This window comes from Ylistrum balloti, unplaced genomic scaffold (genome assembly GCF_031769215.1).
Source record: "Ylistrum balloti isolate Yb309-2 unplaced genomic scaffold, AGI_CSIRO_Ybal_v1 Utg371222, whole genome shotgun sequence".
Classification (NCBI taxonomy): domain Eukaryota; kingdom Metazoa; phylum Mollusca; class Bivalvia; order Pectinida; family Pectinidae; genus Ylistrum; species Ylistrum balloti.
In genome coordinates this window covers 7,814-79,902 of record NW_026782662.1, presented here as the reverse complement: position 1 = coordinate 79,902, position 72,089 = coordinate 7,814, and the positions used below count along the sequence as shown (strand labels likewise).

General features: G+C 36.6%; 2 protein-coding genes across 2 annotated transcripts in view; both read left to right on the top strand.

The window, feature by feature from the left end:
• The window catches only part of LOC132561514 (prostaglandin E2 receptor EP4 subtype-like), an 18,796-nt gene extending 12,413 nt beyond the window's left edge, over window positions 1–6,383 (top strand). The window contains exons 2-3 of the mRNA XM_060226213.1: window positions 3,331–4,184; window positions 5,208–6,383. Coding sequence (XP_060082196.1) covers window positions 3,331–4,184; window positions 5,208–5,241 — 888 coding nt within the window. The 3' untranslated portion in view covers window positions 5,242–6,383. The remainder of the gene's footprint in view (window positions 1–3,330; window positions 4,185–5,207) is intronic.
• A 21,522-nt stretch (window positions 6,384–27,905) lies between these two features.
• On the top strand, window positions 27,906–32,866 carry LOC132561509 (casein kinase I-like). Its single transcript, XM_060226208.1, has 3 exons — window positions 27,906–27,942; window positions 31,017–31,355; window positions 31,920–32,866. Exons 1-3 carry the CDS (start codon window positions 27,906–27,908, stop codon window positions 32,864–32,866), a joined length of 1,323 nt encoding a protein of 440 aa, XP_060082191.1.
• The last annotated feature ends 39,223 nt before the right edge of the window (window positions 32,867–72,089 follow it).

Here is a 72,089-nt window from a genome sequence, read left to right as displayed (position 1 = left end):
AACATTGACAGTTGAGGGCCCAGCGAGGGGACTGAGGGGGTTTTAACATTGACAGTTGAGGGCCCAGGGAGGGGACTGAGGGGGTATTTAACATTGACAGTTGAGGGCCCAGCGAGGGGACTGAGAGGGTATTTAACATTGACAGTTGAGGGCCCAGGGAGGGGACTGAGGGGGTTTTAACATTGACAGTTGAGGGCCCAGCGAGGGGACTGAGGGGGTATTTAACATTGACAGTTGAGGGCCCAGGGAGGGGACTGAGGGGGTTTTAACATTGACAGTTGAGGGCCCAGCGAGGGGACTGAGGGGGTATTTAACATTGACAGTTGAGGGCCCAGGGAGGGGACTGAGAGGGTTTTAACACTGACAGTTGAGGGCCCAGGGAGGGGACTGAGGGGGTATTTAACATTGACAGTTGAGGGCCCAGCGAGGGGACTGAGGGGGTTTTAACATTGACAGTTGAGGGCCCAGGGAGGGGACTGAGGGGGTATTTAACATTGACAGTTGAGGGCCCAGCGAGGGGACTGAGGGGGTATTTAACATTGACAGTTGAGGGCCCAGGGAGGTGACTGAGGGGGTATTTAACATTGACAGTTGAGGGCCCAGCGAGGTGACTGAGGTGGTATTTAACATTGACAGTTGAGGGCCCAGCGAGGGGACTGAGGGAGTATTTAACATTGACAGTTGAGGGCCCAGGGAGGGGACTGAGGGGGTATTTAACATTGACAGTTGAGGGCCCAGCGAGGGGACTGAGGGGGTTTTAACATTGACAGTTGAGGGCCCAGGGAGGGGACTGAGGGGGTATTTAACATTGACAGTTGAGGGCCCAGGGAGGGGACGGGGGGAGGTATTTAACATTGACTGACAGTTGAGGGCCCAGGGAGGGGACTGAGGGGGTATTTAACATTGACAGTTGAGGGCCCAGGGCGGGGACTGAGGGGGTTTTAACATTGACAGTTGAGGGCCCAGCGAGGGGACTGAGGGGGTATTTAACATTGACAGTTGAGGGCCCAGGGAGGGGACGGGGGGAGGTATTTAACATTGACTGACAGCTGAGGGCCCAGCGAGGGGACTGAGTGGGTTTTAACATTGACAGTTGAGGGCCCAGCGAGGGGACTGAGAGGGTATTTAACATTGACAGTTGAGGGCCCAGCGAGGGGACTGAGAGGGTATTTAACATTGACAGTTGAGGGCCCAGGGAGGGGACTGAGGGGGTATTTAACATTGACAGTTGAGGGCCCAGCGAGGGGACTGAGGGGGTATTTAACATTGACAGTTGAGGGCCCAGCGAGTGGACTGAGGAGGGGGTAGGGTATTTAACATTGACAGTGGTAACTGGTTTCAACTGTTTAATATATTCATTGCATTGGGTGTTTTCAAGAACAAAATATATCACAAGGACACGGCTTAGCAACATAATGACACAAACACGAGTTATTCTAATCAATTTTAGTCATGGAGCTTGCCATCAATCTTGCTACTTGTCATTTGAGAATTGAATATGATATTGCTCTGATTACCACCGCTACAACGGAGTAACTGTTCAAGTCTCATATGTATACATTACTACTAACAAATTGTTGTTGCAGAACAGCAGAGCTCTCCTTTAAAATGTTGGTCTATAACAAATGAAAAAGATATAGTTTGGCACATTTTACTATCAATAGCTCTGTCTCTACATACTTTATAAAAGAAATCTGTTTGTCAATCTACCGGTCCATGTTGTGTTTCAGCAATGCTTTAATGAATACTATTGGAGAAGGTAGCAATTAATCACTATAGAATGCGGACCATGCGTATGGTGTGTAGAATCACGCATAACCTTGATTATGAACATCATTGTTTGAGATATATACTGATGTTTTTCATCACGTACACCAAATTCTTAATATCTAAAAACTAAAACCAACACCGAGTGACAATGGTAACTCTTCTTCGTCTTTGGAGAGTGTATGACTTCTGTCAAACTCAACAAACAATGTCAGCCAAGGGTTTACCTACTATAAGATATATTTCGAATATTCTCTCGACGGTCTTTAAAATCCCTGTCTTTCTACAGCTAAACTTCACTGCATTTTTGGCCAAATGTTAAACAAAGCGTAACCGAATTGATTGCAGTACATTGTTACCGTCTTGTGTATTTTTTGGTCTATTATTTGTTTACCATAACAAAAGTTGGTCGATTCCTTACCATCTTGTACACTAGGTACGTCAGTGCTAGTACGCTCCACATTGGTCATTTGTCTGATGAAGGTGACCGTGTAGTCATCGAAACGTTACACTTTAATCTTCTAATGATTGTGTTATAAGAACTTCTATTCTATTGAAATTGCCACCAGAATTGTGTTGTTTTTTTTCTTCAAAATATGAGTAAAACCTAAATATCTTAGCAAACATAAAGGAACGTATCAAGTGTCCTTGGAATTATTTTAATATTCTTCAATGTCAAGTTGTTCAAGACTTAATTGCTATTGTTGTCTGTTTGGATTGTTTAGATCAATAGAATTTTATACTGCAGTGAAAACTGAAGGAAACACTAGTAGAACAGATAAATCATTTCTTCTTCGGGGAACCCCTTAGCGAAAGCAGAGACATTCGTTTCCCGGAAGTACTGACTATTGAGACCGGAAGTTACTTTAAGTTAAGGACATTCGAGAAAATCATCTAGATTAATTTCTTCATATCCTTATTTCTGAATGTTATAGTATAAAAAAGAAAAAAGAAAAGTGATTAGGCTGTTTTAGCATTCAAAAATACATGGAACAGCGATGCTATTTTGCACCATGTGTTATCATGAAAATAATGCACAAATTGGAGGATAACTTTTTTTACATGAGAACACAAAACAAACTGCTTAAGAAAAGAATGGTCGCCTTACAGTCAGCGAAGAAAATCTTTATCAGTAATTGCTATTGCTGGCATCTTCATAAAGCCTTGTACATCTATTTCATATTTTCAATATAAAGTTATTTTAGAATTTATGTGGCAGTTTTATTGAACATGGACAATGACCGAATTTGGTGAGGATTAATCAATTTTTCAAACTGTCAACGATCAGCTGCTCGTAAACATGAAAAAATCATTATCATCAAAACAAATGTCATTTGTTACAATTGCTTTCAATTGGTGATATTCTCGCCTGGTATTACATGCATACGTGTATACAAGATCAATTTACCAGTGCTGGGTCAAATGAAATCGGTACGTTAAAAAAGTCAAATGCATAAACCAAGCAAAACAAAATATTGTCTAAAATGAATTTAAATAATCCTTACATTTCTGTCCGCGGACTTTTTTCTCATTAACTGAAATCAATATGTTTTGTATTCACAGGTACAAATCATCGTCACAATTGCCACCGGAAGTCATAACTACATTGTTGACCTTACAGTGATAAGACTGGCTAGCCTTAATCAGACTTTGGATCCTTGGATATATATTCTGCTCAGGAAAACCATTCTTGACAAACTCAACCGTAGTTTCAGAAAAATCTGCTGTTTTTGCTGTCCAGCTTCGGAGGTTGAGGAAGGTCAAGACCAAAATGCGCATGCACATCACCTTCGGTGTTTCCGTAAGCAGTACAATGCTGCAGGGCCACAATACAATACTGCAGGACCGCAACATCTGTGTCATTACCAGAACATACCGGTAGGGGTAGGGTCGTGTCGAACTCACTCAAAGAAGAGCTCTAAAAAATCAGACGGAAGTAGAAATAGAAAACATTCACTTCCGGATGTTATGAGAGATGCACACTCGCTCAGTCCACCGGTCGACATGCTAAGACCGGATGTTACACCTGGGGATACCCACAATGAAATATGCAATCAATGTCAATCAACTCATTCAAAAGTAGAGAAAAAATCCTCAGTACCTGTAGATTGTACCTATGCCAACAACGCACTAATGAGCCAACAATGCAATCACGTTTCTGATTATGACAGTGACAGTTCAACAAGCCATGAACACTGTAACATATGTTCAGGTGTGGAAGAGTCCCAGACCAATGATGTGTTCTCAGACCCGGCTGCAGAGACCCTTGAGTCCGAGGTGTTCATGACGAAGACCACTACCAACAGTGGCGGTGGGGAAGGAGAATCCCACAACCTCCTACAGGCTCCTGTAGCCTCGTCCCGGAACCACCTCTACTCTGACGTCATTCCATCATTTAGGTCATTTCGACTTCCCAGGTAAATATGCAATTCAAGTCGATTGTCGACATTGCTGTTCTCGGGATTTGCTCGAGGTATTTCAAATGCATGGTTTAGAATGAAAGTTGTATTTAAATGTTTAATGAGAAGCCTCTTGTGGCTGATGTTGACTGACACGACCGTTTACTCTCGGCATGTAGGTAGGGATAGACATGCTACAAGGGAAGGTTCATCAATAATAAAGGAGTCTGGATTGTTTGTCTCGTTTACTAACTGCTCTAATTTCTACTAAGTCCCGTTATTATTATAGAACATTGAAACTGATGACAGCTGGTGATATATCAGAAATTACGTCGATATATAGACATAGTAGATTGGGTTAGTGGACCGATCAGAGTGATGCCTTGTATATTGTTGTGGGCTATCGTCATCATCTAATGATCCACCAGTAGCCTGTCAGAGTTATTGAGACCTATAAACAACTGACGAATCAGCGTAGAATCGTTTTACAGCCAAATCTATAATTAATACCAAAAATCACAATGTTTTATATATCTGGTACTAAATCGATCCGTTGTCCGCTAGGGAAAGAAACCTAGATATGCCGTGAAATTCTGTTGTGACCTTACAATGGTGAACAGATTGGCAGTTTAGGACATCAGTCTCCTTCTGTCTCACAAACAATGCAGTGATCATAAATCCTTATATCGAGTTAAGAGACTGAAACTTGTTCCACATCAAAATAAACGTGATGGTAAATTCAGACCAGTGGAATTCCAATTGAAGTGAAATAATCAACAAGTTATGTTGGTAATATGTTTATATTATAGCATATCTTTGGGTAAATCTATATTCTTTGACTCAAAATCGTTCAATCATTTTTTCTGATATTAAATCTTCTATTGTTTGTGTTATCGTGAGTGTGGAGGTAATCACATTTGCTTCCATTTTTACACTGCATTATCAGATATACCAGAGCTTTCAGAACTCGACGCAAAATACAATTTAATCAAATATTACCAAACTTTTTTGAAATCAGCTGTTTTATTGATGATTTTGCAGACGAAAGAGTAAACGGATCAAGTCAGCAACCTGAAGTGTAGCTACCGAGACGTTCAACGGGAGACAACTCTTTGGCAACCTGATAGAGTAGCTACCGAGACGTTCAACGGGAGACAACTCTGTGGCAACCTGATAGAGTAGCTACCGAGACGTTCAACGGGAGACAACTCTGTGTTAACCTAATGTGTTGCTACAGAAACATTCAACGGGAGATAACTCTAAGGCAACCTGACAGAGTAGCTACCGACACGTTCAGGGGTGACAACTCTGTGGAAACTAATGTGTAGTTACCGAGACACTTAACGGGAAACAAATCTCTGACATCCCAATGTGAAGCAATCGAGACGTTCAACGGGAAACGACTCTGTATTTTATGCTTGGCACCATAATACAAAGTAATGTTGACGATGTCATGATTTGCCTTTCACCAATCACACACGAGGTGACCATTGGTCATTTGTATTATTGATATTACGTAAACATGAAGTTTTAGACCTTCACACAAAGGGACTTTATAACTGAAGTGTATTGTGTGAATGGTAACAAGTTGAATAATTGATACTCTTTGAAGTGAAATATTTATGAATGCCATTTTCACACTTACAATGACAGGATGCAATATAAATTCAAGGTCAACGTCAAAAACGAAGGCCGGAAATGAAAATTCAGAGCGAGGCAATATGTCTGATCACATGACACTTGTCTGCCCGTACATGAACTATGGATTTTAAAGTGCGAAATCACTTCAGAATATGGACTTCAACATCGCACAAATCATAAATAAATATGCAAGGAAATTTTAAAAGTCTTAACTCCTCGTCAATGCAGCAGATATTTTCTTTCATTCTTATTGGCCAAAGCAGGCAGGTGATAATCCCTTCTTACAGAAATATCATATTCACATCAAAAGCTGCCTATATCGTGTTTCATGTTTCTGGTTTCCTTTCCATGATAGTCAACAACAACAGCTTTGTCAGTAGGCTGACTTTATTTTGATAATGTAAAACATCTTTTCTACGTATTGAGTCCAATAAAAATCCACATCAAAGATCATTTAGCATAAATCTCAACAGTAAACATCATATAACGAAAAAACTTTAAATGGGTTTGAACAAGGCAATGTACAGGAGAAAAATGGTCGGAGTCAATGATTTGTGTATGACGGTTTGAAAACAATTATCGCAGAACAGAATTCACAAAATTATATTGTCTTCAGTCTCACTTAAAGGTTACCATTACAGGGCGCGGAGAAAAGACTAAAGCAATTGTCCATCTGAGAGATTTATCTGCACGTGTATGTGCACGTGTATGCGCGTGTTTCGTTGTTGTTTGTATGATATTTTTACAAGAGGCTTGTAGGTAATGAGGATGGCCTTGTCTGTGATAACTATGCTTTATGTTTATTGTATTAAACTATTTTTATATAAAATGTTTGCTTCATTTTTCGTTTTCTTTTCTGTAATATACAAAATATTTTTCTCAACAAGTTTGTCGCTGAAACACGACTGCTGTTCCATTTCCCGCTTAAACAGGCATGTAGTAATGATGGATTGTATCAAGACTCTCCTTCAATTTCCGCCTGGGTCAAAATAAAGCTTGTCCTGTTTTCAGTGTTGGCGTAGTATAAGTAACAATTATAGAATACACTGAAAGAAAAATGATTCTGCTTTAATGTCATCTTAGTCACTACATACTTCTTGGGTCTACAAAGTTGTCTGTTTCTTCGGACCTATGTTGGAAAACTTATTTTTGGCAAGAGACTATTAAAATAAATACTAAAATAGTTAAGTATACTTACCGAAGCTTATTTGACTGCCGAGTTTATTTAACTCGTTATACTATTGAACTGTACTAAATCATTATATATTTGTGAATGGTCAGTCACTAATTACCATTTATTGCTAATACTTCAGATGTAAAAAGTACACTGAAACTTTGAACGCGAATATTTTACTGGATACGAGCTAGTTCTGAATATAAGAGATATTGTAATTATACACATTTGTATTTATACACATATAATCGTGACATATATAAAATTTATGTGTGTACATGAACAACCTGTTCCTTAAAGATACGGTAAAATACCAAAGTTTATAATTATAACGTAATTATACTGGGCAATGTACATTGTATATTAGGTATTACACTTCCTATTACCATTATATGTATGTATCTCAGAAATGAGGAAATAAAGAGATGATGATAATGATGACTAAAATAGTTAAGTATACTTACCGAAGGTTATTTGACCGTCGAGTTTACCGGTATTTAAGTCGTTGTCAAAATTAATTCATGTAATTAAAGTTAAGTGGTTAGTGCACATCCCCACCCAGATTTCTGCCATTTGTTTCGACCATTTTTTATTGTCATTATTTTGCTCAACTGTCCTCTTGGCTTACACAGTTATGGCCCTTAGCATTACTGACGTGTCCTCGCAGGACGGAACAGTTGAAAGGTGCAGTTTAATTCATTTTTTCGCTATATCGCAACTTATTGTTGTACAAATAAAAAAATATCAATACCAACACGTCTTTTTATACCTATACTGATTCATAATCAGATCCTTGGATACAAAACTATTGCTCAATAATCCAGAGATATTAAGCTATTTTACAAGGTGAAGTTAAAATATTCGGCTTGATAATCAATAGCTACCCAACACATTAAACAAATTAATAAAACTTCATTCACTTCCCGGAAACAATGTAAATGTTTAAAAAGTTCTAGTTGACAGAATGAGGAAGTGTCATCATTTATAATTAATAGCATGTTGTATTTGGTTTGTATATGTCATCCTCCTCCCGTAAAGACCATGGAGGTAAGCACCTGAATAGCCAGCAAGCCATCTCTTATCAAGTCATTCCTTACCCAGAATCTCGTGCACAATCTAAGCACTAAAGACGATGTGATTATGGTCCTTCATTCCTTTGACATGAGATATATTAGCACACATACAGCAGCACTGTGTATAAATTAAATGAATTATGTTTACGTACAGGAATTAAACAATAATGCCAGTGTTCACAAGTAAACATTCCCAACTCATTTGTTTACAAGGTAATGAATCGAAGGGAGGTAACTCTGGTAGATCAGAAAGACAACCCAAATGCTGATAGTTATATTTATACAAGCAGTGGTAATAAAAACCTATTTCGAGTCTTACTGAACTTAGACCTTATAATGTTTTACTATTTGCATAACATATGGGATATCATTTCAGTCAGACGTATCACAAGGTCAGTAGCTTTGAGGAAATTACGTCAGGGACGTTTGAACGATAAAACAAATGTAAAGGACTGAAAATTCATCTGAATCTATATGGTAAAATAATAAATCATAAATACTGAACATAAAGTTAATGGTTAATTACACAATGAAGGTACACAGTAAATACTATTTGGTAAGTATATGTCAGTCCATGGTGTTAGGTTTGTTATATCTATCAAGGGTTCTCAGTGGCGATTCACCATCCATAAATCTGTCACCGTGCACAGACAATATCTAACAAGATTTAGCAGAAAAGCCATAATTAATTACGCCATGTGTAATTCCTTAATGTGTTTTATTTATAGTTAATCTGTCTACCGATCATATGACAAAACTCGAGCAAAACAGTAGGTGAATATGGCAATGAACAAAATCACGTGTTATATAATTGTTTCATTAATGATATACTTTTTTTTAAATGTGTAACACTAGTCAATGTTGAATCTCTCATATAAAGAGCGTTAGGAAAAATTAGAACGGATATATATTCTTGCATCTTTAAAATTTAAACTTTTTTGAATAAATGATAAAAATCAAGTTAAAACACGGAAATTTTCAAAATTAAAAAGTTTGATAAACAATAAATCCAGAAATTGTTGTACATATATCGATTTAGTTGGCCAGTCAGGAGAAACTTCCTGATAATTCTGTATAAACAAAATAATAAATTATCAAATCAATACCAGGTATATTCTAACGAAATATTAAATCGGTCTTAACCAAATAGTAAGTATTAATTTAATAGAAAGTGCGATTTAGGTAAAAAGTTATCGAGAGTGACACTTTAATTTAATTATAGGTAAAGTATATGATGTAGGTAAGGAATTCTCGGGAATTAAACTTAAATCTAATTATAGGTAAAGTATATGATGTAGGTAAGGAATTCTCGGGAGTAAACCTTAAATCTAATTGTAAGTTAAGTATATGTAATATCAGATAAGTAAACTTTGAACTAAGCAGAAGCTAAGTATGCACATATTAATGGACAATAAGGTACACGGCATTTATATACTATGACCGTTCGGAATTGCAACAGACGAGGAAAGATATGAATCTCAGGTAAAATACGGAATGAAATCTTGTAGGGAAATTATCTCAGGAACACAAAGACTTCGCCAAGCTGTAATGATGAGGCCTAAAACAAGTCCAAACTCACATCATTGAACCCATTATTGTACATTAAATAGTCGACAACTAGACCGTGTGAAAGTTCAGTATTACGATATCAATTACCACTCCAAGGATCTGATGTTCTGCCAAGGTTGTAAGATGGAGAAGGTCACCTATAGAGCGTAGCCTTTGCGACTAAGTAACCATTAGGAACGCTCTGAAATACATCACCTTCGGACAATTTTCAAATTTACGTAGTTCAGTTTATCAAAGCTGATAAAAAATTTCGAATCATTATCAAATTCATTAAAATATTGCAGGTTCCGTCTATTCTACTTTTCAAATAAGGTATGACTGCGATGCATTTGACATTAACATGTATACCGTAAGAGTGAAATCAGTTATCATATTTACCTACTGACACAGAAACGCCTTATATCTTCTAATGTATTTCTATTTCAAGAATTAGCAATATTTGCATTTTACTATTTTTCACTAAGTTTTAAGTTATTATTATTTTATTTTCTGTTTTGAAAAGACCCTAAATTGAGACTACGGTATTTTTTCATTTCAGAATATTTTATTGATATAAACAATCAATAGGATTAGACAGCAAGCTAGGGCCTATATAAATCTTCTCCCAAATAAAGAAGACTACGGTAAATATGGTATTCATTTTGAAAATTGACTTTAGCTGAGCCAAGCAGATCATATGTATGATGCTTTAGATAAAATTGTTTGTTTACTTGCACTTCGTGTGTAGTCATCCGTATTATCTTAATAACGAAACCCATTCAGTTATGGAGTTAGTGCACGTCTCTATCTAGATTATGTTTGTATTACAGTATCTGGTGACAAATTTGCATGGAAAAGTGTTATTCGTCTGTGTGTTTTCTGTACAGTCTTGTACATTTGTGAGGAATGTTCTCACGACAGTTCGTGCCGACACTAAACTCGTTTTTCTTTACGTTTAACGTCCTATACAAGTCCGATCTGAAATATGTGTGTACCATTAATATTATCAGATGCAATCGAATTCGAAAGCAATTAGCGACAGTGAGACATTATATCTGTTAAGGCCACTCAGAGTGTACTTTGAATATTTTACACTTCAGATCTGTCAAAAGTGTAACAAGATTGTGTATATCATCATACAGTGTAAAGCAACCGCATAAACCATTACCTCGTCAGTAATATAATATACACAGAACATTCTTTTCATAATATACGCAGGAAGGACATTATACATGCAAAGAGAAATCAGATATATTTGTACATAAAATACATCCATGATCATTAACACGTGCATCAAGTATTTCAAAATATGTGTTAAAAGTAAATCATGTATATCATATACATGTGTAAAGGGGGTGTATCATAAACACGTGTAAGGGAGTATATCATAAGCACGTGTCAAGGGGTATATCATAAACACGTGTAAAGGGTTTATATCATAAACACGTGTAAGGGAGTATATCATAAACACGTGTAAAGGGGTATATCATAAACACGTGTAAGGGAGTATATCATAAATACGTGTAAAGGGTTTATATCATAAACACGTGTCAAGGGGTATATCATAAACACGTGTAAAGGGTTTATATCATAAACACGTGTAAGGGAGTACATCATAAACACGTGTAAAGGGGTATATCATAAACACGTGTAAGGGAGTATATCATAAATACGTGTAAACGGTTTATATCATAAACACGTGTAAGGGAGTATATCATAAACACGTGTAAACGGTTTATATCATAAACACGTGTAAGGGAGTATATCATAAACACGTGTAAAGGGGTATATCATAAACACGTGTAAGGGGGGTATATCATAAACACGTGTAAGGGAGTATATCATAAACACGTGTAAGGGAGTATATCATAAACACGTGTAAGGGAGTATATCATAAACACGTGTAAGGGAGTATATCATAATAACGTGTAAAGGGGTATATCATAAACACGTGTAAAGGGGGTGTATCATAAACACGTGTAAGGGAGTATATCATAAACACGTGTAAAGGGGTATATCATAAACACGTGTAAAGGGGGTGTATCATAAACACGTGTAAAGGGTTTATATCATAAACATGTGTAAGGGAGTATATCATAAACACGTGTAAGGGAGTATATCATAAGCACGTGTAAAGGGGTATATCATAAACATGTGTAAGGGAGTATATCATAAACACGTGTAAAGGGTTTATATCATAAATACGTGTAAAGGGAGTATATCATAAACACGTGTAAAGGAGTATATCATAAACACGTGTAAAGGGAGTATATCATAAACACGTGTAAGGGGGGTATATCATAAGCACGTGTAAAGGGGTATATCATAAACACGTGTAAGGGAGTATATCATAAACACGTGTAAGGGAGTATATCATACGCACGTGTAAAGGGGTATATCATAAACACGTGTCAAGGGGTATATCATAAGAACGTGTAAAGGGTTTATATCATAATAACGTGTAAAGGGGTATATCATAAACACGTGTAAAGGGGGTGTATCATAAACACGTGTAAGGGAGTATATCATAAACACGTGTAAAGGGGTATATCATAAACACGTGTAAAGGGGTATATCATAAGCACGTGTAAAGGGGTATATCATAAGCACGTGTAAAGGGGTATATCATAAGCACGTGTAAAGGGTTTATATCATAATAACGTGTAAAGGGGTATATCATAAACACGTGTAAAGGGGGTGTATCATAAACACGTGTAAGGGAGTATATCATAAACACGTGTAAAGGAGTATATCATAAACACGTGTAAAGAGTTTATATCATAAGCACGTGTAAAGGGGTATATCATAAGCACGTGTAAAGGGTTTATATCATAAACATGTGTAAGGGAGTATATCATAAACACGTGTAAGGGAGTATATCATAAACACGTGTAAAGGGGTATATCATAAACATGTGTAAGGGAGTATATCATAAGCACGTGTCAAGGGGTATATCATAAACACGTGTAAGGGAGTATATCATAAACACGTGTAAGGGAGTATATCATAAGCACGTGTCAAGGTGTATATCATAAACACATGTAAGGGAGTATATCATAAGCACGTGTCAAGGGGTATATCATAAACACGTGTAAAGGGGTATATCATAAGCACGTGTAAAGGGTTTACATCATAAACACGTGTAAAGGGTTTATATCATAAGCACGTGTCAAGGGGTATATCATAAGCACGTGTCAAGGGGTATATCATAAACACGTGTAAAGGGTTTACATCATAAACACGTGTAAAGGGTTTATTTCATAAACATGTGTAAAATGGTATATCATAAACATGTGTAAGGGAGTATATCATAAACACGTGTAAGGGAGTATATCATAAGCACGTGTAAAGGGTTTATATCATAAACATGTGTAAGGGATTATATCATAAACACATGTAAAGGGTTTACATCATAAACACGTGTAAGGGGGTATATCATAAACACGTGTAAAGGGTTTATATCATAAACGCGTGTAAGGGAGTATATCATAAGCACGAGTCAAGGGGTATATCATAAACATGTGTAAAGGGTTTATATCATAAACATGTGTAAAATGGTATATCATAAACACGTGTAAGGGAGTATATCATAAACACGTGTAAAGGGGTATATCATAAACACGTGTAAAGGGTTTATATCATCAACATGTGTAAAATGGTATATCATAAATACGTGTAAAGGGGTATATCATAAACACGTGTAAAGGGTTTATTTCATAAACATGTGTAAAATGGTATATCATAAACACGTGTAAGGGAGTATATCATAAATACGTGTAAAGGGGTATATCATAAGCACGTGTAAAGGGTTTATATCATAAACACGTGTAAGGGAGTATATCATAAACAGGGGTAAAGGGGTATATCATAAACACGTGTAAAGGAGTATATCATAAACACGTGTAAAGGGTTTATATCATAAACACGTGTAAGGGAGTATATCATAAACACGTGTAAAGGGTTTATATCATAAACACGTGTAAAGGAGTATATCATAAACACGTGTAAAGGGTTTATATCATAAACACGTGTAAGGGAGTATATCATAAGCACGTGTAAAGGGGTATATCATAAGCACGTGTAAAGGGTTTATATCATAAATACGTGTAAAGGGGTATATCATAAACACGTGTAAGGGAGTATATCATAAACACGTGTAAAGGGGTATATCATAAACACGTGTAAAGGGGTATATCATAAACACGTGTAAAGGGTTTATATCATAAACACGTATTAATACGGTATATCATAATAACGTGTAAAGGGGTATATCATAAACACGTGTAAAGGGTTTATATCATAAACATGTGTAAAGGGGTATATCATAAACACGTGTAAAGGGTTTATATCATAAACACGTATTAATACGGTATATCATAATAACGTGTAAAGGGGTATTTCATAAACACGTGTAAGGGAGTATATCATAAACACGTGTAAAGGGGTATATCATAAACACGTGTGAATACGGTATATCATAAACACGTGTAAAGGGTTTATATCATAAACACGTGTAAAGGGGTATATCATAAACACGTGTAAAGGGTTTATATCATAAACACGTGTAAATACGGTATATCATAAACACGTGTAAAGGGTTTATATCATAAACACGTGTAAAGGGTTTATATCATAAACACGTATTAATACGGTATATCATAATAACGTGTAAGGGGATTTATCATAAACACGTGTAAAGGGGTATATCATAAACACGTGTAAAGGGTTTATATCATAAACACGTGTAAAGGGTTTATATCATAAACACGTATTAATACGGTATATCATAATAACGTGTCAGGGGATTTATCATAAACACGTGTAAATTCGGTATATCATAAACACGTGTAAGGGTGGTATATCATATACAGGTGTAAGGGGGTATATCATAAACAGGTGTAAGGGTTTATATCATAAACACGTGTAAATACGGTATATCATAAACACATGCAAATCCGGTATATCATAAACAAGTGTAAATCCGGTATATCATAAACAAGTGTAAATCCGGTATATCATAAACAAGTGTAAATCCGGTATATCATAAACACGTGTAAATCCGGTATATCATGAACACGTGTAAGGGGGGTATATCATACACAGGCGTAAGGGGGGGGGGGGTATATCATAAACACGTGTAAGGGAGGTATATCATACACAGGCGTAACGGGGGGGGGATATCATACACTGGTGTAAGGGGGTTATATCATAAACACGTGTAAGGGGGGTATATCAAAAACACGTGTAAAAGGGGTATAACAAAAACACGTGTAATGTGGGTATATTATAAACACGTGTAATGTGGGTATATTATAAACACGTATAATGGGGGTATATCAAAAACACGTGTAATGGGGGTATATCAAAAACACGTGTAATGTGGGTATATTATAAACACGTATAATGGGGGTATAACAAAAACACGTGTAATGTGGGTATATTATAAACACGTATAATGGGGGTATAACAAAAACACGTGTAATGTGGGTATATTATAAACACGTGTAATGTGGGTATATTATAAACACGTATAATGGGGGTATAACAAAAACACGTGTAATATGGGTATATTATAAACACGTGTAATGTGGGTATATTATAAACACGTGTAATGTGGGTATATTATAAACACGTGTAATGTGGGTATATTATAAACACGTGTAATGTGGGTATATTATAAACACGTGTAATGTGGGTATATTATAAACACTGGTAAAGAGGGTATATTATAAACACGTGTAATGTGGGTATATTATAAACACGTGTAATGTGGGTATATTATAAACACGTATAATGGGGGTATAACAAAAACACGTGTAATGTGGGTATATTATAAACACGTGTAATGTGGGTATATTATAAACACGTGTAATGTGGGTATATCATAAACACGTGTAATGTGGGTATATTATAAACACGTGTAATGTGGGTATATTATAAACACGTGTAATGTGGGTATATTATAAACACGTGTAATGTGGGTATATTATAAACACGTGTAATGTGGGTATATTATAAACACTGGTAAAGAGGGTAAGTGAAAATGTGTTACTGATTTATACCGGTACTTGTGATAAGTACTTTGTATATCACTACGCCAGCCACATCACTTATGTATATATCATTGGGAAATATATACGATCGGCTTTGTAAATGTAGGTCCATCTCTGTGGCGTGCAGAACACATGTAAATAATCATACTCAAAGTGAATAACGTGTGTAACGACACATGACTAACTGTCAGCCAATGAAAATGTTCGGTGGCCTACTTATTGATGAAAATAAGAAAGAATATATCAGGGAAATTTCTGTAAAACAAAACTTACGAATCCAAAGTTAAAACTCGGTTTTGCAGCAATTCAAAGGTTTGTGAAACCATAAGATTAATCATTTCACCCCATATAGTAAAGTCACTAAAGGGACACCTTTCTTACATAGTGCGTCTTTAATTATCTATTTATTTAAAATCTATGAAACAAGTGACATAATTCACTTAAGACACATTAACGGAAACTTTAAAACGTCCAAACGAATTCTGACTCCATAACCCTGTCACGCGTTTATAACAGATCGGTCTATATAACATATCTCTCTGCGGTAAGGCATTGTCGGTTCAATATTTCAAGTATTCTAAACTTGAGTAAAATTTTGTAATGATGTAGTGAACACAGGGCAAGTTTGGATGTTGTCATCATTCACGAAAGGCTTGAATTAATATTCATTATCATTTGATTTATCAGGATGTGTTCGCAGTGATGTGCATGCATATGTGTGCGCGAGTGCGTGCGTGTGTGTGCAAAACACCTGCACGTAACATGCATTCGGTAATACGTGTCAAGATGTGTGTATTGATACACCTGCAACGCGTGCATTGGTTTAAATTTGTAAGCAATATGTACGCAGTATCCTTATTACCATAACACAAAATAGATCCGCTGTCTTGAAAAGATCCCTGTTACTAAATTTCCATTTCAGATGACCATACGGTCACCTTCATCAAAGAAACGACCAATGTGATTCATACCTGATGGTGTATTTGCACTGGAGCGGGAAGCTCGTGGTATTTTGTTTGATGGTATTGACAGAGTACGCATTGCAGCGTCACATATACAATCTAACTGGTTGTAATATAAGAACATCTATACTATTTGGTGATTTTTAAACAAATCCTAACATAACTAATCTTTAATATTTATCTTAGTACACGTATAAACGGGCGTGTGTTAGGTACTGGATCGTAACCCCTGGTAACCAAAGATGGATATGACCACAAACAGTCCGATTATCAGAAACTAGTCACCCCTCAACCAACAGAACATAAGAAAACTGGAACAACGTCAAATAACGAGAATCAAACGTCTTATAATGCTCTGGAATACTAAAACTTCAAAAAAAATCATAATATCTTTAAATGAATCAACTTCGCGAATTAGTACCTTGTAAATAGTGCCAAGGGACTGCTTAGTCTGTTTTTATTATGGTTTGTGGATTTCAAATACATTACAGAAAACATCATCTGAATTAAAATTACCATATGTGTTCAATCATTTGAGAAGACAAACGGTCTGTGATACAAAAGGTTCAAATCAGTTTCCAACAATGACTTGTCGGCCATTTTTTTCTTGGAATGAAAATCGACTGAATCAGATTGTAACCAGCAATAACATTCTAAACATTAATCCACCTAGTGTAACTTAAAATACTGCCATATGTCAATAGCAATATATTGGCAGGTATATCATGATGATCCTTAACTGCCTTAAATGTACCCAAAATAATCGTTTTGTTTCACAGTTAAATTCCTCAGTACAGAACTTGTTCTCTGTTTTGTAGGTAAAATTTCTCAGTATAGAACTTCTTCTCTGTTTTATAGTTAAATTCCCCAGTACAGAACTTGGTCTCTGTTTTATAGTTAAATTCCTCAGTACAGAACTTGTTCTCTGTTTTATAGTTAAATTCCTCGGTACAGAATTTGATCTCTGTTTTATAGTTAAATTCCTCAGTACAGAACTTGTTCTCTGTTTTATAGTTAAATTCCTCAGTACAGAACTTGTTCTCTGTTTTATAGTTAAATTCCTCAGTACAGAATTTGTTCTCTCTTTTGTAGGTAAATTCCTCAGTACAGAACTTGTTCTCTCTTTTGTAGGTAAATTCCTCAGTACAGAACTTGTTCTCTGTTTTGTAGGTAAATACCTCAGTACAGAACTTGTTCTCTGTTTTACAGTTAAATTCCTCTATACAGAACTTGTTCTCTCTTTTGTAGGTAAATTCCTCAGTACAGAACTTGTTCTCTGTTTTATAGTTAAATTCCTCAGTACAGAATTTGTTCTCTGTTTTATAGTTAAATTCCTCAGTACAGAATTTATTCTCTGTTTTATAGATAAATTCCTCTATACAGAATTGTTCTCTGTTTTGTAGGTAAATTCCTCTGTACAGAACTTGTTCTTTGTTTTGTAGTTAAATTCCTCAGTACAGAACCTGAAAGATGTCCCTATATCGCAGATGCCTCTCAGGTTTCAACATTTAGACCCTTAGCATCACTAACAAGAACTACGAAAATTGCTGACTTGAGAAGCTGTTGCACCTCCCAATATTGATTTTGACATTTCTTTAGATTACTTTGGATTTACCTCAGTCACCTCCTAGACTTAACAGCTAGACCCTTGTAATTACGGAGGAGTCCCAGAAGGACAGAACTGCTGCATGATGTAGTTTAATTCATTGTTTTGGCTTACTATGTCTTATCTAAATGTGAATCAAATGGCGCTATTCGCTTATTTGTCTCGTACAATAATTACAACAAGTCGGAAAGATGACTACAATGTTACCTTCATAAGACAAATAATCAGTGTGAAGCTTATGGTTAATACTGAAGTATACAGTGTACACGATGTTGATGAAACTCTTGTACTTTTCGCCTGTAGTAAAATGTTATGTTCACTAAGGATGAAAGTAGTGTGACGAGATGACGACAATCTCATAGAGTGTAAACAGGTCGAATCGGAAATCTTCCATACCGTTACATTTACTAACCCCTGAAAGCCGAGTTGTCCCACTTTCTAATTGGTTGTATTATAACGATCCAATATAGATCATAGTACAATTTCGAGATTTACCAGAATATTCCCAGAAAACAACATCCACTTAGCAATATCAGAAAACTGTGCTATATATGCTATCATAAACAGACTTCACATTCCAGAGTGATATAATACTGGACCACGAGTCGACTTTTACGTCCCCGGAAACGAGGTTTTAATAAGTTAATGTAGAAATAGGTTACAACATACCGAGACATAGGGCAATTAATGATACTTCGAATAAGTCAGTGGTTCAATAATTTCGTCGACATACACTTATAACTTATGATAAGAATATATTTGAGTGGGAAACACTTAGAAATTAATACAATGTTTCATTGAATCACTTTAATATATTTGTTAAAGAAAATCTTAACAAAACGAAAACCAAATCAAGCGTTTCGTCGACATTGCATAATATATATTCTGAACTGCAGATCAAGCGTTTCGTCGACATAGCATAATAAATGTATTTTTTAACCGCATGTCAAGTGCTTCGTCGACATATTATGAAATATATTCTTAACCTAGTCAAGCGTTTCGTCTGTATAATATAATACAAACAAAATCCGTAACTTATTCAAGGGTTTCGCAGTCAAACGGTGAAGTAGAAAACCAGATATGGCACAAAATGGCTCAAACTAAAAATATATCGGGAATAAAGTGCTGTACTGATACATTGTTCCAAAATCTGACCACATGACACGTTGATTAGATCCTGCCTTTAGTTGCCTTATCACATGTTATACAACTCCAATCAATCAATTTCTGATCCGATGATTATACAACCACCATCATACGTATAACCAAAAAGGACGGATTTGGAGTTGTTATGGTAACCAAACAAGGCCTTATCAACTGACCCTTTAATCCCTTTAGCCGTCTTATAGTTCGATATCACTTTACGTTGTCCTGTAGATTTGACCTTGTCCCCTGGTCCAGAATATTCAAGCTTGGTCAACTTCTCACATTCTATTTACAAAATTAGCGTGTCTATATGTGAAAAGATGTTTGGGTATATTTTTGCGTTACTAGATGACACAGAACAGTCCCTATCATGCCACGCCCCGTGCAGAAGACCGAAACAACTTGTATGTTTATCTACCGTACGTAGCCGTTATCTCACGGTCGGAAGTCCACTGTTAGGCGTGGACAGGGGAAGGAAACCATAGGAATCTACTATCTAGCTTGTACAACGTACACTAGCCGATAGCCCGTACAAACATGTCGCCACTCTTCTAGATAATAAAATCAATGATTCGTTCTGATAAAAGTATGTTAGCTATATAGGTCTATAAGGGAAACCTAAGGGTTATAACGACGGATAACACAGGTGATATTTTTATTATATATACATACACAGGTTAGGTTATCGACAGATTCAAGTTTTTATGTTACCATTATATACACTAACGGATATTTCGGGTTTACTTAAAAAAAATTAAGAAAAAAATGTGCATTATAATTGCTTTAAATTTACGATGCTGGGCCACAATTAACGAAATATTAATTAATTATTCAAATGTAGTCTATGTATTTTATAAGCGGAAATGGAAATAAAACAGGTGCCCCTAAAGTATACCTCCCTGCCATAACTCTTTAGGATCACGGTTTCTGCTACCTATAGCATAAGCGTCTGAGTGACCATGTGTGTACGTCAATGGTTACCAAATCGACGTCAGCAGCTTTGATGTAGACTAGACAATTTGTTACCTTCTTCCTGTGACAAATGACGTTGCTGTCCAACCCCGACGGCCTATTGCAGCTTTGTCACTGGCTTTTACTTTTTACTCCACCCAAACTTTGCATACACACGAAATGTTGCTGTTGTATTCACCTCCTGGTCGGATTTGGATCCGGATCAGTTTTTGATGAAGTATCCCGTTTTCTCTCGTGAATAACAGCATAATACGACTATCTTAGTATACATGCATTAAACTGTTATTCCCGAAAATTTAGGGTATTTTTTTCTGAGAATTTGATCCCTTCACTCCACTCTGAAATACAATGATTCTGTTTGAAACAAACCCGATACTCATGGTAGGGTGACGATGCCATGTGAGGACAGACCATGAAATAGCAGGCGTAGTTATAACAAATTGTTTACAAACATAAATTTCTCCGTCAAGTTCGATACACGCCTTGAAACAATGGCTGATGTAAGTATATACAGTAGGTCACGTGAACTTTATATGAACTGCATCCCCGTTGACCTACCTTTAGCGCTGTAGTCTTCGACAAATTCCAGTGGGACAACCATCATTAGAGTTCTGAGAGAATTGTGGCGACGACGAGTGCTGGCCAGGAATTTATACCGTAGAAGTGACCGTACGTGGACAGAGTATCCTACTGGAGGTTTGGATGAAAGGTCGACCACTAATCACCCTTGCTCGATAACGGTACCGTAAAAGCCACGACAAACTCGCCATGGGCTTGATTTATGACCTTTAAGTACACATTTCCTATGGTGAAGTGATATGTGATTGAACAGATAGGTAATGCTTGTGCTGTAACGTCATATTAAGTCATTGTTCACCGACCTATCTCTCACTCAATCTACTCACGACGTCTTGTCTTGTTGAGAAGTATAATTGAATTAAGGGTGAAGAAAATGAAATCAGTATATGAAAAGTAAAACAGGGCCCGCGGCGCCGTATCGGCCACGCACGAGGCTTTTGTTTATGTGTATGTACAAGATGTAACAAGCCCACGACCAAGTGCCCCATGACTGCATTGACGGACTCTTAATGAATATATCTCCACGTTCCTTTAACTTACCTGAGACTTTACCTGTCCCGCCGAGAGCCATGTGTAGTTTAACCTTTGACCCTCAGCCCCTTGCCCCTAGTCAACCTATCGTCACAGACGTAACATTTGACTCCGTCGTTATCTGTGTTCACGTCAGTCAATATGAAGTCTGACCTCTATCGTACACGATAAAAAATCTCAAATGCCTAGGTAACTATAACACGCCTGTTATCTTTTAATAGTACGGTTAAGTTGCTTCGACAAAAAAATATATTATGTGTAAATATGAAGTATTTCAATCGCGAAATAAAGTCAGGTAAGAGGTTTAGTCATGTGGTGCGAACAGACAGCCTGCAGAGAGCACGGTAATACTTCTAGTAATATATATATATACAGGCCGCAAACTGTTAAAACGACATGATAAAAACTTACCTCGTTTGTAAAGTATGCCAGTGTCCACAAGCTGTTGTCCACCTGACGTCCAGGGATCACTATGGCCAGAGCTTGTCCAGAACCTTAAGATAAAGGTCAGGATGGATCGGTTGCCCCGATACTAGTACGTGTTTGCGATGTGAAACGTTTTTATCTCAGATTAAGATACTGACTGTAGAAATATAGGGTAAGAGAATTTCGCGCCACCACCGTAGCGTACCTTACATGAGTGGACACGTGATACAAATATAAGGCCACAAACAGGTGTAATTTGTAAAAGGTGCGCATTCCATTCATAAAAGTCGGCGGAATGTAAACAACACTTAATATTACTGCTGAATTTGTCGCCAACAGAAAAATAATGATAGAAAATAACCCTAAATTCACACGTTTTCAGAATCAAAACCGAGGAAAGATGAACACTTCAGATGATCGCAAACAAACTCTAATGAGAAATTAGGTGATCGTGTAACAAAATTTAAACCGAACGAAACCCGACGAGACAATACTGATGATTGCGTCACGAGTACAAATTAATTTTCTTAGAAAAAAATCATAGAAAAAAGTGTTTTTGAGTGGAATATTGAATACAAATCAAATGAAAAGTATGTTTCCTGATATCCACTTACTAAGTATTCCGTTGCAACGCGCGCGAATTTAGATATCTATATTTATTCCGTGATTGTAACCACATTTCGAGTTATATATGAAATAGTTATGGTTACATTTTTCTATTAAATAAAATTTTAAAATATCGTTATCAATTTTCCTTCATTTTACAGTGTTTTGTCCAAACAGGAAGAGGTGGATACGAGCATTACATAGGTACATGATGGCTACCGGATGTACAATATATAACCAAAAAAGGAAATATATACGGTTACTGTGCTAGAAAGCGAGCTGCATTGATTTAACTTTGAAGTCACAATTTGTGTGTTTTGCCATTTACTCTTCAAACTTTGATAATACTCTGCTAAACAAGAAACATGTAATCTCGTGTCAAGCGGTGTACACCTCATAACATAAAACGGGACCGGCTAAATTCAGGATTATCACGGAATTAGGAGGATTCCAGATATTGCCCCTATGTCTGAGATCACCAGAGCAGTCTTCAGTTTTATGGCATATATAGTCAATTTCGATGTCTATAGACACATAAGTCACTTGACCTGTTATCGTGTATCGATTACTTTGTGTCCCCACCCCCGACATGTAATCTGTCGTAAACACGTCATAAAGTGCTTTATTAACGAGGGGTAGTGTTACCTAGAAATTCTTGTTTGCCGCGTCATATAACTATATACAGAGATGTCATTTTGTCTTATATGTTGATAAAAGTGTCCTTAATTCGCCTCCAGATTTAAGCCATTGTAGGCTGGTAATGAAATATAAAAGCTATCATTATCACTATTTCTATACCAGTTCACTCTCATTTTTTCGGTTAATATACAGATTTTCCGAATTTAATGCGAGATTTTTTATATCCATGTTATTTTTCATAGAACAGTGGTCATTTAGTAAAATATATACATAATTTTAACGGCGCGATCTCAGCTTTGAATTTCAAAACACATCCACAAAATACACCATTATGATTCACTTCATTAATCATTGAACATTAAGTCACAAAATATACCATTATTATTCTATTCGTAAATCATTGAACATTAAGTCACAAAATATACCATTGTTATTCACTTCGTAAATCATTGAACATTAAGTCACAAAATATACCATTATTATTCACTTCGTAAATCATTGAACATTAAGTCACAAAATATACCATTATTATTCACTTCGTAAATCATTGAACATTAAGTCACAAAATATACCATTATTATTCACTTCGTAAATCATTGAACATTAAGTCACAAAATATACCATTATTATTCACTTCGTAAATCATTGAACATTAAGTCACAAAATATACCATTATTATCCATTGCATAAGTAATTGAACATTAGGTAACAAAATATACCATTAATATTCACTTCATAAACCATTGAACATCACAGTCCCTTATGAAATGGAATTTGAAATATGCCATTTGTGTTACCGAGATATCTAAAAGTTGAAAGGTTAAACCGCATTATTTTCTATTCTATTTCATTTCAATATTCGCTATATAGTGCATTATGCGAGTGCTTGTCGGCATGAAAGACATCCCGATAACCCAGTCGTCGGACAAAGGACGAGCACGTATCAATATTGAGATAGTAATCAGACGCTGGTCAATCTGACCACAGATGACCATCATCGAAAACATGTACATTCAAGCCGGGAATAGCTGAACAGTCCACGTCATCAGGGTTACACCGAGATTTCTCGCACTTAAATAACGCCCTGCCACAACGCATCTGAACGTATTGACAGTATTTGTTTTTGTAGTCCTCTACTCCTCAGTTGAAAAATTCACCTTAATTCTTTGAAATATTAATGTCAAAATTAAAAAGGCGAGGCAGAGTATGGACTAGTGAGTATTTTGGTTTTGAAAACTACCATTTTTGAACGCCAGTTGTGAAACGTGTCGCAAATTAATCGCAGACAGTGCAATCCGCTACGAGTTTTGGAATAATTTTTGAAAAGTTAATCGTCATTTAAAAAATGAAAAATAATTCATTAAAAGAATAAGTTTGAAGTTAAACGTAGCGTTCATACCTACTATTAGGACGAAATCAGACAGAGATTTGTTTTCTTTAAGATAGAGCTAACTTTATAGTACAAACGTCGCGATTTAATTAGTCAATAAAGTACACGTTGATAGGATCGTGTAACGAGACCAAGGAAGTCACTCGCCCACTCTCTACCGTCATAAAACATGTCAGGCCTAGCTCATCAACTTGTACTGTTTACCAACGTCTGATTACCTGTCGCTGATTACAGGTAACATACCTGTGATTGTCTTACCCAGATAATAGCATGCTCACCTATGTGTCAGTTACGGTATCAAATACTACATGTATATTTATACATACACCACTGGTGGCCATTTTTTAGAACGTTTATGGAAATGATGAAAAACAAGTTTTTAAAAAAAATACGTTACACGTTGAAAAAAATTCATCCTTTCTACACAGTTGTCGCCTTGAAGACTTTCACCAACATTATTATAATATTTTTTATATCTTTCATTTTAGTCAGCATGTCATACCTCTACTTTCATCGAGCGTTACAAAACCATAACCTTCGCAATTACCTCCACATCCCAAATTGTCTCATCTTCTTTGTGAACTACAATCAGTTGACTGATAGTATTTAATTATTTTGATGAATGGTTTAGGGCGTTTGTTTTTGGCAGCAAACTAAAGTCCTGATATGAAGAAGGAAGTTACTTTTAACAGGATGTAAAAGAAAATGGTTTTGTGAGATAGTATCAACAAAACATATATGTTACATATTATTAGTATGCACATTGAGTGAAAATTACCTTCATCAAGTTAAAGTTACATACATATATCTGTTTTGTCGATCTTTATAAAGCACGACGGCTAATTCTGCTCTACAGGAGTCCGTTTCACAGCTTAGAATTTATATCTTAACAGCCTTAATGGACATGATAGATACTAATGGCACTGTTTAGTGGCGGAACTAATGCCTTAACTTGGTGGTCTTGAAGGCAATGATCAGCTTCATTTACGGTTTACATAGATTTGGTGCATGCTGTGTGACTTATCAGGGTATGAAAAAAAATCAACCTTTCATTAATTCTCACCTTATTCTTTTACAGAATAATAGATATAATCAAACACAGGCCCCTGGGTTTGTGTACTATCTTCAAATTCAATGTATTTGTAATGAACCACGCCTTTATTTTTACAAATGATATTGAAGCAGTCCCCATGCTGATATACCCACTGTTTACTCTTTAAAATTTCTATGAAACTTAAATAAAGAGAAGACAAGGAGCGCGATTCTGTAGTGATATTTTAAGAGCCAGCATTTACTTACATGGGATCTCCCGGCTGTGTTTTAATTTTACATACAAATCACCGAACTGCACGTCGTCCGCGTCTTGAGGGATCCTAAAATCAATCGATATCATTCATATGCAAGAAATATTTCCCGATATTTTTTATACTATTGATAAATTAGGCAGTTTATGTCAAACCGTCGTAAGCCCCCGGAAGTGAGCTCGGTTTTCAGGAGACCAGATGATGTTTTTCTTAATCAGAATATACCACCATCACTGAAAGACCTTCTCAGCATTATAGGTACACTTTATTCAGAATTCAGAATTAGGATCTTGTTAGTCTAAACGTTAGATGAACTTGAATTACAGTTAAAGCCAGACAGACACTGAATGGATGTTTGGCTCAGGCAACTGAATCTTAGACACAGCTTAATCAGTTTGTCGGGGATTCACGAATGTTCAACACAGGACTACGTCTGATGAAGGGAGAACAAATCTTCCTTCAATTTACTAAGACCAGACTCTACAAAGAAGCGGATTTTCTTCATTTTCGATGGATGTACACACTTGGTCGAGCTCAGCTCAACCAGACTTGCAAGCCTCAATCCACTTTTCGAAACAGTCCTTACAAGACACTAATTGGTGTCAATCTTAGATTTATAACTTGACGAGAACATGTCTCTCTAAAACGGCAGTGGAATATCATACTTAGAGACAAGGACTATTCTTCAATATCGGTAACCGAGTAAAAATGATGTTATCTAAAATTAGTGATCGCGACGAGTTTGAATTCGCGATTGACTCTCCTCACGCATTAACGTGAAAGTACATCCAACGCGAAATAGAAGTGATATCCAGTACCAAAAAGTTGGAAGTCCAGAAACTGCATTTTAAGATATATTTCCAGAGTTTATTTTAATCTTCCTCGAAAAGTTTGAAGGTCAGAAACTACATTTTAAGAGATACTTCCAGTTTTTTTTAATGTTCCTCGAAAAGTTTGAAGATTAGAAACTACATTTTATGAGATACTTCCAGATTTGTTTAATCTCTCTCGAGATGTAAACCGTCATTATCATCATCCACAATAAACCACACACTCAATTAACAGTTTGTTGTTACGAAACTATATTCTATTAAATGCTTCCAGAGAAATATATATATTTACAGAAACAGACCTTATTATATATCTCGAGTTATAAAACATCATTATCACCATCATCCACATTATACGTTTGTATACAGCGTTTCTCCTGTTTGTCAGTTTCCTTACACATGGAAGGGATTGTCATTTTAACATTTCTAAAGTCAATGACGAATTTATTCCCAAAAGTTCTCTATATGTAACTATTTAATTAATGCAAATTTATCTACGTTGATTCATGTAATAGGACTTCTCCTGATGTGAAAACATGTTAACAGTCATGGCTAAGTTACCTCCCTTCATATACACATTTACAGTATTTTTGTACACGGACATGTATACATGTGTAAGTTTACAGATCGTTTAAAGATATATAACATTTTTACCAGCTAAATCAATGCACATTCTACACGGGAATTAAAAACTTTTTATGAAAACTAAATATTTGATAATTATTTAAAGCAAAATATGAATGAAACGAATGAAATGTTCAATGAAGCCACTTTGAGTTCATGTAACAACCGTAATGATGTATGATATATGTAGCGGATTAGTCACCAACACAATGGAACTATACTCCACTGTATCAACTGAAACAGTTTTCGTGTCAGAAAATGTATCTCTGTGACAACTATTTGATTCCATCCCCTTTCTGTCGATTACACGATGATTTCGCGTCATTTAGTCCCGACTTATTTTCCGCCCTGCTTGTACGATACCCAATTCACTATTTAAGCTTTTATGAGGTTTGTGTCGAGTTAAACAACCATAGTATGACAAATGATAGATTGTTCTCAGATTATTGAAGAAGCCGTCCAAACCTGAAAAGAAGGTAAAACAAAACCGAATTACACAGCCACAAGTATACATGTCCAGGGTTCCGAATCACAATTATAATGGACATGAAGCCACAGCTTTGATAGCCAAATTCGTTTGTTATTTATTTAAAATGTTTTTTATGAATAACAGGTTCGAAAAGCCTGGTCGTAGAATGACGTTAAAGCTGATGCACAGTAGTGCTAAAAGGGGTTTGCATAAGTGTCCTTCTTCTTTTCTTTAGACTCTGTTTTGATAGACATAAATTTTATAACATGTTTTTATTGTTGAACGTGAGTATGACTGGTAAACCCTATGTGAACATTGGTACGATACAGCATCTTTGTTGGCATAGATCGACGGACTTGTAAATGTTTATATAACACTTTTATTGATATCATTCTGATTTCGGTTTTCAGTATCGTTCGTGTTTGTAAAGAAAAGATCGATCTAAGACCTGTTTTTTTCCGGCCGTAGTGTAAATTCTAGAAGGAGAAATGCATCAATGGTTTCCATCACACGTGATAGATACAAGTAGTAACCCATGTGCTACTCCTAACATATGGCAACTCACTATTTTCAGATCTGGAAGTGAAATGTCAATGGTAGACAAAGCAGATACATTGTTGAGGTTCCCACATGAATTTCTTTTTCATACGATATTTAATGAAACCAATATAAACAGTTTTGATTTTAGCGATCCAGTTTGTTCAAAAGTCGGCGTTTTAGTTTTAGTTTTAAGTCAGTCAGCCACTTGTTATCTGTTGGTTCCTCAAGGCATTGTTTCTATAGCAACTGTTTTATTTATAACCGTTCTCGGTGTTATATAGGTATGTAAATGACATTTTTATTTTTTTTATGTAAGTATTGTTGCATTTTACGATGGTTTCGTTCTTTTGCTAATCTCTTTATTGCTGTCGTCTGCCCTTTCACATCTCCATGGTAGTTGACGGTCACATTACCCCCAGGTGTAGCGGGGAGGAAATCTCTTGTTACATTTGAATAATATCGAGATTTTAAGATGTCCGCATGGGAAAACTCATGTTAATACAATTTGGAAATGATATCAAGATTTCCAAGCACACCTAATATGGTTTGTTTTGTTGTATTGGACTGCTGGTATAGCAGCAAACACGCTCAGTGTTTTCTAGTTATCATAGCCCGGGTCAGAGTTCAATATATCCCAGTGAACAAGTTATACATTGTTTTTATCTATTTTTCACTATGTTTGTTTGGTCTGACATAAGAATCCATCCTTATAAGCTTTGAATCAATGACAACACTGACTCCTCTTCGTGAGTCATTTAACTTGTTTATTTAAATACGTAACCAACGGGAACCGCTCGCCATTAAACTGCAGGATAAACAAGATATTTTAATTTTCTACACTAAATTAAAATTGTTAGCGTTTCATTTCTTGATAACGACATCCTGCTTTCCCTGCCATCCACTTCAACTTTATTTTGAGAACGTGGCATTAAGTAGACTTGATAAGACAAGGACGTTGGTATTCCTTGCGTAAACGTTGATCAATTACTCTAAATATAGATTATAAAACAGGAACATCAGCTATATATCAATTAAGAAGTTAACATGAGTTTTTAATTGTGTATGTTTTACATAATTCTTTGTAATGTACATAAAACACACTGATGGATAATACATTTTGAATATAGTTTTGATATAATAGATAAAGTATATGTCAGATAAAATGCAGCTGTTTGAGTTAACAGTAATGCTAAAGGCTTCAGTGTCGATTAAGAAAATTAGGATAGGTTGAAATAATTCTAAAAATATAATAGAACCTCAGCCTTCAATAAATCTATTTTCCTCAGTCGTCTCATAGGACTGACGAGTCCTAGAAGGCCGAAACAGTTGTAAGATGTATTTAAATTTATCATTTCGCTGTACTCTGTCTTCCTCTAAATTCATATAGAAAGGTGCTAATCACCTGCGTGTCTTTTGTACAATCATTGTACAGAAAGTGTTATTCACTTGTGTCTTTTATATAATCATTGTAAAGAAAGGTGCTAATCACCTGCGTGTCTTTTGTACAATCATTGTACAGAAAGTGTTAATCACCTGCGTGTCTTTTATATAATCATTGTAAAGAAAGGTGCTAATCACCTGCGTGTCTTTTGTACAATCATTGTAAAGAAAGTGTTATTCACTTGTCTTTTATATAATCATTGTAAAGAAAGGTGCTATTCACCTGCGTGTCTTTTGTACAATCATTGTACAGAAAGTGTTATTCACTTGTGTCTTTTATATAATCATTGTAAAGAAAGGTGCTATTCACCTGCGTGTCTTTTGTACAATCATTGTACAGAAAGTGTTATTCACCTGCGTGTCTTTTATATAATCATTGTAAAGAAAGGTGCTAATCACCTGCGTGTCTTTTGTACAATCATTGTAAAGAAAGTGTTATTCACCTGCGTGTCTTTTATATAATCATTGTAAAGAAAGGTGCTAATCACCTGCGTGTCTTTTGTACAATCACTGTAAAGAAAGTGTTATTCACTTGTGTCTTTTATATAATCATTGTAAAGAAAGGTGCTAATCACCTGCGTGTCTTTTGTACAATCATTGTACAGAAAGTGTTATTCACTTGTGTCTTTTATATAATCATTGTAAAGAAAGGTGCTAATCACCTGCGTGTCTTTTGTACAATCATTGTACAGAAAGTGTTATTCACTTGTGTCTTTTATATAATCATTGTAAAGAAAGGTGCTAATCACCTGCGTGTCTTTTGTACAATCATTTTATGTAAAACAGTATGAGGTGCATTTAGATCGAATTTTCCCACTCAATCCTTTTATGTGTATCGCCAGAACCTGTTATGTGGCGATATATGGTATGCATTCTCAATCTATAGGCCACGTTTAGTTATTGGTATACCAAATATAAAAAATTGACATATCTTCTAAATTGTTTTACATATGTTTTTTATGCCTCAGGGGAACACATGTTTATCGCACGTTCAAATATATTCTATGAATAACAACACATCCCTTTTGGCTGTGATACACGGAAGAGTGACTTTATATGATCTTTACAGAAACTGGATTTGTGTTATTAAATACTCATAGCTAACCGCAGAAAATGGTGCTTTCTTAGTCAACTGACATTCGCTGCTTATTTTTTTTCCATCAAGAGAAACACGGTGACGAACTCTGTATTTTTATAATTTCGCTTTGTGTCATGCTTCTTAATGGTAGACCTATTTTATACCTAATAGTGTTTGTAGTGTGCTTTTATTTTTATTTATGTTTTCGTCTTGTTCAAGATGTCTTCTATACCGAGAGGACTTCAAATCAACAGTATGACTTATACGGACAAAAAGGAAACGACGTCACAGGAACTTATACAAAGGGGAGTAACTGGATGTTCTTAATTTTGAACAGAAGGGAATACTATGTCAACAATGATAAAACATTTATAAAGGACAGAGTGGTGTACTCGTCTGACAACATCCAAAGTGACGTCAGAGAGCTCAATGAACGCCATGATCAACGTCTGTTCGCTGATAGTGTTAGCAAGGAAATGTGGCATTTCAAAGTGAGAGACGGAACACCGTCTATCAATGGAACCCCGAAAAAGTTCGACCTAGGAAAGTGGACAAATGGTAAGTACTTGTTGTAGGAGTGATTCTACAATATTGTTAACACATTGACAAATTTACTGCCACGACACCATACAGGGTTAATTAATCACATAATCAAAATGCTTCCATACACGGATGTGTTTGCAATGTAATGACATTTAGTTATAGTATAGTGTGATATCACATCTACATATAACACAGGTATTGTATGACGACCAAACCCTACACGCGTACTCTGTACTCGTAACGCAGATTTTCAAAAGATGCAAGTTGTTGAAATTATGAAGAAATTGTACGGTCGTAATAGTGATATTGAGAAATTGTTCTCATATAAAAACGTGACATTACTTACTTGGATTAACCAAGATCTACATGGCGGGTGTCGTCGATGAAGCAGAAGACGCTTACTCTTTCGGAACGCATGACTTTATTATTCTTTGTACTTTTTCAGGAGTTTTAATTTTACATGTTGGTATTTTCTTGTTGCTTTCTATCAGAATTACGTTGTGTTTATATTCTAGGACATCGTCAATATGTTAAATATCACTTTCTTGCTTTATTTGATCAGTTTCCGTTTCGTTCCAGAGCAAAATGTGGCAAATAGATACCTGCTGGAAAGGGAACTGGGCAAGGATAATTTTGGAAAGGTATACCTCGGTACCAACCTACTTACTGGAAAACAAGTGGCCGTCAAAGTGCACTACCAGAGTTATGCATATCTCCGACACGAGTACAACGTATACAAGGAAATCCAAGGAGGAGATGGTATTCCCAAGGTCATGTGGTATGGGAGGGAGGGAAAGTCTGACGTCATGGTAATGGAACTACTGGGAGCGAGCCTCCAGGATCGTTTTGTCACACATTCACGTAAATTCAGTCTGAAAATGGTTTTACTTCTGGCTGAGGCAATGATAAATAGATTGGAGTATATTCATTCTCATGGATTTATCTACCGTGACGTCAAGCCGGGACACTTTTTAACGGGCTTGGGAAATAAAGAAAACTCAATATATATTGTAGACTTTGGGTTATCCAAGAGGTTTCGGGATACAAACACGCAAGAGCACATTCCATACATTGCAAATAAGAGCTTCGTTGGGTCCTTGACTTATGCAAGTGTAAATTCACAGCTAGGAATTCAACAGAGTCGACGGGATGATATGGAATCTCTAGGATATGTCTTGGTATACTTCCTTCGGGGTACTCTGCCTTGGCTCGAGGCCAATTATAAAACCACGAAAGAGAAGTATGCAGAAACTCTTGACCAGAAGATGACGATTTCAAAGCAGTCTCTATGTTATGATTGCCCAGTGGAATTCTTCATATATATAAAGATTTGCCAATCTATAAAGTTTGCTGCTAAACCTGATTACGTTCGTTTAAGAAACCTTTTCAAAAATGTGTTTACCAGATACAATTTCACTTTAGATCAGAAGTTTGGTTGGAGAGATTCGACAACAGGGCGAGAAGAACGACACAGGGATACAACCACCGTTAATCCATTAGTTAAACGCTGGCTATATAGAAAATAGCACACAAACCTTATGGCTAACACCAAAAAACCAGGAAGGGACATCTTAACAAGAAGCTAGGAGACACCAAAACGGAAGCAGGACACACGTAATTCAAAGAAAATATTTGCCTATATAAGGAACCATTTCTACGTCTGATACTGTCTACACAAGAAGTGAAAGGGATAGCATGTTGATTTTTAAAAAATCAAAGTTACTATCTTATTGTGATACTGTTTACATAAGGAGTGATCTAGGTTACTATCTTATTGTGATACTGTTTACACAAGAAGTGATCTAGGTTACTATCTTATTGTGATACTGTTTACACAAGAAGTGGTCTAGGTTACTATCTTATTGTGATACTGTTTACACAAGAAGTGATCTAAGTTACTATCTTATTGTGATACTGTTTACATAAGAAGTGATCTAGGTTACTATCTTATTGTGATACTGTTTACATAAGAAGTGATCTAGGTTACTATCTTATTGTGATACTGTTTACACAAGAAGTGATCTAGGTTACTATCTTATTGTGATACTGTTTACACAAGAAGTGGTCTAGGTTACTGTCTTATTGTGATACTGTTTACACAAGAAGTGATCTAGGTTACTATCTTATTGTGATACTGTTTACACAAGAAGTGATCTAGGTTACTATCTTATTGTGATACTGTTTACACAAGAAGTGATCTAGGTTACTATCTTATTGTGATACTGTTTACACAAGAAGTGATCTAGGTTACTATCTTATTGTGATACTGTTTACATAAGAAGTGATCTAAGTTACTATCTTATTGTGATACTGTTTACACAAGAAGTGATCTAGGTTACTATCTTATTGTGATACTGTTTACACAAGAAGTGATCTAGGTTACTATCTTATCGTGATACTGTTTACATAAGAAGTGATCTAGGTTACTATCTTATTGTGATACTGTTTACACAAGAAGTGATCTAGGTTACTATCTTATTGTGATACTGTTTACATAAGAAGTGATCTAGGTTACTATCTTATTGTGATACTGTCTACACAAGAAGTGATCTAGGTTACTATCTTATTGTGATACTGTCTACACAAGAAGTGATCTAGGTTACTATCTTATTGTGATACTGTTTACACAAGAAGTGATCTAGGTTACTATCTTATTGTGATACTGTTTACATAAGAAGTGATCTAGGTTACTATCTTATTGTGATACTGTTTACATAAGAAGTGATCTAGGTTACTATCTTATTGTGATACTGTTTACACAAGAAGTGATCTAGGTTACTATCTTATTGTGATACTGTTTACACAAGAAGTGATCTAAGTTACTATCTTATTGTGATACTGTTTACATAAGAAGTGATCTAGGTTACTATCTTATTGTGATACTGTTTACATAAGAAGTGATCTAGGTTACTATCTTATTGTGATACTGTTTACACAAGAAGTGATCTAGGTTACTATCTTATTGTGATACTGTTTACACAAGAAGTGGTCTAGGTTACTATCTTATTGTGATACTGTTTACACAAGAAGTGATCTAGGTTACTATCTTATTGTGATACTGTTTACACAAGAAGTGATCTAGGTTACTATCTTATTGTGATACTGTTTACACAAGAAGTGATCTAGGTTACTATCTTATTGTGATACTGTTTACACAAGAAGTGATCTAGGTTACTATCTTATTGTGATACTGTTTACATAAGAAGTGATCTAAGTTACTATCTTATTGTGATACTGTTTACACAAGAAGTGATCTAGGTTACTATCTTATTGTGATACTGTTTACACAAGAAGTGATCTAGGTTACTATCTTATCGTGATACTGTTTACATAAGAAGTGATCTAGGTTACTATCTTATTGTGATACTGTTTACACAAGAAGTGATCTAGGTTACTATCTTATTGTGATACTGTTTACATAAGAAGTGATCTAGGTTACTATCTTATTGTGATACTGTCTACACAAGAAGTGATCTAGGTTACTATCTTATTGTGATACTGTCTACACAAGAAGTGATCTAGGTTACTATCTTATTGTGATACTGTTTACACAAGAAGTGATCTAGGTTACTATCTTATTGTGATACTGTTTACATAAGAAGTGATCTAGGTTACTATCTTATTGTGATACTGTTTACATAAGAAGTGATCTAGGTTACTATCTTATTGTGATACTGTTTACACAAGAAGTGATCTAGGTTACTATCTTATTGTGATACTGTTTACACAAGAAGTGATCTAAGTTACTATCTTATTGTGATACTGTTTACACAAGAAGTGATCTAGGTTACTATCTTATTGTGATACTGTTTACACAAGAAGTGATCTAGGTTACTATCTTATTGTGATACTGTTTACACAAGAAGTGATCTAGGTTACTATCTTATTGTGATACTGTCTACACAAGAAGTGATCTAGGTTACTATCTTATTGTGATACTGTTTACACAAGAAGTGATCTAGGTTACTATCTTATTGTGATACTGTTTACACAAGAAGTGATCTAGGTTACTATCTTATTGTGATACTGTTTACATAAGAAGTGGTAATAACAGTATGTGGATTTTAAAAAACTCCAAAGAGCCTCTTCTTACAACATTGTTTCTATAAGAACCTTTGATTTTCCACCCTGTACACCGCCATACCCCGTTCTATACTGAAAGAACGCCTTCGTTCTCTTGAAATGAGAGCTTTCTTTTCTAAGAATTATGAACGGCGATATAAATATATGATTGTGAACTATACTGAAGCGTATTTCTTAAAAAACATAATAAAATAAAAATTACGTCAGAATCAAAGATGAAATATATGAAGGATGAAATCATGATAATGATCGAGTTTCTGGTTGACAACATCTTCATCAAGTTTGGTAGAAAGATCTTTCAACAAACTACGGACATAAATATTGGAAATAACTGTATCCCTCTGTTGTCTGATTTGTTTTTGTTTTCATACATGCCTGAATTTATCGAAGAACTTATAAAACAGGTCACAAAGACCTTTCAAAAATAGTTTAATTTCACTTTTAGATACATTGATGACGTATTGTCTTTAACTAACCAAAGGTTTATTAACTACATCTATCGTATATGCCTTCCAGAGTTTAAAATCCTGAAGACACAATGTATTCTTCTACATCACTGTGAAGTTTCCATTTCTGGATAGCATCATCTCTGTATCCCCAACCATTGGTGTTTACATATTGCAGTTAACTCTAATAATAACCATTAACATCATTGACGTGTCCTAGAAGGACGAAACAGCTGTATGATGCAGTTTAATTCATTGTTTGGCTCTACTCTATCTAACTCTAAATTATGGGAAGGTGCTATTCATTTGTGTGTCTTTTGTACAATCCATAAAAATCGTCGATTTGTTGCTTGATTTATTACTTATATTTTAAAGGTTTTGTCGATACTCTCTGTTCTGTTTATCATTAGCTTAGTTATGTATCAGTGTTATACAGTAAATGCTGGTGACACATTGAGATTTTTTCTCAAAGATCTTTCATTTGATTTAAAACATGTACATGACAAAGTTAAAATACCATTTGTACACTTTCACATCATCATCATCATCATCATCATCATCATCATCATCATCATCATCATCATCATCATCATCATCATCATCAACCAAACATATAATGCAAACAAAGGAATAAACTGAAAAAAAGACATGCAAACATGTACTAAGGAAAACAGGATGCTAGTAAAAAAGAAAAAGAAGTAGAGACAGAGATATAGACAGAGAGAGAGACAGACAGACAGACAGACAGACAGAGAGAAAGACAAAGATAGAGAGAGACAGAGAGAAAGATATGCAGAGGGAGAGACATAGACACAGAGAGAGACAGAGAGAAAGATATGTAGAGGGAGAGACATAGACAGAGAGAGAGAGATACAGAGAGAAAGATATGCACAGGGAGAGACATAGACAGAGAGAGAGAGAGAGATACAGAGAGAAAGATATGCACAGGAAGAGACATAGACAGAGAGAAAGAGATACAGAGAGAGAGCTACATTTGGATTAAAACTCTTAAAACTGATGTGCAACCTGCTGAACTAGATAAACAAATCTGTTACTACATTGCTAATAATAGTCTACATTACATGTTCGTAAGAATCCAGGAATCTAGCCAGAAGCTTTACATCATTTGTGTATTTGTGTGTCGTTACATGTTCCTTACCTCTTGCAGACTACAACAAAATTTTTTTCTTTAGTTGACCATCATTTTATTTTTTACGCAGCTAAATTGTAATTTTGAACTAAAAAATACCTACCTGCTCTGTGGGGTTTGATTTCATTTTGCGTGATAGTGTCTTTCGAAAGGAAGGCGGAACTTAATCAACATGTTAGTTGGTTTTTTTTTCATAGAAACCCACAAACTTTCAACAAGTTGGCGAAATGAATTTAAGTGATAGAATGAACAATTGCTTTTTTACGGATTCATAAACCAGCAGATTAAATAAAACGTTTCTAATTGTAACGGGTTTTGTTGTATATAAGACAGGTAAGTACAGATTGGACAAACAAAATATCATTATAAGGCTCGATATGAGAAGGAACTGGACGATGGAGGTCAACCATTCCGGCTGCTGAGGAAAGTTGTGATGTTGACGCTTGGACGTCAAACACTCCAGCTACTGATAAAAGCTATGACGTTGACGCTTGGGAACTCGAGTAACGGAATTAAGTTATAACCATATCCATGTACTAGGAATTTACCTTGATAATTAGATTAAGTCATCACAGAATTTCAAATCTTTATATATTTTTTTTATACATTAAAATTACGATACCTTAAATAGAATTGTTAGTAAGGTGTATACTTCCTTCATGTACAACGCTTTCAGACATGCCTCATCTTATCATGGAAAAGATCATGTTCATCAAAGTACTTGGGCGAGAAAATTTCTTTAAAATGATATTGTTTTAATTTCCTCAAAAGCATAGGCAGACAGATAATAGATATATAGTAGGTTTAAATAACCATAGCCGGTGGGAAGTGGTACGACCGTTTGTCATTAGTAAAATATATTATTTGTTGGTTATCATCACACCTGAACATAAATTCTCTTAAAATAAACTATATAGGTGATCCCTACGGCTATTAACTATTTTTTTTAAATACGAGGTGACGTTGGGTGCATTGTAGACATTTTGAGTTGACAAGCTTAAGCTCACGTATTTTGTGTCAGATCCCAATAGAAACGGGAGTCTCCTCACAAAACGTATAGTAGAGAAACAGAATAATGAAGACATTCACTAGATATATTGTAATATGTCTGTCTTTTTACATCTTATTCGTTTTGGTACTTCATAGTAATTTTTTCTTACTTCTTGCTCCAAGTAAACGCCATGGGATTAATATTTTAAGGAATGATGGTGCTTCCAGCGATCGTCCAAAAACTTGTAGAGAAGTTTACCTGAAACATTTGTCATCCAAACGCCTTCTAGATGATAATTACACAGAGGAAATTTTTGTGGAAACGCTACCTGCAAAACAACCAGGTAGTGTGTTTGGACTCCACGCTGGAAAACAGGTCAAAGTGATCAGGAATGATTCAATCGGTAAGTCAGATTATCACAATAACAGCTTTAATTAAAAAGGACAACAAAACACATTTTTCACGAATATTCTTGTATTTTCAATTTGTTTCAAAAGTATCATGTCGCGATAAGCATTGATTTGACTCATGGATAAAATGTCTAATATCGTCGTCAAGAGTCATGATATAAAAACAAGTTAATGATAATATAATTGAGATATGTAGTCAACCCTTTCATTTATCCATCATGTCTTTTATTGTATTTAAAAGGATATCTAAAAGGATTTGTGTGTAAGCCTTATAATTATGATAACAATGTTCTTTACAAAATACAAATTTGTATAAAAAAGAGTGCTCATTGAATTTCAATACACACTTTTAAGAATTAAAAAATGGGGTCTCCTTATCCAATTACCAGAATTCGTGTCAATTTTAGTTATCATTGACAGCTCATTTCCAGGTATTACTGTCGAATAGTGAGACCTAATGCAAGTGTTTGTTATTGTTATGTAGCGAGATACAACACAGACGTCATTTCTTACTGTCGTGTTGTGAGGCAGCACTAGTGACATCTGTTACTGTCGTATTGTCAGACAAAACAAGTGTCATCTCTTACTGTCGTATTGTCAGACAGCACAAGTGTCATCTCTTACTGTCGTATTGTGATACAGCACAAGTGACATCTCATAATGTCGTATTGTCAGACAAAACAGGTGCCATTTCTTACTGTCGTATTGTGATACAGCGCAAGTGTCATCTCTTACTGTCGTATTGTCAGACAACACTAGTGTCATCTCTTACTGTCGTATTGTCATACAACACAAGTGTCATCTCTTACTGTCATATTGTGATACAGCACAAGTGTCATCTCTTACTGTCATATTGTGACACAACACAGGTGTCATCTCTTACTGTCGTATTGTCAGACAACACTAGTGTCATCTCTTACCGTCGTATTGTCATACAACACAAGTGTCATCTTTTACTGTCATATTGTGATACAGCACAAGTGTCATCTCTTACTGTCATATTGTGACACAACACAGGTGTCATCTCTTACTGTCGTATTGTCAGACATTACTAGTGTCACCTCTTACTGTCGTATTGTGACAGAGCACAAGTGTCATCTCTTACTGTCGTATTGTCAGGCAACACTAGTGTCATCTCTTGCTGTTGTATTGTCAGACAAAACAAGTGCCATTTCTTACTGTCATATTGTCAGACAACACAAGGGTCATCTCTTACTGTTGTATTGTCAGACAACACAAGTGTCATCTCTTGCTGTTGTATTGTCAGACAAAACAAGTGCCATTTCTTAGTGTCATATTGTCAGACAAAACAAGTGTCATCACTTACTGTCGTATTGTCAGACAACACTAGTGTCATCTCTTAATGTCGTATTGTCAAACAACACAAGTGTCATCTTTTACTGTCATATTGTGATACAGCACAAGTGTCATCTCTTACTGTCATATTGTGACACAACACAGGTGTTATCTCTTACTGTCGTATTGTCAGACAGCACTAGTGTCATCTCTTACTGGCCTATTGTGATACAGCACAAGTGTCATCTCTTACTGTCGTATTGTGACACAGCACAAGTGTCATCTCTTACTGTCGTATTGTCAGACAACACAAGTGTCATCTCTTGCTGTTTTATTGTCAGACAAAACAAGTGCCATTTCTAACTGTCATATTGTCAGACAACACAAGTGTCATTTCTTACTGTTGTATTGTGGGACACAACAAATGTCATCTCTTACTGTCGTATTGTTAGACAACACTAGTGTCATCTCTTACTGTCGTATTGTCAGACAACACTAGTGTCATCTCTTACTGTCGTATTGTCAGACAAAACAAGTGCCATCTCTTACTGTCGGATTGTCAGACAGCACAAGTGTCATCTGTTACTGTCGTATTGTGATACAGCACAAGTGACATTTCTTAATGTCGTATTGTCAGACAAAACAGGTGCCATTTCTTACTGTCGTATTGTGAGACAGCACAAGTGACATCTCTTACTGTCGTATTGTGAGACAGCACAAGTGTCATCTCTTACTGTCGTATTGTCAGACAACACTAGTGTCATCTCTTACTGTCGTATTGTCATACAACACAAGTGTCATCTTTTACTGTCATATTGTGATACAGCACAAGTGTCATCTCTTACTGTCATATTGTGACACAACACAGGTGTCATCTCTTACTGTCATATTGTTAGACAACACTAGTGTCATCTCTTACTGTCGTATTGTGACACAGCACAAGTGTCATCTCTTACTGTCATATTGTCAGAAAACACAAGTGTCATCTCTTGCTGTTGTATTGTCAGACAAAACAAGTGCCATTTCTTACTGTCATATTTTCAGACAACACAAGTGTCATCTCTTACTGTTGTATTGTGATACACCACAAGTGTCATCTCTTACTGTCATATTGTGACACAACACAGGTGTCATCTCTTACTGTCGTATTGTCAGACAACACTAGTGTCATCTCTTACCGTCGTATTGTCATACAACACAAGTGTCATCTTTTACTGTCGTATTGTGATACAGCACAAGTGTCATCTCTTACTGTCGTATTGTCAGACAACACAAGTGTCATCTCTTACTGTTGTATTGTCAGACAAAACAAGTGCCATTTCTTACTGTCATATTGTCAGACAAAACAAGTGTCATCTCTTACTGTTGTATTGTTAGACAACACTAGTGTCATCTCTTACTGTCGTATTGTCAGACAATACTAGTGTCATCTCTTACTGTCGTATTGTGACACAACACAAGTGTCATCTCTTACTGTCGTATTGTGATACAGCACAAGTGTCATCTCTTACTGTCGTATTGTGACACACCACAAGTGTCATCTCTTACTGTCGTATTGTCAGACAACACAAGTGTCATCTCTTACTGTTGTATTGTCAGACAAAACAAGTGCCATTTCTTACTGTCATATTTTCAGACAACACAAGTGTCATCTCTTACTGTTGTATTGTGATACACCACAAGTGTCATCTCTTACTGTCATATTGTGACACAACACAGGTGTCATCTCTTACTGTCGTATTGTCAGACAACACAAGTGTCATCTCTTACTGTTGTATTGTCAGACAAAACAAGTGCCATTTCTTACTGTCATATTGTCAGACAAAACAAGTGTCATCTCTTACTGTTGTATTGTTAGACAACACTAGTGTCATCTCTTACTGTTGTATTGTCAGACAACACTAGTGTCATCTCTTACTGTCGTATTGTGACACAACACAAGTCTCATCTCTTACTGTCGTATTGTGAAACAGCACAAGTGTCATCTCTTACTGTCGTATTGTCAGACAACACAGTGTCATCTTTTACTGTCATATTGTGATACAGCACAAGTGTCATCTCTTACTGTTGTATTGTTAGACAACACTAGTGTCATCTCTTACTGTCGTATTGTCAGACAAAACAAGTGTCATCTCTTGCTGTCGTATCGTCAGACAGCACAAGTGTCATCTCTTACTGTCGTATTGTGATACAGCACAAGTGACATCTCATAATGTCGTATTGTCAGACAAAACAGGTGCCATTTCTTACTGTCGTATTTTGAGACAGTACAAGTGACATCTCTTACTGTCGTATTGTGATACAGCACAAGTGTCATCTCTTACTGTCGTATTGTCAGACAACACTAGTGTCATCTCTTACTGTCATATTGTCAGACAACACAAGTGTCATCTCTTACTGTTGTATTGTGGGACACAACAAATGTCATCTCTTACTGTCGTATTGTCAGACAACACAAGTGTCATCTCTTGCTGTTGTATTGTCAGACAAAACAAGTGCCATTTCTTAGTGTCATATTGTCAGACAAAACAAGTGTCATCTCTTACTGTCGTATTGTCAGACAACACTAGTGTCATCTCTTAATGTCGTATTGTCAAACAACACAAGTGTCATCTTTTATTGTCATATTGTGATACAGCACAAGTGTCATCTCTTACTGTCATATTGTGACACAACACAGGTGTCATCTCTTACTGTTGTATTGTGGGACACAACAAATGTCATCTCTTACTGTCGTATTGTCAGACAACACAAGTGTCATCTCTTGCTGTTGTATTGTCAGACAAAACAAGTGCCATTTCTTACTGTCATATTGTCAGACAAAACAAGTGTCATCTCTTACTGTTGTATTGTCAGACAAAACAAGTGCCATTTCTTACTGTCATATTGTCAGACAACACAAGTGTCATCTCTTACTGTCGTATTGTCAGACAGCACAAGTGTCATCTCTTACTGTCATATTGTCAGACAGCATAAGTGTCACCTCTTACTATCGAAATAATTTACTTTGGCTTTATCGTTACATAACTATCCGCTTCCAGTGCTGGGACAACGGATTGAGAACAAGTATCACCTGGGAACGTGTATTTGGGTGCTGATATCATCAGCGGAGAACCGGTAGCTATCAAAGTAGGGAATAAGAAAAAGAAGGCCAACTTTTATATTCACAACGAGGAGGAAATCTGCCGAATACTTGAAGGTGCAGAAGGATTCCCCAGCGTAAGATGGAGTGGAATAGACGGAAATCACAAAATCATTGTGACATATCTTCTTGGGACAAGTTTAAGCTCTTATTTTCGTCTCTGTAAAAAACATTTCAGCTTGAAAACGACTTTACTAATAGCCAATCAAATGATACGTAGAATTGAATAGTTACATTCTAAAGTTTTTATCCACAGAGATATCAAACCTGGAAACTTCCTCGTTGGACTTGGCAATAGGATTTCTATTTTCTACGAGGGAAATTACCATGGCAGTCGGTACGCATTTCGAACAGGCACAAACGACAGAGCGATCCTTAAAATGGAAGAGTCGATAACGGCGGACGAGCTTTAAAGGATGTCCAGCAGAATTTGCAGTTTATCTGAAGACTTGTCGATCACTTGAATTTAATGAGGAACCAGACTATTGTGGTTTCCGATCACTTTTCAGCAATTTCTTACGGAGAAAAAACAACATATCCTACTCACAATTTGATAGGGATCACACCTACTAATTAGCAAAATTTTCTTTTAAAATAAAATAATACGTATTCCTTATATTTGTTGGTTTATATCTGTACCGAGGTCTATGTGTATCGGGTGTTTATGTGGTCAGTCTCCCGTAACGCCTACACTTCACGTGTACACGCACGGGCCTCCTACGTGCAGATTGTCATTAATACGTTTGTGGAAGAATATCTCGCTGTTTGCTTTACATTTTGAAGTTTAATGGTTTCAAAATGCCCCGACAGCAGGCTAGAAGACGTCTAAGCACTTCAGATATGGACAGGGTCATTGGTATGATCCAGTCTGGCAGGTCACAAAGGGAGGTGGCCAATGACCTTGGTGTGTCCTAGAGTGCTGTGTCCCGTATGTGGAATCGTTACCAAAATTATGGAACTGTCTCCAGAAGACATGGTGGGGGTCGGGAACGATTTATCTCGCAGCGTCAAGATCGCTATCTTGTTATTGCAGCTCGACGTCAAAGATTCATCAACGCTACGTCACTACGTAATGACTTCCAGAATGCCACCGGAACTCGTATCTCCACACCAACTGTGAGAAATAGACTTCATGATGCTGGTTTAAGGTCGCGCAGACCTGCTGTGAGAATTCCTTTGACGTTACGACATGTTCAAGCCTGACTTGCTTGGGTTCGTGATCATGTGAATTGGAACCTCTATGACTGGTCCCCCGTACTTTTTACAGACGAGTCTAGATTTTGCTTAGATTTCACTGACCGACGTGCCAGGGTGTGGAGACTACCAAATGAGAGGCTCCATGCCGCTAACGCTTCCCAAAATGACCGATACGGTGGTGGATCTGTTATGGTTTGGGGTGGCATTAGCATGCAAGGCAAGACCGGCCTTCATGTGTTCCTTACTGGCAGTTTGACTGAGGTACTGTGACGAAGTCCTGGACGTGTACGTCAGGCCTTATGCTGGTGCTATAGGTCCGGAATTCATTCTTATGGACGATAATGCGCGACCACACAGAGCTCGTGTGACTGAACAGTATCTGGAAAGGGAAACAATTGAGAGGATGGACTGGCCAGCCCGATCTCCAGATCTCAATCCTATAGAACACGTGTGGGACATGCTTCAGAACGCTATTTCGGCGAGAAACATCCAACCTAGAACGCTTCAGGAACTTCAAGCAGCTCTGGTCGCTGAATGGACAAGTTTTCCCCAAAACCGGATACGAGACTTGATCAGAAGCATGCGCCGCCGCTGCCAGAGTGTAATTGATGCTCGAGGACGTTACACTCGATACTAACACTGTATTTTTCGCTGAACGACACTGTTTCGTAGGATTTAATTTTTCGCCCCTTTTGTCGTAATTTGCGATTTTCGGGGTATCTGTGTACAATGAGCATTGAAGCAAATTAACACTGTTATTCTTTGCTTGGTGTTGTTAAATCTTTATCTTATAATGCCGAAATATGTATAAATTGAACTGTAGAATATATTCTTAAAATAGATACCGTTACACATTAAATAAAAAGTGATCCCTATCAAATTGTGAGTAGTACATTTGACTGGAATGATTCAAAACGAAAATGTGCAAATACAACGACTTAATGTTATTTAAGTGATTCGTTTTCGATCAACATTGTTTTGTGTCAATCAACCCTTTAACATCATCAAGACAGATCTATCATTCAATACACTTTCTACAGATCTGGTTCTATTATCGTTAACATCAGTGTTTAGTGACAGAACTATTCTAAAGAGTTCATTGTTTCAGTCAATTCCATGCGGTATTAGCTCACAGATCGTGAATCTCACACCCAGAACCTTTCCATTATTCATCACGTTGGTGGACTAATGCCCACAACTGGTCTCTTCACCGTACCTTTCAGTGAAAGTACTTGTGACATTATCATCGTCAAGCGTTTGATCTAACCTAACCTTCCTGACTATGAATGACTGAACTTTTTGCAATGTAGGTAGCTCACATACGTCGCTGTTCTTTGCGGAAATGACACGCCATGGTATCACACTCTACGCTTCAGAGGGCATTTCATTACAGCCGTTTACCTTACGTCTACCTCCTCATAGAACAATAGTTTGTTACGTTATATTTTCTTAATGATGGACTCCTCTGAGAAGTAAACAAATCTACTATAAGATGTGCGGATTTTGATGATTTTAGAAAGTTCAGATTTTAGAATTGAAAAGAATTTAAAAGCAAATAAAGCAATCACTGTTGCTGCACTTCAGAATAATTGTGATAGAAAAAAGTTCATTTTCACACATTAAATATCTTAAGGAAAAAACGTCAAGGTGCTAAATTTTCATTAACAAGCTTAAAACTGCATAACAAGTGGAAATAGGAAATGTAAATTCTTTGTTTGACCAGTTTATAGAACTTAACTTTTTAAGACTTAATGCTTGGATTGAAAAAATATGTAAGTGTATCATTCACGAATCAAACAGATGGGGTCGATTTGCTTTATCTTTTTATAGTTTTCACGTGAATAATTTTTTCTGGGATCAAGAAAGAAGCTGAATTATCTGTTTTCAGGTCCTAAAATCAGGAATAGTGGACCAAGTCGAATTTGAGATCTGTTTTGTGGTGATTAATAATGCCAGATTTAGTTGAAATCTACTTACGATTTCCAGATTTATACTCAGAGGAGTTTCTAAGCAACAAGCAAATTGTTAATGCTGTGAACCGAATCACGCTGTCAACTACGCCTTAAAATGTAGTCCACAAACGAAATTTCTATGAAGCGTCAAAAAAGCGTTTTAAGTACAACAAACAAAACAAAGTATATAAAACACAAAGAATGTTATTATGCATTTCATATTAAATCAAATCCAACTTCCGGTCAAACATAAGTGAAGAGCGTCCTTGATGGTGGCCACGAATACGAAGAAGATGATAATTGGTATTGCAGGTAAAGTCAGAAATCCTTTTCATAGTATACATAAAAAGTGGACTGAAGGCAGAGGCTTCTTGGAGGACAACAACACTGACATCGAACGGAAGAAATTAGAAAGTTTGAAGAAATCAAAGAGAGAAACAGGGTTAATATATTATCCAATGGATTTCAATGTCGGGAGTCTTGTCTGGGCCCACAAAGACGACGGTACCCAAGGTAAGTAGACGACCAATCACGATAGCAAACCAACAGCAAAACAAAAAATAAGTGATTTCAGTACAAAACTAAAGTGATTTCAGTACAGAACTTAAGTGATTTCAGTACAAAACTAAAGTGATTTCAGTACAGAACTTAAGTGATTTCATTACAAAACTAAAGTGATTTCATTACAAAACTTTAGTGATTCAGTACAAAACTAGAGTGATTCAGTACAAAACTAGAGTGATTTTAGTACAAAACTATAGTGATTCAGTACAAAACTAAAGTGATTTCATTACAAAACTTTTGTGATTCAGTACAAAACTAGAGTGATTTTAGTACAAAACTATAGTGATTCAGTACAAAACTAAAGTGATTTCAGTACAAAACTATAGTGATTCAGTACAAAACTAAAGTGATTTCAGTACAAAACTAAAGTGATTTCATTACAAAACTAAAGTGATTTCAGTACAAAACTTCAGTGATTTTAGCACAAACGATCGCGAACTCAGTTGAAACTGTAACGACTTTACAATCGGCAATCATGACTCCAGCACAAACACAAATACATTATTTTAACACTATATATATCATAGCATTAAATTAAATCGTTTCAGCACATACTATAATGTTCTTAGTGTACAAACTATATCGATTTAAATACACACTATAGTGCAAAAACAATTTTCGTAATTACAGTGCAAACTGTTACTGTTTCACGTTTTTCTATGTTTTTACAGTTTTAGAACAACGTGTCGGGGACAGGTATCGACTTGACAGTTTACTACGTTACACGGAAAATGGAGCAATTTACGAGGGAACAGTTATAGAAAGGGATGAAGGGGACGGGATTTTAGTGCAGGAGTTAGAGGGGGACGGTATTGCCATAAAATTAGGAACGATAAATGTGACTCAACCTCACCTGCCTACTGAGATAGAAATATATAAATTGCTGGGAAGAGGGCTTGGTATCCCTGTGATACATTGGATTGGCAATGAAAACTTGTACAATATCATAGTGATGGAACTCCTAGGCCCAGATCTACAATATCTCTTCGACGGCTGTTCGGGACGTTTCAGTATGAAAACGATATTGCTTATAGCAGATCAGCTGATCAATAGATTTGAGTTGATACATTCTAAGGGTGTCATTCATGGTGCTTTATCATTAGATCAGATAGCGATTGGAATTGGAGCGAAGGCCAATCTTCTGTATATTACGAACTTCAGTATGTCTACTTTGTATACAGACACAAGGACAAACCAGCATGTATCTTATCAGAAGAAAAAACTTCAAACGAATGAAACCTTGCCTAAATTTGCAAGCATAAACGCTCACGATGGAATCTCACCCACTAGACGGGATGATATGGAATCCCTAGGTTATTTGTTGGTTTATTTGTTTCGTGGTAGCGTCCCTTGGCTGAAGAATTAAAAAACCAAACAACAAACCCGTGAAATCAAATCATCCGTGAAAAAACTATGTGATGGTTTGCCGTCTGCTTTTGAAATTTATCTCAGTACGTGTCAATCACTGCGATACAAGGATAAACCTAATTATGCTTTCTTACGGCAACTGTTTTGGGAAGTATTTTCAAAAAATGGTTACGATGATTTCTATTTCGACTGGGCTAATGACACCCAAGGTTTTGACCTTCTCGGTGGCATATCCCCAGTGAAGACCTATTACTTAAGCTAAAGTACATAAGAAAATGTAACACAGTATATCATCATGAATGTCGCCTCAGTTTTTAGTGGCACAATTCAATTTCTTTATTCTGGGAACCTTAAGGCTTACAAGATACAACAATGCGCATGGACTATTATAATGCTTCAGTGATATATATTCTTACAAGTGTTCATTCTTACATCCAGCCTAGAATCAACCATGCAACACATTCATGAATTACATATCATTCGTTGTGCAGGAGAGTGAAACAACATTGTTAACATTTCGAAAAATATTTTACAGTGGTTCTGAAAGTCGTTTAAATGAGATATTTAAGAATTTTCCAAGATTACCTAATTCTTTGACATTATTGACACTGAGAAACTGGATAATACCACGTGTTCACACAAATGTTATATTCCAAATATCTAAATACGCAGATCTTAATCAATCTAACATTCTTTTTCAATTTCAATTTTATTACGTAAGGTACAAAATCTGTTTGTTCTGGCAATATAGGTAAATCATCCGCTCTCTATGTTATGTTTTTGTGATGACAATCTTAATAATGATATGCTTTTCTTATCCAAATGGTCAATAGGCTTTACAATTATCTATTAAATGTTGATTTATAAAATCTTTTTGGAGAGATACGAATATTGCCTTATAGTTCATGAATGTCGATTTCATGACATTTGTTATCAATCGGCATGTACATGATTTTTTTTTATCAAAATTCATATTCCCTAGGTACCCTAATCCTACTTTGTCTAATTCTAAATTTACATTTACGATTCAATCATCTTTATCTAACAATCTTTGTTGGTAACATGCTTTAAATACACAGTTTTCGTTTTAATTCTAGTACAGTATTTCAATTTTTCAATTCAGTTTCCTAGCTAGAAGCATAAGAAATCTTCCCAACTCATAATACACTAAATCATGCATGTATTTCAATCAATACCTAAAATATTTATCACTAAAAAACATTGATATATTTTTTTCATTGTCAAAAGCTCTATGAAAGCCCCAAACTTCACTAGCGTAGCCTAATACACTACTAATACAGGTATCAAAAATAGAGCGTTAAGTTTCTACATTTAAGTAGTAACGTTTCTTTTTGTTCATCAGTCTAAAATAAGTTTTTCTTCCTTCAGTTGTTTGCTTCTGTGTTTCTTTAAATTATTCACACCCAAACAGCTTAACTCGTTGACAATGTCAATTCCATCATTATTATCAACCAATTTTCATTGTTTTCTATAAGCTTACGGTCCATGAAGATGACGCTTCTCACGCGCTTGTTTTACATGTATTAATTATCACCCAGTTATTAAATAGAGTGGAACGATGGTGCTACGCTCCATTGTCATTTGTATTTTTCATGAATTTCACTAATGACAAGGTATCGGACTTGCGATGATACGTTATTGATTTGTCGACGTTGGTTTACATGGAAGGCGCGCACTGTTTGTTTCCAAAGGGTATGTCAATTGTCTGTTGGAATATTCTGCCGTCAAATTCAATAAGACTATCTTTTCCCATCAGGAACTCAATCATTTTCATAATCTTATTACTTAATCTCGGCCTTTAATGTGTTACCTAAAGTAATTAGACCTGGGATGTGTTTCGCTGTTTGCCTTTGTCTATTTGAAAAAATTCCGGAGGAGAATCACATCTCCGAGTTTGAACCTGTTTTGGTATGAAGACTGAACAAAGAAGATACCAGGAATCTAAACTCTAGAGTTGTGACATTGTACAAAATTTTGACTCTCCACATCAAGATTGGTGCCCTGTAAGCTGGAACGATCAGGTGTAGGGACGTTCCTCATCGGGATGGATGTCTGCTGTATAAGGTAAGCAATGTAATTACATATAGTCTGATGGCATATGTTACAGTATAGCATAGAGAGGCTAAGTAGTGGCATAGAGAGGCTTAGTGGTGGCATAGAGAGGCTTTGTGGATGGCATAGAGAGGCTTAATGGATAGCATAGAGAGGCTTTGTGGATAGCATAGAGAGGCTTAATCGATAACATAGACAGGCTTAGTGTATAGCATAGAGAGACTTACTGAAGAACATAGAGAGGCTTACTGGAAAACATAGAGAGACTTACTGAAGAACATAGAGAGGCTTAGCGGATAGCATAGAGACTCTTGGTGGATAGCATAGAGAAGCTTAGTGGATAGCATAGAGATTCTTGGTGGATAGCATAGAGAGGCTTAGTGGATAACATAGAGAGGCTTAGTAGATAACATAGAGATGCTTACTGTATAGCATAGAGAGACTTAGTGGATAACATAGAGATGCTTACTGTATAGCATAGAGAGACTTAGTGGATAACATAGAGAGGCTTACTGGATAGCAAAGAGAGACTTACTGAATAGCATAGAGAGGCTTACTGGATAGCATAGAGAGGCTTACTGTATAGCATAGAGAGACTTGGTGGATAGCATAGAGATGATTACTGGATAGCATAGCGAGGCTTAGTGGAAAACATAGAGAGGCTCACTGTATAGCATAGAGAGGTTTCATGGATAGCATAGAGAGGCTTAGTGGATAGCATAGAGATACTTACTGTATAGCATAGAGAGGCTTAGTGGATAGCATATAGAGGCTTAGTAGATAGCATAAAGAGACTTAGTGGATAGCATAGAGAGGTTTACTGTATAGCATAGAGAGGCTTAGTGGATAGCATAGAGACTCTTGGTGGATAGCATAGAGAAGCTTACTGAATAGCATAGAGAGGCTTACTGAATAGCATAGAGAGGCTTACTGGATAGCATAGAGAGGCTTAATGGATAGCATAGAGAGGATTACTGAATAGCATAGCGAGGTTTAGTGGATAGCATAGAGAGGCTTAGTGGATAGCATAGGGAGGCTTACTGTATAGTATAGAGAGGCTTAGTGGATAGCATAGAGATACTTACTGTATAGCATAGAGAGGCTTAGTGAATACCATAGAGAGGCTTAGTAGATAGCATAGAGAGACTTAGTGGATAACATAGAGATGCTTACTGTATAGCATAGAGAGACTTAGTGGATAACATAGAGAGGCTTACTGGATAGCATAGAGAAACTTACTGAATAGCATAGAGAGGCTTACTGGACGGCATAGAGAGGCTTACTGTATAGCATAGAGAGACTTACTGTATAGCATAGAGAGGCTTAGTGGATAGCACAGAGAGACTTACTGTATAGCATAGAGAGGCTTAGTGGATAGCATAGAGAGGCTTAGTGGATAGCATATAGAGGCTTAGTGGATAGCATAGAGAGACTTACTGTATAGCATAGAGAGGCTTAGTGGATAGCATAGAGAGACTTACTGTATAGCATAGAGAGGCTTAGTGGATAGCATAGAGAGACTTAGTAGATAGCATAGAGAGGCTTACTGTATAGCATAGAGAGGATTAGTAGATAGCATAGAGAGGCTTACTGTATAGCATAGAGGGGCTTAGTGGATAGCATAGAGAGACTTAGTAGATAGCATAGAGAGGCTTAGTGTATAGCATAGAGAGGCTTAGTGGATAGCATAGAGAGACTTACTGTATAGCATAGAGAGGCTTAGTGGATAGCATAGAGAGGACTTAGTAGATAGCATAGAGAGGCTTACTGTATAGCATAGAGAGGATTAGTAGATAGCATAGAGAGGCTTACTGTATAGCATAGAGAGGCTTAGTGGATAGCATAGAGAGGCTTACTGTATAGCATAGAGAGGCTTAGTAGATAGCATAGAGAGGCTTAGTGGATAGCATAGAGAGGCTTACTGTATAGCATAGAGAGGCTTAGTGGATAGCACAGAGAGACTTACTGTATAGCATAGAGAGGCTTAGTGGATAACATAGAGAGGCTTAGTAGATAGCATAGAGAGGCTTAGTGGATAGCATAGAGAGGCTTTGTAGATAGCATAGAGAGTCTTAGTGGTTAGCATAGAGAGACTTAGTAGATAGCATAGAGAGGCTTACTCTATAGCATAGAGAGGCTTACTGTATAGCATAGAGGGGCTTAGTGGTTAGCATAGAGAGGATTACTGAATAGCATAGCGAGGCTTAGTGGATAGCATAGAGAGGCTTAGTGGATAGCATAGGGAGGCTTCATGGATAGCATAGAGAGGCTAAGTGGATAGCATAGAGATACTTACTGTATAGCATAGAGAGACTTAGCGGATAGCATAGAGAGGCTTAGTAGATAGCATAGAGAGACCTACTGTATAGCATAGAGAGGCTTAGTGGATAGCATAGAGAGGTTTAGTAGATAGCATAGAGAGACTTACTGTATAGCATAGAGAGGCTTAGTGGATAGCATAGAGAGACTTAGTAGATAGCATAGAGAGGCTTACTGTATAGCATAGAGAGGCTTACTGTATAGCATAGAGGGGCTTAGTGGATAGCATAGAGAGGATTACTGAATAGCATAGCGAGGCTTAGTGGATAGCATAGAGAGGCTTAGTGGATAGCATAGGGAGGCTTACTGTATAGCATAGAGAGGCTTAGTGGATAGCATAGAGATAGCATAGAGGAGGCTTACTGTATAGCATAGAGAGGCTTAGTAGATAGCATAGAGAGGCTTACTGTATAGCATAGAGAGGCTTAGTGGATAGCATAGAGAGGCTTAGTGGATAGCATAGGGAGGCTTACTGTATAGCATAGAGAGGCTTAGTGGATAATATAGAGAGACTTACTGTATAGCATAGGGAGGCTTACTGTATAGCATAGAGAGGCTTAGTAGATAGCATAGAGAGGCTTACTGTATAGCATAGAGAGGCTTAGTGGATAGCATAGAGAGGATTACTGAATAGCATAGCGAGGCTTAGTGGATAGCATAGAGAGACTTAGTGGATAATATAGGGATGCTCATCTCTCTCTAATAACATATATATATAGTCTATATACAGCTGTAAGTCCTCTCTCTTTAATACCACGTGACAGCAATGCAGCACCGAGTGTGAATAATCTTTCTTTGTTTCCTACTGGAAAAAGATTTTATTAAAGTATCATGCAATCTCATTATTCTATATAAGGCAATTCTGTATTTAGGAAACTTTATGAATTATTTGCTTGCAAGATATTGGTCTATCAATTTGATCCTGATCAGAACATAGTATACATGTACTGTAGATTATGTAGATGATGCATACTTTTTTTCTCTATTTTTGTTTTCACTTTGTTCAGTAGTCTGCTCTAATTAAAATATTGAAATGATGAAACATTACTCTGTATGGCTATATGTAACAGTATAATGGTTAAGTGTTTCATTCTCGCTCTGCTTTGCATTTATCAGCTTTTAATATATTTTAATGACACTGTGTTGTTCCCTTCTATTTACAGCACTCGTCTTATCGCCCTTTTAGACACTTTGTTTCATAAACATAGATACTTCAGAATCATTTGGATGATCTATAGTTCTCAAGTAGATGTAAAAGTATCCCCAACATATATATTATATGGATTGCTACTCATCTTCTCTTGGGAAGTATCTATATTACTTATTACTTACCCTCCCTCACCTTTGTCAAAATTCCTATCCGTCAGTTCTGATGATGAATTTCGAGTAAATTTGGACGGTCGTTTGTCGTTGTTGGCAGATTTCGAATAAATTTCGATAAATGAAGTTATAGATAAATCTTTCATGAATTTTAATTTGTCGGCATTGTTACACATTTATATCCCGTACATGTTTCAATATGTGTGTTGTGTTTGCAGGTAACCAGAAGGAATCTATTTGACGGTTGCATGAACTCGTCAAATCAAACCTTTGGATATTGGAGACGTGTTCCTCAGAATTTCTGTCGAACATGAAGTTTAAAACTCGAGTTATCGTGTCAGTGTTATGTTTTGCAACAGTCCTACCAAGTCTGATAGTTATTTTAGATATGTTCAAAGTCTACAGCAGCGACACCACTATACCAAAGACGAGAGATCATTCCAAGACTGGGGAGACTGTCCATCATCTGGACATTATTATAGGTAACAATAGCGACAAGATAGCCAGAACAAACGGAACGAATGGTAAGTTGAGTTCGTATCTCTGTATTGTCATTTATGGGTTAATATTTCAGATTCTTTTTTCTTTAATTTAAGTTTTTGCCTTGCTCCCGGAATTAATGTGATAAAAATACTTATGTATCTCGCTGATGTATATCTATATCTAGTAGGTTGTAATCCCTCTATCCTTTTCTTTTCTTAGCCTCTATTCTTTTCAATTAATTAAAATACATGGGTGTTTCCTAGAATGTCGGCCGACAAAAGGGGGATAACTCTAGTTACCATACTCAGCGATCAGTAAATATACGTGTAAAAGCCATGATCTTGATTCCATTAAACTATGATAACATTCGCTTTCATATAACATTCTATAAATAGTTATTGATGAACATAATTAACGTTGTTTATCTTCCTATTCCAGTAGTTGTTCAGAAGGTTGGGAAGAGATTTCTTCTCTGTAGGAGAATCGGTAGTGGAACTTTCGGGCGCATCAATCTTGGAATCGACATGGCTAATGGTGAAAATGTTGCTGTCAAAATTGACCGTTTCGTGAATATAAACAGCACAATTAGGAAGGAAGGCAATATTTACCGGGCTCTTGAAGGCGAGAAAGGTTTTCCGACCGCCAGATGGAGTGGGAGAGAGGGCGGCTACAACATCTTGGTGATGGAACTTTTAGGTCTCAATTTGCAGAAGTATTTTGAGTTGTGTGATTACCGATTTAGTTTAAAGACTACTTTACTGCTAGCTGATCAGATGATAAGCAGACTTCAATACCTACATCTAAAGGGTTTTCTCCACAGAGACGTGTCGCCCTCAAACTTTGTCGTAGGACTGGGCGATAAAAAACATATTATCTATAACATTGACTTCAGTTTTGCAATGCGTTACATCGACCGAAACTCTGGTAAGCACGTGTCGAACCGATACGTTGGTTTCACTGGTACAGAAAGGTACAGTAGTCTGAGGGCACATGAGGGCTATCAGCAGAGTCGGCGGGACGACATGGAGTCATTAGGATATGTTCTTGTATACTTCCTGAAAGGTAAATTGCCTTGGCAGGGGATGAAATCCAAAATTGAGAGCCGACAGCGCGATAAAAAGTTAGAGGTAAAACGGTCTATAACAGTGGCAGAACTATGTAAAGGACTTCCGGTGGAATTCTCAGAATATCTAAATATTTGTCGATCACTGAAATTTGAAGAGAAACCCGATTACGCTCGTCTTCGAAATCTTTTCAAAAATGCATTCCGAGAGCAGAACTTCACATATAATCACATGTTTGACTGGAACAATGTCAGTGGAATCTGTAAAACTAGTCCCGAAAATGAGGACAATGACAGATGTTTACCGGTTACACTCCCGTCAAGATAAAGTTATATGTTTACCGGTCACGCCCCGTCAAGATAAAGTAGTATGTTTACCGGTCACGCCCCGTCAAGATAAAGTAGGGTGTTTACCCGTCACGCCCAGTCAAGATCACCGCCCAGTCAAGATAAAGTAGGGTGTTTACCGGTCACGCCCAGTCGAGATAAAGTGAATGTTCACCGGTCACGCCTCGTCAAGATAAAGTAGTATGTTTACCGGTCACGCCCCGTCAAGATAAAGTAGGGTGTTTACCCGTCACGCCCAGTCAAGATAAAGTAGGATGTTCACCGGTCACGCCCCGTCAAGATAAAGTAGGGTGTTTACCCGTCACGCCCAGTCAAGATAAAGTAGGATGTTACCGGTCAATCCCCGTCAAGATAAAGTAAGATGTTACCGGTCACGCCCCGTCAAGATAAAGAAGGGTGTTTACCCGTCACGCCCTGTCAAGATAAAGTAGAATGTTTACCGGTCACGCCCCGTCAAGATAAAGTAGAATGTTTACCGGTCACGCCCCGTCAGGAAAAAGTAAGGGGTTTACCGGTCACGCCCGTCAAGATAAAGTAGGGTGTTTACCCGTCACGCCCCGTCAAGATAAAGTAGGATGTTACCGGTCAATCCCCGTCAAGATAAAGTAAGATGTTACCGGTCACGCCCCGTCAAGATAAAGTAAGATGTTACCGGTCACGCCCCGTCAAGATAAAGTAAGATGTTACCGGTCACGCCCCGTCAAGATAAAGTAAGATGTTACCGGTCACGCCCCGTCAAGATAAAGTAGGATGTTTACCGGTCAAGCCCCGTCAAGATAAAGTAGGGTGTTTACCGGTCACGCCCCGTCAAGATAAATAGTATTTTTACTGGTCCTGTCCCGTCAAGATAAAGTAGGGTGTTTACCCGTCACGCCCCGTCAAGATAAAGCAGGATGTTTAGAATTAACACTCCCCTTCATATATAGTAAGATTTTACCGGTAACATTTTCGGGTTGATAAAGTTCAATGTTTACTGGTAACGTTCCCATCGAGATAAAGTTAGATGTTTACCGGTAACACATTCGTCTAGATAAATTTAGATATTTACCGGTTACTGTTCCGTCCAGGTAAAGCTAGATGTTTACCGGTAATGCCTTCGTCAAGACAAAGTTAGACATTTACTGGTAACATTCCCGTCCAGATAAAGTTAAAGGTTTATCTAATTTTAGCTTGTAACGCCCCCGTTATCATAAAATTAAGTATTTACTGATAACGAATCTGTCCAGATAAAGCTAGATGTTTATTAATATCGATTCCGTTAAGATAAATTCAAATATTTAACGGTAAAGCTCTCGTCAGGATAAAGTTATAGTTTATCGGTAACGCTTCAATCAAGATAAAGTTAAATGTTTACCGGTAAGGCTCTCTCACATCAAGTTATATATTACCCGATAATGTGTTCGTCCAGATAAAAATAGATATTTGCAGATAAAGTTGTCGTCCAAATAAAGCTACATGTTTAAAGGTAAAGCTCCCGTCTAGATAAAGCTTTATGTTTGCAAATAATTATCGGCTTGCGCCTTCTCTACAGTTCCGCGTGAATATTTAAATCTTTAAGTGGATAAATGAACAGACTGTTAGTAATTATCTACCATGTTTGAATGAACGCCTATAGCTGACTTTATTGTAACGTTATCATAATCATAAACACTTGTCATGTGACACTTGCTAAAATTGCACTCAATACACGAAGGTCCTAAAGCCATGACCGACAGACGATACGAGTCGGTTTCTCCGCTGTTTTTAGGGAGCATATTGCTCTCCTGAATGCTTGTATTTAAAGCAATTTAAAGTCGACAGTATTGAGTTTAGTTGTGACGAGATAATACCAAGTCAAAATGTTGACCGCAATAACATTGTACAACATGTCTGTGCTTTAACAAGATCCGTGTTCGGGACGAAGATAAGTAAATGGTGTCATTCAACATTACAACGACTCTCAAATCGCATTCATTAACGATTTCTCAACTGTTATTCAACACACCAAGCCTACTGCACGTGTTATAATCATTGTCTCGTAGAATTAACAATGCATATTTTGAAATGTCAAACCTGGCTACTTGCATCATGATATAACAAAAACTCCTTATATCAATTATGTACAATCTACATATCGTATTTTTAATGAAATGTTATACAAATCTTGTCTTTCGAATCTTTTATTCCTACATACGACATATCTTAGTCATATCGTCAATATGTATTATGGAGACCTAAGATATATGGTAAAAGCTTGGATCTCATCAATAACCTTCATTTCATCATTAAGACGTAAACAATGTACATATGTGGCTTGATATATTTCCTTTTATCGATATCAGTAAAGACATGTATTGATACGGTCACTGTGTCGGATTGACAAAGTCACTTTGTCGTTTCGATCGGGTGTCTCTATTGTAAACACAAACGAAGTCCCTGTCTCTCTGTTACAGACAAGCTCACTGTCTCTCTGTTACAAACGATCTTACTGTCTCTTGTTTACAGTGTTTACAGACAAGTTCACTGTCTCTCTGATACAAACGATCTTACTGTCTCTTGTTTACAGTGTTTACAGACAAGCTCACTGTCTCTTGTTTACAGACAAGCTCACTGTCTCTTGTTTACAGACAAGCTCACTGTCTCTTGTTTACAGTGTTTACAGACAAGCTCACTGTCTCTTGTTTACAGACAAGCTCACTGTCTCTTGTTTACAGACAAGCTCACTGTCTCTTGTTTACAGACAAGCTCACTGTCTCTTGTTTACAGACAAGCTCACTGTCTCTTGTTTACAGTGTTTACAGACAAGCTCACTGTCTCTTGTTTACAGACAAGCTCACTGTCTCTCTGTTACAAACGATCTTACTGTCTCTTGTTTACAGACAAGCTCACTGTCTCTTGTTTACAGACAAGCTCACTGTCTCTTGTTTACAGACGAAGTCCCTGTCTCTCTGTTACAGACGAACTCACTGTCTCTTGTTTACAGGCAAAGTTAGTTTCTCGTGTCAACAGGCGAGTTCTCTCACCGTCTCGTGTTAACAGATCAGGTCGCTGTTAATCACTGTCTTGAGTTAACGTTAACAAACGCAGTCTCTAGAAGAGATTATCACGATAAATAATAATATAATAATAAACTTCATTTTCTGAGGATTACATATTTAGCCAACGGCTAATCTTCCATATGGTCCTCGATTATCCGTAATATTTATCCAATACAATATATCATCTACTTTTTTCTTTAATTGTTCTAACTCAATCTTTAAATAACGACTAAATTCTGACTTATGTATATCGTTTTTCACAATTGATAAATGCCATTCCCAAGCTTTATCCACCAGATCGGTGTTTGTTGCCACAATACCGAGACGACTGGCCACTATACCAAGGTAAACATCCTCCATGCTGATGGGTCGTGTGTAGGGAATGGCCAGACTCATCTCCAACACCGTCCTCATAGACATCACAACAAATCCCCCGAATATGTAATCCGGGTAGGTATCGAACGGGTATTCCTCCCTCGTGACAATCCACTTACTTTCCAAAGCGTCTTTCTTCCCGTATCGGACTGGTTCTGTGTTGTGGTAAAGGTGTCCATGATAGAGCCTCTCACTCTCTGCTTGTGGCATGTCCTTTAGGTGTTGTATGAGGAAGTCGGTAGCCACATACATATCATCATCAACAGACATCACAAACTCGGCCACATTGCAATGTGCCACCGCCCAGTTGATGCCACTGGTTGTCTTTAATTTTTTTTTTGGAAACCGGCCCTTTAGAATTAAATACAGTGAAGCCAACAGGTTAATCATACTGCATCATACAACAGTTGTGTCCTTCTAGGACCCGTCATTGATGCTAAGGGCCTAAATTATGAAACCTAGGAGACGACTGCCGAAAAGGATAAAAAAAAATGTCAAAATCTTAGTAGGTGGGGGTGGCGGGGGGGTGGGGGGTAACAGAGAAATGCATTAGGTTCATGTATATCAAAATAAGCTTAAATCAACTCAAAGCTACTTCCTGAATTAAAATCATTGATTTTCAGTGATATATTACTTACAGGCAAATACAGGCCGGATTAACGTGTTCATGGTCTTAAACACTTTCTAATGTTACGGTGCCAGCGTGTAAGGTAAGAGAATCTGTCGTTCAAAATGCATTATCATAGCTTTACTCAAATGACCGTCCTTTCGTTCTGCGGAGAAAATAGCGGATGTATTTGTGAACAATCTTGACCAGTGACATGATCACAAAGTATCTTTTATGTAATACAGTGTTACTAATAACTTCTGGATAATGTAGATGCGGAGATAAAAGCGGAAATGTTAGTGTCCATTTTTATCATTTATATTTTAGTCTGATGTAGGTCATGGCAAAACACTTCATTATCATTATCGTAGCATTGTTCAAACTGAGTTTGCATTAGTTATCATGTGACCCCTATCGGTAATTTGACCTTAGATGCGACTCGAAAGATGAAATTTTTAAACCATTTTGAGTTATAAATACGAGTTATCTCCCATTGGTTTTACAAAAATTTATTTTCTGTCAATCTAGGTACAACAAGGAGTATCACATTGAAACGGTATTTGGAGAAAACTATTTTACTTTTCAACATCAGCTTGCAGAAAAGGCAACCAATTCTATCGTCCTCAGAAAGGAAACATCCTTTTTTCAATGCTCACAAGTACATGTACAAATCTTCAAAAACAAGAACAACAAAAAATGAAAGGATGATTGAAAACTTCAAATTTTGAACTAAACATATATCATAAATGTATTTCAAGTCGACTTGACCACGGGCACGTAATGTGATCATTGAGAAAATGAATTTAAATCTCGATACACTGGATGATGAATGAATGTCTACATGTAAACGACATGACTGGTAGAAAGTCTGTAGTTAATGTCTACATGTAAACGACATGACTGGTAGAAAGTCTGTAGTTAATGTCTACATGTAAACGACATGACTGGTAGAAAGTCTGTAGTTAATGTCTACATGTAAACGACATGGCTGGTAGAAAATCTGTAGTTAATGTCTACATGTAAACGACATGGCTGGTAGAAAGTCTGTAGTTAATGTCTACATGTAAACGACATGACTGGTAGAAAGTCTTTAGTTAATGTCTACATGTAAACGACATGGCTGGTAGAAAATCTGTAGTTAATGTCTACATGTAAACGACATGGCTGATAGAAAATCTATAGTTAATGTCTACATGTAAACGACATGGCTGATAGAAAATCTATATTTTAAAGTCTACATGTAAACGACATGGCTGGTAGAAAGTCTATAGTTAATGTCTACATGTAAACGACATGGCTGGTAGAAAAGCTATAGTTAATGTCTACATGTAAACGACATGGCTGGTAGAAAGTCTATAGTTACTGTCTACATGTAAACGACATGGCTGGTAGAAAGTCTATAGTTACTGTCTACATGTAAACGACATGGCTGGTAGAAAGTTTGTAGTTAATGTCTACATGTAAACGACATGGCTGGTAGAAAGTCTGTAGTTAATGTCTACATGTAAACGACATGGCTGGTAGAAAATCTGTAGTTTCTGTTGTAGACTTCTGACATGTCGTAATAATAACATAATTATATTATGTATTCTTTTATTTACTTATGTTGTTGTTGTTTTCTTTTGTGGAATTGATTGAATCCTATTATATACCTGTCTAGTTTTCTTTTACATCTATACCTGTATTTCGACCGGTTTCTTTTTTATTATTTTTTCTCAATAAGTCTTAAATTTACTTGAATAAAGTTTCAATTGAAACTGAATTGAGTAGTTTGTGCTTCTGTGAATTTAGATAACTGAAAAGCAGATTGATACTACATTTATGAAGTCTGATGTTATGATGTCATGGTAACGGCTGATGTCATCAGTACTATGACGTCATCAGTTGCTAATGATGGCTTCGCCAATGCACTGTAATGCATAGTGAAGGCTAGAAATCCCACAAAAACTTCAAATTAGCATCTGACACCTTTCTCGAAAGTAATTAACAGTGATATGACATTAGATATTCTTAAATGTCATGTGTATGACATCGCAAACACCTATGCTTACTGCCCCCACCCATCTTCAAGTGTGATATTAGAAACCCTATGACATTACAATATTGTTTGAAAAATAGTATTTTTTACAGCTGTAACTATGGAAATCTTATTTTATGACAATATTAACATGATTGTATGCCTAATCTATGAGAAATACACACACATTATTGAGTAAAAATCATCAAAACAGAGAATTTATCCAAAATTCAAAAACTAATACTTTCCTTCTTAGTTACCATGGATACCACACCTTAAACTATTGGAATTGCCCTGAAATCCAGTCTAAATACATTCTAAAGTTGTTACTGACTAAAATTTATACCTGCTACCTACTGTAGAACAATTTACCAACTGATACCAAGCCATTTGAAAACAGCTGAAATTCTCACCCACAAGAGTACCCAAATTACCTCCCTTTATGCACCCCTGATGAAATTAAAATAAAATCATTATGAACAAGTTTCAGTGTGTTTTTTATGTATTTATAGCAATTATGGAAAGGATTAAACTTAATCAAACATAGTAAAACACATTTTAAATAGATTAATTTTTTCAATGTGCTATAAACATCACAATTAGAGGGATTTTAATGAAATTAAAAAAACTGAGTGTCTAGAAAATGATCAGACCAACAAATCGATATATCGCTTTACTGTGTATCTCGAATAGCTATCAAGTAATATAGATTTTCCCGCATGGTGTGTTTTGACCAATTCTGCTCTCAAATTAGGAAGAAAGGGAGGTAATTTGAAAAATTAAAACCTCAATAAGTCTTAAATTTACTTGAATAAAGTTGCAATTAAAACTGAATCGAGTAGTTTGTGCTTCTGTGAATTTAGATAACTGAAAAGCAGATTGATACTACATATATGAAGTCTGATGTTATGATGTCATGGTAACGGCTGATGTCATCAGTACTATGACGTCATCAATTGCTAATGATGGCTTCACCAATGCACTGTAATGCATAGTGAAGGCTAGAAATCCCACAAAAACTTCAAATTAGCATCTGACACCTTTCTCGAAAGTAATTAACAGTGATATGACATTAGATATTCTTAAATGTCATGTGTATGACATCGCAAACACCTATGCTTACTGACCCCCACCCATCTTCAAGTGTGATATTAGAAACCCTATGACATTACAATATTGTTTGAAAAATAGTATTTTTTACAGCTGTAACTATGGAAATCTTATTTTATGACAATATTAACATGATTGTATGCCTAATCTATGAGAAATACACACACATTATTGAGTAAAAATCATCAAAACAGAGAATTTATCCAAAATTCAAAAACTAATACTTTCCTTCTTAGTTACCATGGATACCACACCTTAAACTATTGGAATTGCCCTGAAATCCAGTCTAAATACAATCTAAAAGACACAGATTGGAGACTGCCCAAATAGTAATCATTAGATATTCTTAAATGTCATGTGTATGACATCACAAACACCTACCGTACGGTACCAATAAACGCCCCGGGGGCGTGAAATTTTTCAGACAGGGGGCAATTAATAGAACACAAAATTTGTTGGTCGTGACATGCCATGGCTGCCACTTAAAAACATTGTTTAACAAACAAACGAATTACTCAGCAAAGAATGCATTTGAAAATTGCAGTAATTCCAACATCGTTGTAGCTTTAAACATTATTGTCAATTGCATTCTGATAACCTGAATTCTTGTATGAAATGACACGATGTCAATCGTTTCAGCTTCAGTCAAAAACGTACAATGTTCATCATCGCTTGTAGGACTAGTTTGCATAACAAAATAAAAAAAACACAGCGGTATATAAGCTGTAAAGGAGGTGGGAGGCATGTCAGATATGAAGATATTGACAAAAATCTGATGAGATGGCTACAGGACAGACGGGAGGCCGAAATACGAGTGACTGGGAAAGCATTGCGGTTTGAGGCCCTGCGTATGCATAAGGCAAATGGTAGTCAATCGTTCAAAGCCTCATATGGATGGTTTTCTAAATTAAAAAAGAGACATAACATTTCGTTCAGGCGATCTACGCATGTGGCACAACATGAAGTTTCATTAATAGATGATCGTATTGACAGTTTTTTTAATTTCGTTTTAAGAATGCGTCGGCTACGAGAATACCCCGATAGCCATATCGCTAATATGGACGAAACCCCGGTGTGGTTTGACATGTGTAGGGAATTTGTCAAGGATATAAAGGGCAGTGAGAGGATGGTAACGACATGACACAACATCTTCCTTTCAACGATAACATTTTATTTTCTTTTTTGTCTTTAAAGAGTTCCACAAAGGGAAGTTACAGCGTATACATCATTTGTGAATTATCTCCCTTCCACCAACTGTGGATGGTTTACGCTTCATCCATGTAACAATGTGTATACACACAACATCCCCCCTCCAAAACAAAATTGTGGATGTTTTACAAAAATTAGGAACCAATTTTGTCCAAAACAAAATTGTGGATGTTTTACAAAAATTGGGAACCAATTTTGTTTTGGAGGGGGGGGGGATGTTGTGTGTATACACATTGTTCTTATATGATTTTTGGTAGTTCTTTGTGGATGTTTTACAAAAATTGGGAACCAAAGAACTACCAAAAATCATATAAGAAAAATTTAAATACACGTTAAACAATTTGGTAATTAATTCGAAAAAACAAATCTATGAAAAACAAGTCATATCTTTTGTTAATTAATTCGGGTCAGGATTTGTAAAATATAGGCCATATTAGATACACACATGTACACATACACACAACATCCCCTCTCCAAAACAAAATTGTGGATGTTTTACAAAAATTGGGAACCAATTTTGTTTTGGAGGGGGATGTTGTGTGTATAAAACAAAATTGTGGATGTTTTACAAAAATTGGGAACCAATTTTGTTTTTTTGGAGGGGGGATGTGTGTATACAAATCATATAAGAAAAATTTAAATACACGTTAAACAATTTGGTAATTAATTCGAAAAAATAAATCTATGAAAAACAAGTCATATCTTTTGTTAATTAATTCGGGTCAGGATTTGTAAAATATAGGCCATATTAGATACACACATGTACACATACACACAAAAACATTGTGGATGTTTTACAAAAATTGGGAACCAATTTTGTTTTGGATGTTGTGGGAAAACAAAATTGTGGATGTTTTACAAAAATTGGGAGGGGGGGGATGTTGTGTGTATACACATTGTTCTTATATGATTTTTGGTAGTTCTTTGTGGATGTTTTACAAAAATTGGGAACCAAAGAACTACCAAAAATCATATAAGAAAAATTTAAATACACGTTAAACAATTTGGTAATTAATTCGAAAAAACAAATCTATGAAAAACAAGTCATATCTTTTGTTAATTAATTCGGGTCAGGATTACACACAACATCCCCCCCTCCAAAACAAAATTGTGGATGTTTTACAAAAATTGGGAACCAATTTTGTTTTGGAGGGGGATGTTGTGTGTATACACATTGTTCTTATATGATTTTTGGTAGTTCTTTGTGGATGTTTTACAAAAATTGGGAACCAAAGAACTACCAAAAATCGTATAAGAAAAATTTAAATACACATTAAACAATTTGGTAATTAATTCGAAAAAATAACTCTATGAAAAACAAGTCATATCTTTTGTTAATTAATTCAGGTCAGGATTTGTAAAATACAGGCCATATTAGATACACACATGTACACATACACACAACATCCCCCTCTCCAAAACAAAATTGTGGATGTTTTACAAAAATTGGGAACCAATTTTGTTTTGGAGGGGGGATGTTGTGTGTATACACATACACACAACATCCCCCCTCCAAAACAAAATTGTGGATGTTTTACAAAAATTGGGAGGGGGGATATTGTGTGTATACACATTGTTCTTATATGATTTTTGGTAGTTCTTTGTGGATGTTTTACAAAAATTGGGAACCAAAGAACTACTAAAAATCGTATAAGAAAAATTTAAATACACGTTAAACAATTTGGTAATTAATTCGAAAAAATAATTCTATGAAAAATAAGTCATATCTTTTGTTAATTAATTCGGGTCAGGATTTGTAAAATATAGGCCATATTAGATACACACATGTACACATACACACAATATATGGAATATGGACCACACACGATCATTCCATTACCAGCGAGATGTGGAAACTCTTCACATATACTAAGATAATTAGATAAGATATATGGCATACCAATTATTATGAACCAGAAACACACTGACATACATACTTGTACAATTTGGTACCTAGAATCTACAGACCTCACAAAAATGTTCACAATTAAGGCATATTCCATACTTACAAAACCACATTTTTCTTGATATAAAATTCCAACATAATAAAGTACGAAGAGATGTCAATCTAAGAAGTTATAATAAAGGTGCAGATATTTGATATTGCATGTAAAATTCCATGTAAAATGAAAACTTTGATGTCAAGCCAAATATGAGTTTTATAGAAATACAATCAAAGGGAAAAACAATTAATATTCCATTACTATTGAGCAACAAACTCTTGATTATTAGTAGACTAGTAGGCTATCTGCCATGGGAAAATAAGGATTTCTTTTTACTAGCGTACATAGAATTACTAAACCAATCAATCACCAAAACATTCAATTGAAACAATGTAATCTAATCAAGGAAAAAAAAGAGTCTAATTAATGTAGATGACAATCTATGGTTCATACATCAATCAGATCAGTTAATATTATCAGTATCATTACACTGAACTATAACAATTTGCAAGTGGATTAAACGCAAATGTAATTGAATAGTTCTAAGTCAATGGATACTTGCATAATGTTTTGAAAGTAACAAGTTTGCATATATCATTTCAAAGTTAATGAGTATTTGTATCATAATTTCCTTAGAAGTACATATGAATTGTATCTATACAAAGGGTGGAGGTTTCACTTGTATAGCCTTGAGGGCTTTTTGGTTTAGAGATGACGGTCCAACCCAAATGGCGTTTTGAGCTGGTTCTCCACACAATTGTACGAAGTACTTAGTACCACCATCTTCATGCTTTTGAGCAAGAACACGTTTGATTTTGTGGTACCCATCACTATCAGAGGAGAGCGAAAAACAAGTATCCTCTAAAGGAGACACATGGTCACTATCACGAAAACGTATAGGTTTTTGACGAACACAAGTAGGGCGTACCTTTGGTGGTGGATCTTGTTCTACAGAATCACTAGCAGAGAGGTTTGGGATGGCATCCTCAGATGAGTGCTGATCCAACGACAGGTCAGAAGAGGTAGATGTGAATAAATCGTTAGTGACATTTGTAGTTTGCACACTAGCATCCCCTGTTGCTACCGACCGAGTTGAGGTAGTCACTGTGAAGAATGAATCTGGGGTGGGCTCACGAACATAAGCGACTTTTAACAGATCCACATGAATAGGTGTAGGTAAAGTTTGTTTCGTAACTGGATCCCGCAAAATCACTAAGTGGGGTGAGTAAATGGTCTGAACAACATATGGCCAAGCATACTGACACTGAAGTTTCTGTCCAACACTGGATGTGGGTTTATGGAGAAATACATAATCATGTTCTGAGAGCACCAGAGGTTTTGTTTTAGCATTGGCTCTTTCCAACATGCCAGCTTGAGCGTGAAGAACATTAGATTTCATTTCGTCACGAATGAGCTTTAGTTGTTGTTCTTTTGATTTCATGAAGGCATGCATGGTTGATGGTAATGTTTGAAAACCCAGTGGGGGAATATTGGAAGCAAGTGGATATTTGGGTCGTTGTCCGAACAACACTTCAAAGGCAGAATATCCTGTTGAACCGTTCACAGACATATTCATTGCAAAAGTCAATGACGTCAAGACATCCTCCCAATTTGTACGACCCGAGTTCATATATGGGGTAAGCTTTGTAGCAAGGGTTGCATGGGATCGCTCACAAGCACCTAGACAGTGGTGCACAAAGCTAGGCGTGAACTCCTGCTTTATATCCAGTAAACGACAAAGTTCTCTGGTGACTGCTCCTGTAAATTCTGTACCGTGGTAAGAGATTAAAGTATCGCAAACACCAAATGTCGTAAAAAGCGAGAACAATGTGGATGCCACAGTGAGAGAGTCATCGCTTGCCATCGGTACCGTATAGATGAAATGGCTAAACATGTCAACTGCTGTTAGAACGCACGCTTTGCCTGATGGAGTAAGAGGGAGGGGTCCAAAACTATCCACCTGCCATACCTGGAATGGCTCACGAGGTGTAGGGTAGGCAACAATACCATTCTTAGTGTGAGTTTGAGTAAGCTTCCTTTTTTGGCATGCCACACAAGAGCGGGTGTAGTCAGAGACAATACTGGCCATTTTTGGGGAAAAGTTCTTTTCCTTAATTTTATCCAAGGTGTCGCTGATGCCACCGTGACCTCCCATAACGCTGTCATGGTAAAGGGATAAGACAGTAGAAAGCAGAGATTGCGGAAGTGCCAGTTGAAAACGACTCATATCCTTTGTCCGTTTAGCTTTACTCACCCGAGAATGATAAAGCACAGAGTCTATTAGAATATAGTCCGCACTTTTGAGTATAACACTCCGCGCGTCTTTTTGTGATTCTGGTAAAGTACCTTCTTGTAGATAGCCATATATATTGTGGTAATCAGGGTCAGTCCGCTGTAGATAACCCATTTCCAGATTTGTCTTCCCAAGCACGTTAAATGATGGCTGAGAATTCACGTTCTCATCCAAGGAATCACCAGTAGTGTTCGTGTTGGTCATATCTCTAGGCGGATCAGATTCCGAATATCCGGTTACCAAGTCATGCATAGAGGTATCTCCGTCCAATGAATGATTAGGTACACTTGGATCAAAGTCTACAATTGAACTGTCTATCAGTGACTGAACATTTGTGACATTAGGTGGTATTTCTCACAAGGTAAGCTGTCTATATCAGTTGACTTAAGTACAGCTTCACTACTTTCATTGTCCTTATCGGTAGATACAATATAAGGATGACGATGATGCTCGTCAGTACAGGTTACCACAGTATCTGTCTCGTACATTTTCCTGTCTCTATCAGTACTACACATTTCATCATTTTTCACATGACCGCTGTCACTTTCAGGAAGACAACCATTTCCCGCGACTTTGTCAACAACAGTAACAGGAAGTAAAGTCTCCGCAGACACAGTTGAATTGTCTACTTTTAAATTGTTCTGCATTCGTGGAAGAGCAGTTGAATTCCGTTTAAAACGTGCATGCTTTTGTCGTTTCCTGCGTGTAGCTTCAGCTAAATCCTCCTCGATATCCGCATCATAGTCATAGAGGGGATCAGGTACAATGTTGGGCAATGTTGACATAGCAATGTTGTTGACTTCCAGAGGACGAGCCTGGAAAAAGTTACCAAGAGTTTGACCCCCGGGTAGAGTAACAGCAGGAATTTCCTCTGCTACCGAAGGAAAATAGGGGTCAGAGTCATTGGGACTCGAATCCAGAACCGGAAGTTTGTTGTTAGGGTGGCACCGAGAAAGGACATCCGGTACACCCATTTGAGTGGCAGGTTTAAATCTGATTTCCACGTCGTACTGTTGAAGGATGGCCAACCATCTGTCGTAAATAGCACCTTTTAGTCGGTTCTGAAAGAGTGGGCGCAGCGCCTGGTGGTTGCAGTCGACAATAACATGCATCCCTCTGACATAAGATGAACAATCGGTGACTGCGGTAACCACTCCCAAAAGTTCAAGTTTCGTAGGCCCATATGATTGTTGCAATTTATTGAGTCCTTTAGAACCAAAACGAATGACGTGTGACGTTCCGTCCTCATAAACCTGGTACAACATGTACCTATACCTTTGCTTGAAGCGTCTACAGCAATATGAAACACCAAGTCGTAGCGCGGAAATGCTAGTGCTTTAGACGACACCAAAGCCTGTTTCAGGGCATCAAACGCAGTAGTATGGGTATCAGTCCACAAAAACTTTGTACCTTTCTTTAAGAGCAGATGTAATGGAGATGCAATAGCACTGTAATTAGGGATAAATTTCCTAAACCAGTTCAATAAACCTAATGCGCGCTTCAACTCCTTAGCATTCTTGGGTGTAGGATAGTTTTTAATGCAATCGACTCTGTCAGCTGGTGGGCAGATACCGTGCTGAGAAATCTCGTGACCCAAAAATATACATTTATCCACAGCAAACTGACACTTCTTGGGTCCTAGCTTTAAGCCTGCTTGTCAAAATCTATTCAATACATTGTTAATATCTGTAACATGTTGTTCAAATGAAGCTGAAGTAATGAGTACATCAAGATAACCAAAAAAATACATAATACAGACTTAAATGTAAGACCCTGCAATACATTGTCCATTAACATTTGAAAACTATTTGGTGCTGTTTTCAACCCCATAGGTAATCTCAAAAATTTATAGGTACCAAGGGGCGATAACTCCCTGTTGTAATAACTCATCTAATTGTGTTCTGAGAATCTCCTTATCAGGAGGCAAACGATATGGGGATTGATGCTTGCTCACAAAACCAGGTACAAGGTGGATTTCATGTTTAACAAGTTTACTATATCCCAAATTTGGATTTGTATCAGTAACAAAAACATCTTTGTTATCATATATACATTTGTAAATGTCCTTCACCTGGGTTTCTGATAAAGCATCACCCACAGAAAATTGTGAACAAAATTTCTCAAAATCTAAACCGGTATTTACATTTGAACCACAACCACCCTCAGTACTGTCAGTACTTTGATTTGCTTGTATATCTACATTGTTACAAGATTCTGTTCCAACACTTTTCATTGGTAAAATACAGTAATCGTCATCCAACATCACAAAATCAGCAATCACCATGCCTTTAGTTATAGAAATAGGGGCACTAGTAGGATTTACCAACCGGACAGGAATAATGCGATGACAAGGAATGGTAGTGACCAATCTTGCGAGTAGGAGACCAGACTCCAACAAACATTTAGTTGCATGAGAAACACCTTGCAAACCCATTAACATCTTTTTGGGTATTTTGCCCTGAATGACCATTTCTGCATTGGGTGGTACTTCAATAGACTGGACACTTTTGACTTTGACCATTTTCTTGGCTGTAACTAAAGCAGAATATGTGCCCTTACAAAAATCTATCACAATACCTTTACTGTTCATATAACCAGTACCAATGAGAAAAGGGTGAGAAGTATTTGTGAGCAAATGAACATGAAAAGTATGTTTTCCATAAGGTGTGCTACCCTTGACTTTGGCTGTACCATATACATGAACCACATTTTTATTGGCAACATATATAGATTTGTCTGAAACAGTAACAGAATTTTTACAGGCTTGAGGTAAATCATCAAAAAAAGACTTTGACGTAACATTTATACTGGAGCCAGAATCTAAAAGGGCAGCAACCTTTATGGAAGTGAAATTCACAGGGTAATACATAAACTTAGTTTGTTCTTCACAGCTAATGTCAGGTGATTCACTGTCACTTGATAAACTACTGGTATCTGTATCAGACATGTCACTATCAGTTAATTTTCCATCAACCGTACATGTACTTGACCGGTCAAGATACATCTTTTCCCTCCAAGGCCTTGGGAAGGGCAGGGCTCACCCTGAACCAAAATCATCAGTAGCCAAAAAAATAGCCAAGTGTGATTTTTAGTAGCCAATTTTGTCAGAGAGTAGCCTTGGCATATTGGCACGTAACGTTTGATTGAAGCCCTTTTGAGAAATTGAATCAACTATATCTAATTAATCTTACATTATGGAAAAAAATTAATTTTAAACTTCTTTATTACAAAGCACCAATGAATAATACTTTACTATACATAACCAATATAAATAACAAAACAATTTTACTTTAATTAATTACACTCTCATTAAATAAGTTACACTTTTCTGTATTGACACTTGTTTGAAATACACTAGCTGTCCTTGAATTCATTTCTATATTGCATTGTTCTTGTACAGAAATCACTAGTTACACTTTTCTGTATTGACACTTGTTTGAAATACACTAGCTGTCCTTGAATTTATTTCTGTATTTGCATTGTTCTTGTACAGAAATCACTAGAGTTACTGTTTAGTATTGTTAACGAATGTCACTGTAGTACACCTGTCAGGGTAAAAATGTAGCCCGTCATGTTTACATTGCGTACAGTCTGCTGGTAGTAGATAGGCCTACACACTACGTAACGAAATAACACGCGTGCTTTGGGATAATTAGTAAGGCTGTGATTTCTAACACCGTCATTACCCACAAAAGCCAAAAGCCGATCGTTTTTATCTGTTGTGATACCAGAAACAGTCACCCTATCGTAGACTTCTTCGCCATGCTTGTGTCATTCTGAATCATTAAAGCGCTTTTTCAGGTTGGCTATATATATTCAAGCGTTTAAGTGACATGTGAATGTGGGGAATCCCCCACTCGGTTTGAACACGGATTGACAGCTCAGAACTCCGCCCACGTTATGGCGATATCTGATGTTCAGAAATAATAATAGTAATAATATTTATTCCAGGGACGTATAATACAGATGTACA

Coding starts and splice junctions, on each gene's coding strand:
- LOC132561509 (XM_060226208.1), top strand. CDS start 27,906: ATGACGTTAAAGCTGATGCACAGTAGTGCTAAAAGGG. Junction 27,943..31,016: donor GCACAGTAGTGCTAAAAGGG/GTTTGCATAAGT, acceptor GTCTTGTTCAAG/ATGTCTTCTATACCGAGAGG. Junction 31,356..31,919: donor CCTAGGAAAGTGGACAAATG/GTAAGTACTTGT, acceptor GTTTCGTTCCAG/AGCAAAATGTGGCAAATAGA.